This window comes from Amblyomma mixtum, chromosome 5 (assembly GCF_055824585.1).
Source record: "Amblyomma mixtum isolate Tamu chromosome 5, ASM5582458v1, whole genome shotgun sequence".
NCBI classification, from domain to species: domain Eukaryota; kingdom Metazoa; phylum Arthropoda; class Arachnida; order Ixodida; family Ixodidae; genus Amblyomma; species Amblyomma mixtum.
Genome location: NC_143016.1, coordinates 109,867,557 through 109,939,645, shown reverse-complemented (window position 1 = coordinate 109,939,645; position 72,089 = coordinate 109,867,557). Strand labels below are relative to the sequence as shown.

The 72,089-nt window shown below is 46.1% G+C and overlaps 1 protein-coding gene and 1 long non-coding RNA gene across 2 annotated transcripts; both read left to right on the top strand.

Annotated features, from left to right (window-relative positions):
- The first annotated feature begins 24,811 nt into the window (after positions 1-24,811).
- On the top strand, positions 24,812-29,735 carry LOC149343354 (uncharacterized). The gene is made up of 3 exons (XR_016282704.1): positions 24,812-25,061; positions 25,225-25,386; positions 29,503-29,735. It is a non-coding gene; the product is annotated as an uncharacterized LOC149343354 (long non-coding RNA).
- A 28,437-nt stretch (positions 29,736-58,172) lies between these two features.
- LOC149343353 (carbohydrate sulfotransferase 11-like) lies at positions 58,173-69,813 on the top strand. Its single transcript, XM_089542371.1, has 4 exons — positions 58,173-58,778; positions 64,232-64,453; positions 66,955-67,190; positions 68,446-69,813. Exons 1-4 carry the CDS (start codon positions 58,530-58,532, stop codon positions 68,891-68,893), a joined length of 1,155 nt encoding a protein of 384 aa, XP_089398497.1. The 5' UTR covers positions 58,173-58,529; the 3' UTR covers positions 68,894-69,813.
- The last annotated feature ends 2,276 nt before the right edge of the window (positions 69,814-72,089 follow it).

Here is a 72,089-nt window from a genome sequence, read left to right as displayed (position 1 = left end):
ATACTTCATGTTATCAAGACAATAACAAAACTTTCTCTGTGTCCACGCAAATCAATGCAGCGGCCGCCGAAATACGAGGGCGAACTTTGGCGCCCGGATATTGTTCGGGCGCTAGAGAGTCGCATGTGATCATTGTCACGAATGTTGCGAAACCGGAGGCCACTTATTTCTCTTTCTCTCCAGAGGCTCACCTTCTCTCGAGAGACTCTCGAGATAGGGCGGTATTTATTTTGTCTCGGATAATGCCCGGTGCGCATGCATGCTGCTCGTGGCAATACATCCTGGTGCCCAGCCGACCCTCATTCGATCCGCACGGCACGTGCGCGACTAAGTACACAGCGTGGAGCAAAGATTGTCGTTCCTCAGTGCCTATAGACACGGATGTCTCGACGGGTACGACAGGGCTACGGTCAAACGCCATGATGAAGGACATTTGTTTGCCAAAGGTGTTATTTGTCGTGTCGACGTAGATTGATTTGATTTGGTTGAAATCGGAACAATATGTGCAGTTAAATACTTACGTTTTAAGTCAACTGAGATGAATGACGGTCAAGTAAGCGACTTTTTGGGTGCCACGAACAAAACATTTTTTAAAAGTAAGTTTATTTGAGAAGCCAGTGCGGAAGCTACTTCGTCCTTGTGAAACTACTATACGCTGCTATCGAATAACAAAGCAGGATGGACTGAATCATGTGAAAAAGTACTGGCATGGAACAGTCAACGTACATGAAAAAAAAAAAAAAACAGATGCATCACTGATAATTTAGTGTGCCTTACTTCCAGTATGTTCGACTTGTCGTGTAGAGCTAACGCACATAACACAACACTTGATCAGACAAAGACGGTGTCCTCGATACATTGCGAAATGCAGAAACAGGATTCACTACTTTTAAAGGCAAATAACTTAGCACGGTATATTGTAAACCTCTGAGTAGCCCCAAAATAAGAAGTCCAATATATATACGAGCCTTTCTCACCTCAGATGACACTTCGTTACGCTGATTTAAATTCATTTTGGTTAGGTGGCAATGTGCGTACGTATTGTGGCGGGATATTCAGCAGCAGAAATAAAATGACGTCTTACGAACTCTTCAGAAAGAGAGAGAGTGAATAAACTTTATAGAGTCTTTGAAGAGGAAGGCTCTCTTCTGGCGCAGGCGGGCTGCTGTCGCTTGGTGGCCTTGACCTCTTGGATCTCGGCGACCTGGTCAGCTCTCTCTGTGAGCAACTTTTGCTGCCACAGGTCCGAGCTGCGCAGCGCGGTCTCCCACTGCTCCTCTGTGGTTATTCCGCTGAAAGAGTTCTTACTGCAGGCCCACATGATGTGGTTAAGGTTAGCATACTCTCCGCAGCTTTTGCATTCTGCAGAGTATATATCTGGATGAATTTTGGCTAGATAACCGTGGCTTACTGACGGGAAAAGAAGACACGAGTCCAAATATTGGACTGTAGAGAACGCTCGTTTTGAGCGCAGCATGAATGAACTGGCCCAGTTCAGTACCTTTGTCCTGAAGGAGAAAAGCAGCGGCTTGCATTACTGTTCCTTCCTTCCTTCCTTCCTTCCTTCCTTCCTTCCTTCCTTCCTTCCTTCCTTCCTTCCTTCCTTCCTTCCTTCCTTCCTTCCTTCCTTCCCTCCTTCCTTCCTTCCTTCCTTCCTTTCTTTCTTTCTTTCTTTCTTTCTATCTTTCTTCCTTTCTTCCTTTCTTTCTTTCTTTCTCTCTTTCTTTCTTCCGTTCTTCCTTTCTTTCTTTCTTTCTTTCTTTCTTTCTTTCGTTAACACGTTTCGGCGGGCTAGTTGGTTAAGCATCTTGAATAAACAGCGCGAACGAACACGAGCACAAAAGACAAGAAAACGGACGACACAGCTCTTTCTTCTTTCTTTCTTTCTTCTTCTCTCTTTCACAGCTTTCTTTCTTCTTCTTTCTTTCACAGCTTTCTTTCTTTCTCTCCTTCCTTTCTTTCTCTCTTTCTTTCTTCCTTTCTTTCTTTCTTTATTCATTTCTTTCTTTCTTTGTTTCTCTCTTTCTTTCTTTCTTTCTTTCTTTCTTCCCTCCTTCCTTCCTTCCTTCCTTCCTTCCTTCCTTCCTTCCTTCCTTTCTTTCTTCCTTTCTTCCTTTCTTCCTTTCTTTCTTCGTTTCTTTCTTCCTTCCTTCCTTCCTTCCTTCCTTCCTTCCTTCCTTCCTTCCTTCCTTCCTTCCTTGTGTCCCTCGTTCCGCAAGTCTCATCGCATAGAATCTCGCTGTTCCCTTCCTATTCTTTTCCTATGTGTTTCCTCCGGAGGTTTTTCTTTTTCCACAGCAGGCAGGCGTCTTACTTTTCCTGGCGGAAGCTGTCAGCCGGATCATTTTATATTCTGTCATGTTTGCAGACCTGCTTTTATCCATTCATTGCTTTCATTCACTGCAGCGCCTCCTTTCAGATAGAGAGAAAAGAGAAAGGTATGTTAAGGCCATATTACAACTGTTTTCTTTCAGAAGAATTTCAATACGCTATGTACTGTCCAACGAATTTTTTAAACGTAGTGTGTTCAAACCCTCAAGCAAAGAAAACACTCGCGCACGCACGCACGCACGCACGCACGCACGCACGCACGCACGCACGCACGCACGCACGCACGCACGCACGCCCGCACGCGCGCACACGCATGCACACGCACACGCAAGCACTCACGCAAGCACGCACAAACACGCACACACACACACACGCAAGCACTCACGCAAGCACGCAAGCACGCACCCACGCACGCACGCATGAACGCGGGCATGTGAAGGATAAAAGCAAAAAATACTGAGATTTTAGATTTGTGAGAGATTCCTTCCGTGTTCCTCCCTCTTTCATCCCCGTCTTTTGAGCCCTTACTCACACGAATGTAAACGAACTCGTATGTTTAGCAATAGCTCAGATTTCACCTGCAAGCAGCCGCCTAAATTGAGAACTGCCTTGAAAATCCTCATACAAGCTGAGTTTACAAAATCTAACCCTTATAGACGTCAAGAAATAAAAGTTATCTCAGCTGAAAACTCTACTTCATAAATGGAAAGCGTCCAACTAGTTTTCTAAGCTCTTGGGTCCTTTTTCTTTTGCAATGAGATGACATGGTGGCGTACGCATTTTGCAAACATATATTGTGTGAATAACACAAAGAGCAAACGCACAAGGCAGCGGAAAGCGGCATTCGAGAACGACTCTGGTTACCGATCATGCCACCATGTGCGAACAGGTCTCGACCCCAGAGAAGGTGAAAAGAACAGTGGTCACCTTACATCGACGCTCGCACTATAATTATTGTAACAATGAGAGTGTGTTATGCAGCCCCGTGTAAAGACCGCTAAAATAGATTCCCAAATGCTGCGTGAAAATCTGCAAAACTGGACATACGTACTTGATGCACACTCCCATTCTTACAATTTCGTGCAGAAGATTCTCTCTTGAAGGCTAATAATCATTTCCAAGGTAGGCATCGTTCATATTCGTGGACCGTTTCACTTTGTTGTGTTAACACGCAGCGAGCTATGGAAAGAAAAATAACAGGCGTAACATTAAGAGATCGGAAGCGGGCGGAGTGGGTGACAGAGCAAACGCACGTTAATGATATACTAGTTGAAATCAAGAGGAAGAAGGGGGCTTGGGCAGGACATGTAATGCGAAGGGAAGATAACCGCTGGTCCTTAAGGGTAACGGAGTGGATTCCAAGGGAAAGCAAGCGTAGCAGGAGGCGGCAGAAAGTTAGGTGGGCGGATGAGATTAAGAAGTTTGCGGGGATACGGTGGCCGCCACTGGCAAAAGAGAGGGTTAATTGGAGAGACATGGGAGAGGCCTTTGCCCTGCAGTGGGAGTAGTCAGGCTGATGATGATGATGATTCAAATGAATATAACACTCGCGTAAAAAAAGATGTCACCTTGAGGAAAACGGAACGTTTTGTTAAACATACAAACTATGGTAAAAAGCTGCGCAGTTAATATGTACCGGCTGTATTTAATGAAATTCCCGATGATCTATGTATTGCAAATAAGAAGTTTAGGATTATGATTGACATCAGAAATTGGTGTGCAAATGTATTGCCTTGTGTATAGCTTGCGTTCTTTCGTATGTGCTATTTTGTGTTTACACTTTTCTTTCTTCTCTATGTTAGCATGACTGTTTAGGCAGGAAATGTATGCACATAGAGGTATTTGTCCGCCTGCTGCCTTATCAGCCAACAAGCAAAATGTGCTTAGGCAGATCAGAATTTATGAATGCGCACGCATACAGACGAATAAATTTTGATTTGATTTGATTTGATTTGATTTGAAGTTATTTTCGAGATTATTTCCTGCCGTCTTGGGTATGTTTTCCATTTAATTTCTGAAGGTTCTTCACTAGTAGCTCGTTTTCTACCTACTGTAAAAGCTTGGCAGAAACTAGAAGCTTGGTTTCCGACTTGGGAAGCGTTCTGCACCACGGCAGCTCCCTTTTCGCAAATAACGGTGAGTGCTTTAATCCATTGGTCAATTTATTAAAATGCAGACAGAAAAATAGCGTTCGTTGATTATTAATTCCATAAAATTTGCCATACATGTATTATGCTACCTTCAAAAGCCCAATATTTCCTTTTTATCGGGAAGGTTGCAATGTCGGGAAGGTCGCAGTGTCGCAGAACTTTAGACAAGGAGTACCACAATTTAATTTTTCTTTTTTTTCCAGATTTGATTTTTTGTTGTGTTAATAATCAACGCTCACACAGAATCTATACAACTGTTTTTAATTGGCAGAGTGACGTACTAAGCAACGCACCAAACCGAAAAAAGATCGTTTCCAGAACTTTTGTGCTCTTCCCGACGCAAGCATTTGAAATAAAAGTCTAAATATTTCGCTCCCGAATTCGCTATGCATAAAACCTGAAAGGAGAAGGAACTTGACTCCTTAGTTAAGCTGACATCTGAGGCGTCAGCGCTTTTTGCAAGAAAAGAGTCAAACTAGCTCGGAGGAATAACAAGAGATAAAGCATTTATAAATCATTGGGTCGAATGCCGTGTCAGATGTTTCCGCCGCATTGGCAGCTTCTAATAAAAGCATGCGGTATTTATCTACTTAATTTATGCCTTTCGGTGGAGTGTACATGCATGGTCCCGTGCTGTACCTCTTGTCTTCCATCTTGAAGTGTGTTCGAAAACACGTCCCCTACGCCATATATCTCCTCCTGATAACCCTTCATGTGATGCGCCCTCTTGGCCCGAATTCGCCTAAGTCTACCTTTAAGGAAGCCACGGGGTGTCGTGTTTACTCCAATCCTCTGCCAGAGTTTTGGTTCACCTCAACTTCCTCTGATATCAACGGCTGAGTGCTCTTGATCTCGTGCCCGTTCGGGTTGGTCGCAAGGGTTCGCCTTATAGGCTCGCATACACAGGGCGTTTCACCAAAGACTTTATAGAATTTTTAAAAATAGACTTTCTGAGTTAGAAAAACGTTTTTTTTTCGGTATGGCATTTCCAGCGGTGTAGTTATGTTAGAGTACAGCTAAGACGGACTAACAGGAGGCCGGTAACTAATATTAAATAGCAAACTTTTTAACCGTTACTGTTAGGCTCCTTAATTATTGAAAGACGTGTAGCCCACTGTAAGTAATACCCATATCAGTTTTTAGACTTTCGGAAACGCGGTTACCCTCGGTGCTGAGGCCCAACAAACTTTCGCTACTTCCACGACTTTGTCCACTGGATAGGCTGCTTTGCCTGCAAGCTTCTCTAAAGCACATGCATTTTGGCGTGGTTAAAAGTTGTGCAATGTCTTAGATGAAACACCCTGTATGGGTGAAGCGCAGTTGCTGTAATGAAGTGATTCTTCCGCTTCGAAGAACCAGGAAAGAGTAAATATTTTCCCAAAACGCCTGGCCTCTGGGTCCTGCCAGCTCCGTTTCCTAATCGTTTCGAGATGGTAACTGTTTAGGCAAAAGATATTAGCATGAAATGGCACTGTGATAACGCTTGTGTAACGGACGGCCCAGTACGGCTTTCCTTCGGGGATTAGCCTTTTGTTCAAAGCTTTTTTCCCAATATTTTTGGTTGGTTTGGTTTATTGAGGTTTAACGTCCCGAAGCAACTCAGGCTATGAGGGACGCCGTAGTGAAGGGCTCCGGAAATTTCGACCACCTGGGGTTCTTTAACGTGCACTGACATCGCACAGTACCTCTAGAATTTCGCCTTCATCGAAATTCAGCCGCCGCGGCCGGGATCGAACCCGCGTCTTTCGGGTCAGCAGCCGAGCGCCGTAACCACTGAGCCACCGCGGCGGGGCAATACTTTTGGAGTTTAACTGCCAATCGAATCCACCCTCTCCGCCAGCCTCTCATTAGACGGATTGAAACTTGTTTTAAATCTAAGGCAGCGTATCATGAGAGTAAGAAAAACTATTTGTACTAATCCATCAAACCAAGGGAGTGGCAAGCATGAACACAACCGCGTGGATATGGCAGCACAATGAACAATCATATTACCTATAAGGACTGCTTGGGGCGTATGGATAATGCATTGCAGTGGCAGCAGATGAACAAGAAATTTGAATTAGTTATTAGGTCAGTAAATAATTTAGTTAATGAAATAATAGTTTATCCACTTCATGAACTTAAGTCGCGGTGGCTGAGATTTCACTTTTGCATTTGATGCTACCGTGGTGGCTCAGTGGTTATGGTGCTCAGCTTGCTGACCCGAAAGACGCGGGTTCGATCCCTGCCGCGGCGGTCGCATTTAGGCGTAGGCGAAATGCTAGAGGCCCGTGTGCTGTGCGCATTTCAGTGCACGTTAAAGATCATCAGGTGGTCGAAATTATCCGGAGCCCTCCACTACGCAACCCCCATAGCCTGAGCCACTGTGGGATGCTAAACCTCACAAAACAAATCGTTTTGAATTCGATGGGCAGATAAATGCGAAAAGCACTGGGAAAAAAGTCTGCGATTGAATGGCTAGATCCCAAAGGACAGTTGTTCTGCGCCAGCCGATAAGCATTATCACGATGTCGTTTCATGGGAACGTCTTGTGACTTAACAGTAAATGTTTCGAAACGACTTGGAAATGGAGCTGGTAGGACACAGAGTTCAGGCCTTTTGGGAAAAAGTTCACTCCTCCCCTGTTGTTCACAACGGAAAAATCACTTGATCACAGCTCCTGCGCTTTACGTGTATATGGAAGCTATATCAGGCGAACCCTTGCATCCGACTAGGTCGGGCACGGGATCATGCGTACTCAGCTGTTGATATCAGCGGAAGCCAAGATGAAAAGTAAAGATGAAGCAACATCCTTACAGAGAAGATATCGGCTGTAGTCTACCTGCGTGTAAGAGTAAACATGACGCCTCGTGGCTTCCTTAAAGGCGTACACAGGTGATATCGGGCCAAAAGGGCGCATCACATGAAGCATTATCACAACGCGAAATAAGGAGGGGGGGGGGGGGGGGGGGGGGGGCACATACGCGGATGCACTTCAAGCATAAGATATACATCACGTGACCATGACGTAAGTACATTCCGTTGAAAGTCACAAAAAATAAATAAGTACTACATGTTTTTATTAGAACACGAAGCTGCCTAGCCCCGTGGAAACATCCGACAATAGATCCGAACAGAATATTTATAATTTCGTTCTCTTTTGCTGCCCCTTCTTTCTAGTTGAAATCTTGTTTTTTTTTTGGCATGCAAAAAGCGCCAGCCCCTCACAATTGTAAGCTAAACTAAGGAGACGAGTTCCTTCTTCATTCAGTTTTTAGATATTTATAATTATAATTATATTTCAAATGTTTATGCCGGGAAGAGTACGTTTTTAATGAAAGCTAACTTTATTCTTTTTGTTGCGTTGCTTAGTGCGTCACTTCGCTCAGAAAGGTTTGGTTTGGATTGTGGGGGTTTAACGTTCCAAAGCGATTCAGCTATGAGGGACGACGTAGTGAATGGCTCCGGAAATTTCGACCACCTGGGAAATATTGCCCAGAAAGGTAGCTGTATTTATTCTGGGGGTATATTTGCTGCTGACAATAAAAGCATCCGGACTAAAAAAAAAAAGAAACAAATTCAGTATTCCTCCCTAACGCTTCAACCTCGTTGTTCAAAAGCAAATTTAGTGAGTTGAAGGACAGCATAATACATTCATGGTAAATTTCATTGCATTATCAACGAACGTAATTCCTTCTCGCTAACTATTTAGTACAATTATGTGTGGATTAGCTCATGCAATGCTGTTTGCGAAACACTTCCTTGAACTACAGGAACGCAGTCATTGTGTAGAAGAATACCTGAGTATACGAATCTAAACTTTAAATTTTCCTCAGGCTGGTGCAGTGCAGATATTATGAGTCATGAATAAAAAACCTTCAAGAATTACAGGAACAAAAACTAAAAACTTCGGAAGTATTTCGTAAATTTGAAATATCTGCCTTCAAGCGAGATGCTTTCGCACATTCTAGAACGGTAGTATGCATCAGCTATACATGTCCAGTTCTGCCAATTTCGACTCTGCATTTTAGAATATTTTCTTTTCTTTTTTGAGAATCTATACGACTTCAGAAACCAGAAACCCAAAGACAGCGGCGCAACCATGCCCAGCAGAGAAGTATGGCTTCCTCGGTGTTTCCGAGGAGGCTGCAGGAGCAGCGTTTCGGGGTGCTTATTCCGAACGAATGCAGTTACACGCATGGTTTCACCCGACCCTCGTCGCTGCAATAAATATACTGAGAGCGTCAATGAAGGGTGACCGCTGAGCTTTTCGCGTTCCCCGGGGCTGCCACTTGTATGGACATGGTGACCAGATTGATAACAAGAGGAGTTCGTTAACATCGCCTCCCGCTATCTTGTGGGTTTGCGATTTTTGTCATTTGTAAAATATTCGGCATATTGCGTGCACTATCCCACCACTTCACAATAAAAGAAAAAAGGCCGGAGACTGGAAGAAATTGAATGGACGTTGTCTATTTTTGAAAATGAGATTTCAGCATACAGAACTAATTTTTTTTTATTTCTACAAAATAATTTTGTACATGCAACTTTATGCGGGTTGCGAGGAAAGTTATCAATTTAGGTGGATCCTTCAAAGAAAATTCTGAGAATTTTTGTCGCCAGTGTGGTTATCTAATGACCTTCAACCCAGACACTCAAAGTGCCTCTTCTTTTTAAGCATGAAATGCTTTCAGCTCCCGTACTCGACAAACTCAGATGAACATCATCCGGGAACCGCGCCAAACCGGAGCAACAACATGACGCCGAACCGGAAGCGAACTTTGTGACACATCACGTCCGAATGGTGTGCAGGTTGAATCACGCTAAAGGAGGCGACGCTACGCGAGTGGAAGCGACCGGTACGGGCCTCCGAAGGCTCTGCAATCGAGGCGAAGATCGAGTCTCTGTCGGTTGTGCAGAACACTGTGTATGTTAGAGCGATTCCGCGTCCACATCACTCGCAAGCCGCTATGCCCACCCGCGTGGATGTCTCCCAACGTTGAAGGTTGCATTTGTGTGCGCCCCAGCTTGGGGCTAAACAACGAACAGGAGCGGGCGCCTATCGAAAAGAAGAGTGAGGGCGGCAGAGAAAGGTGGGGAGGGGAGGGCGGGAGCTCTTCGCATCCAAGCAGCGCCGCGGGTGTTGTGGTTGCGTGTAGCTGTTGACATACATTGAAACGAGGTTCAGCTTGAACCAGCGCGTGGTCGTGAACATGTCCATCTCTGCCTCGTTCCCGACTTCAACGAGGTCGGCAGCAGGAGTGTTTTTGGGTGTGCCATGCCATGACTTGGACGAGGCTCATTTCAAAATTGTGGCTATGTATCTTTAATCCATCGTAGACAGGGCTACGCCGGCACTGCAAAGCATTTCTTGCTTGCATCTGCTCCCAACTACAAGAGAGAGTGCAATATTTTATTGCCCCTGAGCAGTAATACAGAAGTGGTCTGTTGAGACTACGATTGAAAGCCTCTCACCCATCCACATGTTCTACGAATATTCAGCAAATAAAGATGTTTTCAATCAATCAATCAATCAATCAATCAATCAATCAATCAATCAATCAATCAATCAATCTCGCGACCATTAACACAGCAGACATGGACACTGGTACCTCAATACGTAAACACTTTAGCATATGGCTGACAGCTGTAATCCCGAAACATTATAGAATGAGACCATAAGAGTTCTTTTGTCGTTATTCAGTGTATTCAGATATTTTCGTTTAGAAATACCCCACTATCGCAGTTTCACTGTGTTCAAGTGTTCCTTGTGGCTGTAGTGTCCCAGTCTTCTGTGTTGAAGGTTGCACAAGGTCATCATGCACAACGATTCCCCTACACATTGTACCAACAAGGTCATAATGCGTCAATAACACACCATCATGTCCGTACACACCACGCTGTTTGTATTAAGACGTATTTAGGCTTCAAGCCGAAGCAGAAATACGAGCCTAGCTGAACCCACACGACCTTTAAAATTTTCCGCTAGTGAGCAGAACATATCTCGTGGACAGATGAGACAACGTTGGCCATAAATTTCGCTTCGGGTGTTCTTCTGTTTACCTTCCGACTCTAGAGGGCACTGTGAAGACCTTCGCTCAAGGATTTATTTTGCCTACAAACTTTACGACACGCAGACAAAAAAGATCGTTCCTGAGATAAGATGAACCCTTCGCGAAGATCTTTATGATACCCTTGGGGGAAAGAATGCCGACACTCTTATCAAGAAACGTGCGGGTCTCTTCAGTTTGTAACCTTTGCGTACAGCAATTGACATATGGGTCTCAATCGTCCGGAGGGAAAAAAAGTTCTATGAACTCAGCATGTTTTAGGAAGATCAGGTTACTTTGAGTGCTCAAGACAGGACGAAAGTTGTCCGTTGGTTTATGGTCTAAGACCATGGAGAAAGAATGTGCATAGCAAAAATGCAAAAACAAACACAGCAGATTATTTTTCTCAGATACCGGTGTACATCGATCTCTCGCTATTTTGCTGTGTTTGTTGTTGTTAGTTGTGAGGCGGCCTTCTAGCTCTGCAAGAGCAAAGCCTACATCTCTCCATCAATGTCCTTGACCGTAAAGTGTCGGCTCCCGCCACTAGTCAATAATATTCCTGCTCTCGTGGAAGAGTAGACTCAAAATAACCCTTTCGGTCGGTTTAAATCAGGAACACCTAAAGGCTTAAGAAGTACGCGAGGGTAGCTACTGCTGGAACACAGCGTAGCGCGCCTTTAAGCACCTGTGCTGCGAAGGCCTTCCCGCTCGCTCGTTGCTCATTTTTTTCTCTGCTAAACTGTCTTTTTCGTTCTCTGACACGTGTCTTCCTGAGGATAATCCTCAAAAGAGGCACTGCTATTCTTCGGAAAAGGAAAAGCTCAGCAGCCTGAGCGACTTTTGAAGGGCTCACGATGACAATGCAAGGAAAACGAAAACGAAGCCAAAGAGAATCGCCGCAGATTACCTCACACGTGCGTAAGGCGGGGTTGGCAAAACGAAAAAGAAAAGAGCATTGTAGAAAAGGTGGGCTCCAGGAGCGTAAGGCCCCCCCTAGGCGTCTGAGCGTAAGTAGCCTGAGCAGTGGACAATAGCTTGGACTCTGTGTGTTTTGCCCGTGTGCTTCAGAGAATCAGCTAACTACCAAGCACTGGCGGCGTGCTATTTTGAGAAAGCTAACTAGCGCGCTCGCTTAGATATGAGGAATATGCCAAAGAGACTCTGCTACAGAGCTGTTGTTGCCAGGAAAAGCACATGGCAGCTATGCGCCGTGTGTTCAAAAATGCCTTTTTTTTTCTGAATGGGCTGCTTGCTTAGACGCGGCGTCTCCCTTGTGACAGCGTTAAAATAATACACGTAATCTCGAGTAAGTTGACTTTGTTCCCTCCCGTTGTCAAGGCGCTTCAGCCCTCTAGCGTGACAGTTTCTAGAAAACGTCGGTGTTTTTTTTTTTTGCCTCTGGAAAAGAGATCTTAGGTTTATAAAACGACAAGAGTCTCGAATATGTTGAGATAAGCTGTTACAGATAGGTGCAAAGTTCTGAAATCGACAGGGAAGCGCGCGTACACACTTCTTGCCTGTCCTTATGTTGCCTGGCCGCATTGCAGTCAGTCCGCGAAATCTCCGTCAATCTTTTGAACCTGACCAAATGTCGAGCTTGTTGCTTTTGCATGCACGTTTTTATTGCGAAAGCAATACTACGCTAGGTTTTGAGCCGTCAGCGTGGTCCCGGCGGTAACCGCGTTTGACCTTTAGACGACCTCCGTAGTGACGTCACACCGAGCGGAGGAAAAACTGGAGACCAGCTCGGCTCGTCGGCGCGGTCCCAGGGTAACCACGCGCAGGCGCGGCCATCGGTGAGTCTTGTGCGACCAAGGTTGCCACTCTCGGGCAACCTCTCACGACCAGTCATTAATTTATCTGCGACCTGCCACGGTGGGCAGTTTGCTGGGCAGTTTTCTCACAATCATGTGGGCAGGTCTTCGCTCCTAGGACTTTACTTTCTCCGCGACATATCCCTTTCAACGCTCTCGCATTAAAAAATATGATAAAGAATCAGTCTTCACCAAAGTCTCAAGTGAAATCTAGAAGGCGCTGTACATAAAAGAAAGGATCTGCATCAGTGCCCTCATCCACGCCACATGTTCGCTTCCAGAGGGAGCATTATCCACGTCCTTGGAATGCGAACGGCGTTTTCCGCCAGGCTCTTGGGAACGCTTTCAAAGGGTATAATCCATCCATCCATCCATCCATCCATCCATCCATCCATCCATCCATCCATCCATCCATCCATCCATCCATCCATCCATCCATCCATCCATCCATCCATCCATCCATCCATCCATCCATCCATGCGTCCGTCCGTCCGTCCGTCCGTCCGTCCGTCCGTCCGTCCGTCCGTCCGTCCGTCCGTCCGTCCGTCCGTCCGTCCGTCCATCCATCCATCCATCCATCCATCCATCCGTCCGTCCGTCCGTCCGTCCGTCCGTCCGTCCATCCATCCATCCATCCATCCGTCCGTCCGTCTGTCCGTCCGTCCGTCCGTCCGTCCGTCCGTCCGTCCGTCCGTACATCCATCCGTCCGTCCGTCCATCCTTCCATCCATCCGTCCATCCGTCCGTCCGTCCGTCCGTCCGTCCATTCATCTGTCCATCCATCTATCCGTCCGTCCATTCATCTGTCCATCCATCTATCCGTCCGTCCGTCCATCCATCCATCCATCCATCCATCCATCCATCCATCCATCCATCCATCCATCCATCCATCCATCCATCCATCCATCCATCCATCCATCCATCCATCCATCCATCCATCCATCCATCCATCCATCCATCCATCCATCCATCCATCCATCCTACCGTCCGTCCGTCCGTCCGTCCGTCCATCCATCCATCCATCCATCCATCCATCCATCCATCCATCCATCCATCCATCCATCCATCCATCCATCCATCCATCCATCCATCCATCCATCCATCCATCCGTCCATCCGCCCGTCCGTCCGACTATCCATCATGGGACAGACATCCCTAATCGAGAGGTAGGTCAAAATTTGACCCGTGGCACCAAGCTGTGGATAGTTTTCTTCTCCACATTACTCTGTATTCTTGCACGAGACTATGAGAGAACACGCGACGTTCTGAGAGCTTCGTTCACGCCGCCTGCTATCATTTCATGAGATAAGGAATTATTACGCTTACTTTTGTGACATACGGCGGAGCCCAAAGCCTATTTCGAGGTTTCGTGTTTATGGAGATGATGAGTATTAATGCCGTAGGTTCAACTTAGACCTATTAGCGCAAAAGCACAAGTTGTTTTTCGTCTACACAAGATGCGGTAAAATACCCGTTTTTCAAGAATGCAACCGCAGAGAAGCCGTGCACTAGGTTAGGGGAAAGCTTGTAGCCCTTGGAAACCAGTGGGCACCTGGCCTTGGGCGCTAGGGATCGAACTCCGAATCCGTAGTTGTCGATTGACTAAATACTTCATACAACCCATATTTGTGGTGAGCTGGGTTTGCACATAAGACCAGGCTGAGATCACAGAGGTAGAAGAGTGAAGCAGTGTGGGGAGCATCTCGAAAGGACTTTGTTAAGGGGGAGCAGCGCGAACACAGGACACAGGAACGTACAACACAGGCGCTGGTTGTACGTTCCTCTATCCTGTGTTTGCGCTACTCCCTCTTAACAATGTTCAGCCATCTATCCCGCAACGGCACCCTGGTGAATCTCGCACGAGGTGCCGCAGGCCTTCGAGGTAGTGGAAGAATTCCAGGATTAAACCCCAGAGGATGTTCTGCAGCGTGCTTTCAAAATGAGGTGCACTATATCATTCTAAGGACGTAGCGCGAATGGTGCGCGGAAAGTCCCTGAATTAGCACCACTGAATCGCTTTGTGAGCGCCATACATTCGCGCGGTTGGAAGGTCGGTCACAGCGTGCCGCCACTGTAAACACGAGCATTCACGTCGGTTGCTCTTGGAACAGAAGATATACATCACGTCGTCTTGCGCCCCGTCCCGAGTCATAAAGAAGAGCGTGTCCCTGCGTCGTCAAAGGTCGTCAGAGCGAGTGCAAGCGCATGCCCCACAAGTAAATGACTAGGGCTGACACGGGTACACTCTTAGAAAAAAAGGTAGTGAAAACGTAGTAACGGCTGCTGTTACAACCTTTTTTTAACCCCTACTACCTATGTACTATGTTGCTACGACCTTGTTACTACTGGAAAGAAAATTAAGTAGTAACAAGGTAGTAACTTCTGCTGTTACTACGTTTTTTTGGCAGTTACTACACTTGTACTACCTCATTATAACCCTGGTAGTATCCATTACTACCTTGATCTGGAAATGGATGATCGGAATATGCACATGTACGTATACTAACATTCCCGGTGACATTGCTACTCAATGCCCCATGTTTTTATATAATGAAAAGGGTTTCCTAATTGGCAGCAAATCTAACAAAATTGCCAGTGCTGTTTTTTGTTTTCAATACAATATACGCAACGCGTATGTGTTCCACTCTTTAGTTTGATTTCTTAATTGCACTTTTTCACCAACCCCAAGCTATTGTGCCTGACTTGTGCTCATTTTTCCTTCTGGTTTACTACAAGATGCACAAAAATGGGCGTTGAGTTTCTGATGTCATGTTCATGCTCTCTTTGTGACACATTAGAAAGTCACCACGAAGTCGGGTATTCATGTCTTTCGACAATAAAAACTCAGCAGAGACTCTTTTTCGTTAACACAGAAGATTTCCTTATGTCATTGGCCATCAGCCACTGAAAGGTCCTTCTCAACAACATTGTTGTCCCGTGTGAGAATGTAGATGCTCCTGCTACATCTACACGCAATGAAAAGAACAAGAAACAACTGTGACTGCACATATCACGGCACAGAAGTTGGCAACTTAACGTCTGGTGGCGTGGCGTAGTGGTTAGCGTGGTAGGATAGAAAGTATAGAAACAACTTCAACATAGCAAGTCAAAGGTCCGCGGTTCGAATCCTCCTGAAAGCAGGGATTTTTTTTTCTTTTGTTTTTGCTCTAGTTTTTTTTTGCTCTTATTTTGCACTATTACTATCTTATATGCATACGATTATAATGTCAAAAGTCATTAGATTATTTCTTAAGGTGTTTTCTCTCGAGAGGTAGTAAATGTTACTACCTCGCAGTTACTACGTACAGTTACTGAGAGGTAGTAAACGTTACTACCTTGCAGTTACTACGTACAGTTACTACCTAGGTAGTCATATATGTGACAGTCGTTACTACCCTAAAATGTAGTAACCTCAACTACCTTTTTTTTTAGAGTGTAGAGCGTAATTCAGTGTGTAACGCAGCGCCCACTGTGTGCGGCGCCCTCCTCATTTGCGAGGGCGGGGTGGGCGCCCGGAAAGCAGCGCTCTCCGAGGCTTGGCGGCAGAGCGAGAAAAAGAATTACGGAGGCGGCAGCCGCTGTGGAGGAACGATCGCTGAGAAACACGTAAACAGCTAGAGGAAACAGCAGTTGCGGTGTCGCTCACGTTTGCAGCGTACTACACACGCCCTGAGACCTGTCTTTTCAACTGCAGTCCTTCCGAGAATCCTCGCGTGTATACGACACGCGAAGCGCAGGAACGCCCCATAGTGCGTGGCTAAACGGTGTCAATTGTGAACTCATCGCATGTGTACCCGCTTGGTTGGACGGAAAGTTTTCGGGGCCGAGCACTGTGCTGTTCGGAGCGTCAGCACACATGGTCATATGGCTTTGCTCGAGGCCACGCTGTGCGATCCCTTGCGCGCGAAATATATGCACGGTTTGCTTACTCACGTTTTCCTTGCATAGTTTGCCTTGCGTCAAACGCTGTGGTTATGGTGTTGCCTTTGGCGAGTGAGTAAATAAAATGGCAGAGGCAGCAAGATCTATGGCCGCACGCGGGGGCAGAAACACGGGCGTGCTGACATAGAGCGCACGCTGCAGGAGGGAAAACGAGGAAAATCATGAGTCTTCAGTGGTTCTTTTCTTTGCTTTCATGTCTTGTAGTGACGTTTTCGTTGTGACTGCAGCACTTTATTATGTATCTGCGTTATTATGCGCGGGCTGTAGTCACAAGCTCGTTATCTTTCGTGGGGCTATTTCAGATGCGAAAGTTTGCGCTGAACCCTTCGATAAGGTGCAATCGATGCGAAAGATTGAGTTTTCCAATAGTATACAGGGACAGGTTGAGATAGGGTACAGGGATGGGGCGGGGCGGGATGCAGGAATGGGGCGCCGTGGAGTATGGATGTAGGCTTGAGCAGAAAATATCAAACCCGTGTTTTTTAAGTTGCATCTCTAGCTCTCTCTTTCTTGTGATGTGGTAAGGTGCATTTTTCGAATGCATGTCAAATCGTTGCGAATATGTTGCGATCATGAGACTTACATTTATGCTTGCAAAAATTCGCGCACAGCAACACTGGTCGGTTTACTTGAGTGCACGCACTAGTAGATGTGCGCCCTAAGGTACACTCAGCATGGACATCCAATATTGAACGTTGGCTGTAATATTTATAATATTCCAACTTCGTCACCTCTGTAGCCATGTGATATGCTGGTAGTTTACCCAATAAAATGCATTCAGCGGTGTCGAGACCACCTGTCTTTTGCACACAGCTGAGGCTAGGCCGCCAAAAAAGAGGGCGGAATGCCCTTTCTGCTCAAGCAGGAATTCCGCCCTTTCTGCTCAAGCATTTCCGGTTTTTTTTTTCTGTGAGGTCTGTTTGTCATTCATGTCGCAAAACATTCTGCTGCAGCGCAGCCCTCTCTACCAAACGATTTCGTAGCAGCCGGTATCAGCCGCCTAAAAAAAAATAGACATACGACTACGAAAAATTTGCTGTGGCTTAGCTTGGTTAAGCCCGGTAATTGCGAAAACAATATCCGTACCTACGCCATGGTACAGCTGGTAGCGTAGCTGGTGGTGGTGCTTGTGGTTAGACTTGTGGTGATGCATCGGTTATACAATCCAAACCAATCCAATCCGAACCAATCCAGTCAAATCCCATCCAATCAAATCCAATGCATTCCAATCCAATCCACTCCAATCCAATGCAATCTACTGTAATGTAATCTAATCCAATCCAATCTAATTCAATACAATGCAATTCAATCCAATCCAATTCAATCCAAACCAATCCAGTCCAATCCAATCTAATCCATTGTAATTCCAATCTAATCCAATCCAAACCGATTCAATCAAATCTAATCCCATCCAATGCAATGCAATCCAATCCATTCCAATGCATTGCAATCCAATGCAATCCAATTCATTCCACTCCAATCCAATCCATTGCAATCCAATCCTATCCAATCCACTCTTATCCAATCCAATCTAATCCAATGTAATGCAATCAAGGTCAAATGAAGGTGACCCCTGGTGCCCTCCATTTAACGATAAGCAATGTCGACAAGTCTGTTTAGCGTTCAACAGCAAAAGGTCAAATGAAGGTCAATGGTGGTCACCGCCGCGGCACGATGGTGGTCACCCCGCAAAGTGCAAGTAGTATTGCTTTGGCAATAAAAATCTGTTACAATTTGCTTCACTCGAGACCAGTTTTTAGATAGAAAGCTGTACTTCGCGACCAAAACAGCAAAAGCCGTTTCATCACTGAAGCCTGACCTGGGATAAATAAATAAATAAATAAATAAATAAAATGAACATTTCCGCAACCGGGTTACGAGCCCGCGGCGACGCGAAAAGGTCAGCTTCACTAGCCTGCGCGCGAGAGCCCCATGCTATCGCCGCTTTTTTTTAATAGTAATTATTGACCATGCTATCACCGCAGCCGATAACGCCTCACGCTAAACTGTAACGCACTCTCTAGCTGTGCATTGCACGTCGTCGCCTTCATCAACTAATACTACTGTCGAAGTAATATCATCGCCAGACATGCCATCAACCCAGCAAAGAAAAACCATGAGCCTACCAGGCTAAACACATGCTTTCGCACGTCTGCTCGGTTTAACTGCGCGAAACCGTACCACTTATTATATCGGGCACAAGGATCCCCTATAGACAACGCCTGAGAAGTGCTTGCACCAAGACTGCTAAAGAAGTAGGCGCTGATGGTGATGCAAGAGGCAAAACTGCGAGAGGACAATTTGAGCTCAAGCTACACGAAAGAGGCAGTTGTCTCACTAAAGCAAGGTATGTTGTGTGCAACAGGATTGCCAATGACTCGGCGTTCACGTCACAAAACTGATATATACTCGATGGACATTATTTCGCTCCTAGCGAGCTTACTTCATCACTCTACTCGTCAAAACTTCAATGGCACCAATGGGATCTTTATCACAACTAAAATCTAAAAAATGCGTGCACGGCGTATTGTTCTACTTTTCCATTCTCTCAGCACACGTCGCGGGTGGGTACGCACTGTAAAAAGCTAGATGTGTGGGGTCTAACGTCCCGAAGCGAAACATTGGCCATTAAGTGGTGCCGTAGAGGACGACTTCAGATTAATTTAGACCACCTGGAGTTTGTTAACGTGCACTGACATCGCACAGCACAGGAACGCTTTTTGAAAATTTCAAATTGGTTTTCGAGGAACGTAAATGGCGCAGTAATTGTCTCACATATCGGTGGACACCCGAACCGCGTCATAAGGGAAGGGAAGAAGATGGGAGTGAGAGAAGAGAGGAAGGAAGAGGTGCCTTAGTGGAGGTCTCCTCCGGAATAATTTCGACCATCTGGGGATCTTTAACGTGCACTGACATCGCACAGCACACGGGCGCCTTTTGCGTTTCGCCTACATCTAAACGCGGCTGCCGCGGCCGGGTTCGAACCCGGGTACTCCGGCTCAGCAGCCGAGCGCCCTAAACATGGAGCCGCCACGGCGTTTTTGCATTTCGCTTCAATTTAAACGCAGCCACCTCAGCTGGGACACAATTTCTCGAACTTGGGGTCAAGATCTGAACGCCGAGAGAGAGAAACTTTATTAAGGCAAGTGTGTTTAGACCCTCATTGGGTCCCTGGACCACCGCACCGTCCCACTCTACGTCGAAACGTCCATTTGGCGTTTGTTCATGACGTCGGCAGCCCGAATCACCGCAGCAAGCTGCGAAGCCACTAAGCCACCGCGCGAGTACGCAATGTAAAAAAGAAAAAGAAAACTGGAACTTAAAACATTAAAAGAAAGGAACAGAAAGATAATACTTTTCGGAAGGGGTCACCAGCGCGACTAAAGTTCCTGGAACAATTTTCCGGCTGGGCTGCGTTCCAGGACAGCGACTTCCGGAAGGCGTTGCCAAACTCGGTGAATTGTATAGCGCACAATACATGAGAAGAACTGTGGTGACCTGTGTGCGCGAATATCGAGGTACGCGGTAATTTCGCGAGCAGCACGGCACTGTGCGTGCACGCGTATGCAAATGCCGTAGGGCGCGCACGCAACAAAACTAGAACCAGTGCTGTGCAGATATCCACTCAATAGTGAGTTTTCTACTAGTATAGTTTTTATTGGTATAAACACTGACCATTGATTGTTGGAGATTAGCGAGTAGGAACAATACTCTAGCCGACTATTGGGTGCGAAATAATGCAATAGGTGGAAGCAACATTTTTCATATAGCAAAATTAAATTCTTAGCACTGAAACACAGGTACTAAAATAACAAAAGACTAGAACTTACCATATGAAAAGAACTTACTGAAGGTGGGAAAATTCTTGTCATGTGATTAATTTGACCTGGATGACCATTAAAGTGACGAAAAGTAAAAACTATGTCTGTGGAGCCCAAAATTGTGGTTGATCATTTCGCAACTATGTTAGGGGTCGGCATACACACGCGCAGTCTGTTGCACCGACAGTCCTTTCTTTTTTTTTTTTTTTTTTTTGATGCGGACACATTGCTTATCATCGCAAACTATATATAATTTTCTTGCTAGAGGGCCACTATTGTCAAATTTATCACAGTGAGCACCACAATTTGATGACTGTTCAAGGGTGCGCCGGCAGTGTGAGAAAAAAAAAATTGAAAGCAAAAAGTCAAGGCCATATTTTGCAGTAACTCTTTTCCCAATTTTTTCCATTACAGCGTTATGATTGCCAGCCACCGGTTGTGAGGTCAGAGCTTATAAGCAAACATATTGGGACCAGCGGGATCATCGGGACGGGATCATCAGAAAAAGTAGTACACGGGACAGTGCTGTTAATTCTGGTGATCCGTCTGTTCGCTGGTCCCAATATGTTCGATTCAGACCAACTGGCCCGCATGTTTACCCCGTTAAAGCTTACAATGAAGTAGCAATGTCGTTCGCCAGCTCTGCTGTCAAAGGCGGGGCTATGGCAAATGATAAAAAGGCAACAGAATGCAATTGGAAAGGAACCAATATAATATACGACCCCCGATGGCCGTTACCCAATACAGTGTATCACTATGTACCAGTGTACACCTTTCTTTCTAGAAATCCAATGAGATCCTTACTGCCCCGCCCCTGTCTTCTGCTCTGGGCTGGGTTCGTTAGAATGCGTAGCAACTGCTGTAAGAAGGTGTAGAAAGTGACGTTCTCCAAGACGTTTTCAGTTCGCTCGGTACGGGGCAGGTCCGCAGCGTAAGCGCCGCTAGGTTTTCGCTATCCACCAAGAGATGGCGCTAGCTACATTCTAGCGTCCTACCAGGCGGCAACAGAACCGGTGAGAGGGCGCAGGAAGAGGAGCCAGCGGGGCGACATCCGTCAAGGTGCGCGTTCTGTCGCTGCGGTACATAGCAGGAAGACGCGCGGCTTCGGTGGTGGCAGCGGCCAGGGTACGAGGGTCCTTGGACATCCGGACAACGCGCATAAACAAAGCGGACAAGGTCAGACGAACCTCGAGAAACGGGCCAGCGGTACGGCACACCGTCGCGCCCTTGGGCCCCTCCGCTTCCTCCTCGCCAGCGGTGGCGGAAGAGACGCCACAGGGCGCGGCGACCACTTTCCCTCGCGAGGTGCGATGAAGACGCTTGACGCGACTCCGGAACGAAAACTCGTGCTCTCGTCTCATTAGGCCGGTCAGAGACGACAGAACGGCTGAGCCAGTCGCCAAATCTGTTGACAACAACGGCACGGACTTGAAGCAAACATTTCAAAACGAAAATGAGAAGGAAGGCGAAGGCGAAGAAATCTCTTTATTTGCGGTATAAATTCAATGTCTCCGATAATGGCCATGGACACGCAGATAATGACCTGGTGATATACATGATTAGGATAGCCTGGCGATTACGGACCGATGATGATAATCGTTTAGGCCACGAGCAATGCTTGATGTCAAGGGGGTCCAGGGGGGCATTCGACCCTCGGCAAGTATTGACAAGAGATCTACCCCCCCGCTTGAGCGTAGAGACTGCATGAATCCGAAGCAGTCAATCATTTTAGAGAGCACCTCTTATGCGCCTGTTCCTGCGTCCCTTGTCGTCGTCGGTTTTGTCGGCATAACCGGTTGTCCAAGTGGCAGAGCGAAGTTCCACCTGGAAGGTGGCTGCCACGGGAAGATCCCGGAAGGTGGCTAGCAGCGTAAGACGCCACCTTGCCATGTGGCGTGTTACGCACGCACACACGCCACCGAATGTGAAGAGGTGCGCTCAAACTTCGCCCTATCTACTATCGTAATCGTTTGCCAATTTTTTATCCTTTCTTTTAGTGGAAGCCCGAACGTTTCATCTCCATCGTTTGAAAAATTTCACTGCGATCTTTAGTAAGAACCATGAACGTATTTTCCAAAACCTGACACGGAGGAAAATGAAGAAGTCGCACCACTTCACAAATGGCGGGAGAAAAAGGGAAGGAAGCCCGTGCACTCGCAGCACAAGTCGGTTCAAGGTTGGCCATTTGGCTCAAAGGCTACACAACAACGAACACACACTGGCAGAGCTTGTGGATGGTTTGTTTCAGGTCTGTGTATAAAGTGAGCAAACAACGACCTTGGAAAATGATTTCTTCCATTTGTATTAAATGATATATGTAAAACACTCTGCCAGCCGCTTTCCCTCTCCCTCCATCTTTATTTCCTTCCCCACCTGCCCTCGAATCACTGACATCCCCGTCAGATGGAGCTAGGATTTAAGCACTAGCCTAGCGGGCCCGGTAGATTAGGGTTGCTTGTCCTTTCCGGCCTGTCCTACCCAACCCAAGCGCTCCATGTGAAAGGCAGGGGGGGGAGGGGGGGGGGGAGGCTGAACTGCGACAGGACACTGAAAGAGAGAGTGCATGCTTCGAGCTGGCAGTCGTGGCAAGAGATGCTGAGGGACGCCGCAGTGAAGGGCATCTGATTCGTTTTCACGACATATGTGTTTTAACTTGCACTGAAGCCTGGTTACGCAGGCGTTTTTGCATATTGCCTTCATCCAAATTCAGCTGCCACGGCTGATATGCAGCAGCAGGACACACTGAAATCAGCAGCCGAATGCCCTAAAGTCACCAAGCCAATTAGGCTGGTTAGACGTAATCGAGAACTGCATTTCATAAGCAGGAGTGATTACACCACAATTACCGTGCTCCAGTGTTAAATACTACTTGGCCTGGTGATGATAATGAGGCACACTGAAGTTCTTCATGCCTTCTGCTTTTAACCGCTTCGGTGTCATCGGGGATTAATCAAAACGAGTCTGGGCGACTGATGCCTTCCCCTCGCATACCCCGCGTCTTCCCGGAACACACCGAAAAGCTGACAGAGTGACTTCAATAAGGAAAGCGTTCCATAATCTTGCAATGTTAAACGGGCTGTTCCCGAGACGTCCTCAAGACAGAGCACCGCGATTTAGGCATTCGTTGACGTAAGCTGAGCAGGTAAGATACGCTGCTCGTTAATATTCCGCCTCTGAAACACCGCCGGCTGCCGAGAGCATATCAAGAGAAACCTAGCTGGGAGCGGCAGTTAGGAAAGGTGAGATCAGGAAAGTGTCTGGAATTGAGAGGCTGTGCTTGACGCTGGACAGGACTAATTAGAAATCACTGGGAATGGCATTTTCCCCTCCAACGGAATTGACGTGGTTCGTGCTAATTATGATGCTGCTCAATGCGCATTGTTCGGAGTCTCCTTTTGCGAACAAGGACCGTAAGGTTTTGGGGAACCAATACAAGTGCCACCTTTTATCGTCATTTCGTACTCTAAAAATGATATCGTCGCTTCTCGGGGACAAGCCTACGCTATTGTAACAATAAAAGTGCCTTGAGGCGTACTTAGGTTTCCAAGGACATGCACAAAGCTCCACACCTTGTCGTTGTAATCAATGTCTTTAAAGCATGGACGAACACTGGCACTCACGCAAAACCATGAAACGTGTCAGAGATGAAAGGACGCTTCTCTTGAATGATAAAATAAAACGCCTCTTCGAAACAACTGCGTGCGGTGAAGTAAATGAGCATTTTAAGAAGTTGACCAGAGACAAAAGCAAAAGCGTCCTTAAGTTCGGTTCCGCTTTACTGGCGTCGGCTTTCTGCTACACACTTGCGATAAAAAAAGAAGGTACGTGTTGTAAACGCGCAATTAATTTATGAAACACCGGGATACAAATCCCGCTCTATACAGGCTTTTTGATCAGCCCTTCCTTTGATGAGCAGGACCTTCTGAGATGCGGCGCTCAGTGCTTCTTGCGAATAATCTATACTTTTATTTGCTGAAAATCTACTGCCTAAAATTTTTTGCACGCACAGATGTAACACAAACATACAGTTTTGTCTTGTGCGCAAAAAGGGCAGTCGACGAAATTGCTTCCACACAGGAAGTGGAGGTCCGCACACGTACCCAATGCACACACATGTCTAAACAGGCTCCACGATTTTGCAGGTATGCGCACAGTTTTAAGCATAGACCTACGAATGTTGCGTTTCAATGTAAGGCACTAGCACAGCTCCCGCATCGAGACTGAGAACGAGCGAGAGAAAGCGCGCACGCACTGAAAGTCGAACAAAGAGGAAACGTTGGCAGTTTGATATATGGTTCTTGCAGAGCTGCGCACAAGCCGGAGTAAACGAAGTGAGCTTTTCAAGCCCTGCTCACTGAGTTCTTTGGGTGCATGCCATATGCCGAGCGTATTTTCTGCAGTTTAAGGAAGTGCAAATGAGGAGGCGTGACGCGAACAACCGTAGGATTGCAGCTCGCCGACTCCTTTCTAATTAACACAGAAAAGGGCACTTTCACCTTGTACGCGTAATACGGTTCCTGCAACGGTTCGCGGCAACGCAGCTTACGGCATACTCCTCGCGCTCCTCAGCGCTTCGAGACACGTGCAGTCTATTTCCATTGTTTCATCAAGTTTTCTCCACTCGAATATGGCGTCCTCGGATGCAACGACGCAGTTTGTGACGACATCAGCGCCGCTGGGAAAGACCTCCGCAGTCAGCAGCACCTAATTTCTTCCTGGACCCGCGCCCCCTACGGTGCCTCTCTAGGCCAACACACCCGAGCCCCGCAGAACAAAAGAGACAGCAGGAACGTCACCCAACCTTTCTTTCTCATTCGCTTTTCCATGCCATATCTGAAATTTGTAAAGCATTTCTTCGCTGGGGGAACGGTATGACGTCTCTAACATCCACAGGGAACATATGTTTACAGCGAACGCCTGTTTACATCCAGGCGTCCTTTGACCGGGTCCATCTCGACAAGCGTCGAAACAGTAAGCACCCTCCCCCTAGGCTCCGTCGCTTTTTCTCTCTTTCTTGCGCGCGCGCAAGCCGCGTCGAGGGCGTTTCGCAATTGTTGCCCCTTGTTCGGTACCTTTCCCTTCTAGTTTTGATCACGGCTCGTTTCCCACACCTCTTTCTTTGTTTTTATTTTAGCATCACCTGACTAGACTGCGATCTTGGCACCGCGCCCCCGGAGCCTCGGGGACCCCAAGGGCAGTGATGACGTCATCACGGGAGAACCCCCTCCTCGGAGAACCGGCTCGCACAGTTCGTCGGTACCCAGGGCGTCCGTGATGCGGCGCGACCGTTATTATAGTAGCATTTCTTTTCTTTTCTTAATCTCACTGGCGTGTATGTGTGTGTGTGTGTTCGAAAGAAAGGCTGGAGCTGATTACAGCGTAAATAACGCGTAATCGTTCCCGTAAATAGAAGGCAAGGTGAAGGTGCGCTGACTGTTTGCGTTTTCTGTGGCGGGGTCGGCCATTCGGACGACACGCAGAATATAAAACGGCAAGGACGTCTGGAACGGCCAGGGAGCATAATGCTTTTATAATCCTTATCCATTTGATTTGACTCTCAAAATGTCGCTCTCGAGGGGGCCCTTTTGCGTAACATCAGGTGTGCAATAGCCTTGGAGTACTCGGCTATTGTCAAAGCGTATGCACAAAGGCCCAGCCATTTCTATTTGGCTATTTTCCCCTTTGTTTCTTTTTAAAGCTGTCTACGTCTCGGCGAACTGGGTGTCGGCGTCACGAGTGACAAAGGTCTCCAGAGAGCTCGCTGCTTGTTTTGTCTGTTTCTTCCAAGCGGAAAACGCGTTGATTTGTTTACTCGTTAGTGTGGCGCAAGCGGAAAAAAAAGATGAGCAAATAGTACTTCGTTGCTCCATTCATTTTTCGCCGCTTTCATATTCCGTGAGTTGTAGCGCAATTTACACTCTGTTGGAATGTTGTCTTCGTTTATGCAACCATTAGGAGCGAGGACAAGTACTTAGCCGTGAAATGACGCACTAGCACTACTTACTCTTCATTTGCCCGCTTTAGCATTTGCTTCGTATACAACATTAAGCGTGTCCCTTGTGTTGTCTGACACAGAATGGCGGTAAACATTTCCCTCGCCACACATTACAACCTTTGGTTTTAATGCCTGCTAGGTCGACCTCTTTCTTCCATGTACGTGCTAGTGTAACGTCAGAGCCCCGTCAGTAGAGGTGTTTCTGCGTTTTAAAGCGAAAGTTGGATGGGTGTAGTTTTGTGCGTGGTCGTGTCATCGTCGTCGATGTCGTCCGGGCAGCCCTGCACCCGTAAATCCGTATATCGTACAGCCTGGCCAATCGCATCACTAAACCGCAAGGTCAACTTGGGTCGCAACACCCACGAATGCACCAAGAAATCCCAACGACTTGCTTAGTCCCACAACCCTCACCCTCACAACACGTTGATTGCTTACTGCAGCGGACTACACAAACACTTTCAATGCCCCACCTGCCTTATTTGAAAGAGCGACTGTTGCTAACCATGCGCGCATTTCGATGCATTAAGACTCCACATCTTTATACTAACATCTACTGAACACTCTGAATGGCGTCAGCATTTCACAGCACCTCAGCTATCGCCAAATTTGGCGCGACCAAACGGTAAACGTCCGCCACTTTTCCCTTTCTTTTATCCTTTGCACTTGGAATGCTTATGTAGTTGCTTCCCTTCAAGGCTCGTCGGCTTAAGAGTTTGCGACTAAGCTTGTTCGCCGTTCGATGATTCCATTATTTTTGCCTGTGCCGGATTATCAGCTTAACTCTGAAGACTCGGCGAGCTTAACTGAGTGCCTGAATCGCACTTTCAAAACGAACGCTGCTAAGCAAGGGCATATATATTAGTACTTCTTGAAAGCGTTGTAAAACAAAAAAAAATTCCGTACATTGCGTCTAGTTTAGGTGCGCACCTCAATCTCCACGTGGTAAATATTTTTGGCTTTGTTATACGTTCATAATTTCTTTGCATAAATCCCGAATAATACATTTAATTTCAACTTCTGTTCAGCGCGGTTCTTGTCAAATACTGTTTCACTCTCCATACGTACACCGCAGGTGGCGAAACATCACCGATGCCCGCCTCTGTGACATAAAGATGTTGGTACTGGTCGAAACGGAGGCGCGAGGATTTGTGACGCTGCCATGTGTTTACAAAGCGTGTGAGCAACGCGAAAAAAACGGTCCGTCATCTCTGCCCTATAACTTAAATTTGGTGCCTCCCAACGACAAAACGTTAACAGGGAAGTGAGCATTCTGAACAACTGCCTGTTTCAGAATATCGCTATCGGGCACCGTTACCGCAGAGCATTACCTCATACTATTACCTTATACCATATCACATAGTGTTACTGCAAACCGTTACCGCATGCCAAGCATTGCCAAATACTGTTATCGCATATTATTACCTCATACTATTACCCATACCATTACCTCATACTGATACTTATCATGTATTACTGTCCTTTTCCCTTTTGTTCTCATTTTTCACGAGCAGGACAGAATCCTGCTATCTGATCTCTGCTTTGGGTAACAAATTTACTGAAGATGTATCCGCCAACTGCCAGGTCAGCCAACAAGCGCTTTGTGCTTAGGCTGATCAACAGACTTATGTGTATGAAAAAGTGGCGAACAAACTGCATTGTATTGTATGATATCGTGTACTTTTACCACATACCATTACCACATGCTGCTACCATGTACCGTTAGCATATACTGTTACCATATGCTGTTACCGCATACTGTTACCTTATACCGCCATCGCATACCATTACGACATACTGTTACCGCATACTATTGCCACATACTATTCCCGCATACGGTTACCGCATATACCACTACCGCCGGGCTCTGGAAGCGTGTGTGTTCAGCGTTCATGTACATTCAGTTGCCAGCGCTGTAACGGTAGCTGTAGCGTTAAACGGTATCATAAACTATTCCGCTAACTGCGCATGCACGCGAAAAAATTTTGCGCCCGACAGTAGCGGTAACAGTATGCAATACCTGGAGGTTAGAATGCTCTGATTCGAAACTGCGGCCGATACTGCGATGACTAGACAATACGCGTACAGCGATATTTATAGACAGTAAACGTAATGCAAACGCAGTAGTAAACGCAGAATGTATTTGGGACAGTGCCGTATGTGCCATCGAAGTATTGTGCTTCGCCTAGAGCCGCATTAGGCTTGCTGGCATAATGCAATATGCTAACGACCCTTTGAAGCTTGAACCTTCTCTCGAAAATGATATAATTTTAGATTTTTTTTATACTCGTAGAAATTTCGCTAAAGGCGAATTTTCCTTACAATAGTAAATTCCTACATGGAAAGCGTGCAGCTGCTCTCAGTATTAATTGGAACGCGTGACCCATGGCCGAAGCTTATTACATTTGCTGTATCCCCCAGCAGTGCTTTAAAATAATGAATCAAGGATATAACGGAAGGGAAAGGGTTACCGTTCGGTGCTTCCACCTGGTCTTTGCTGCTTATCATGGCACACTGTATTTCTGTGGACGGCAATGCATTCTCCTGCATTATCCCATCTCATTGCAGGCGGTACAGGACGCGATTGTGCAGTCAGCCAGACACTTAACGCTTAAAGTGCATTGTTTTTTTTTTATCGCGCAGCTGCAATTTAAGTTTTCCCCTGGATCTTTTAACATAGCCGATATCTTAGTCCATTTTGAAATAGTCAGAATTTCCTGAGCTTCCTACGCAACCACAGCGGCTGCAGGAGACCATTTAAAGTTTTACCCGCGTCCTTGTTAGGCGTGCGCGCGACTGCAACCATTATTTTTTGCCTACTTATTCATATTCTTTGTAAGAGCTTCAATGTGGCGCGTCATTTAAAATGATTGTCACGTAGAATGTAACTTATCTCGGCGCACCTGTTTAGAAATGCAGAAAGGAAGCTGTATACTTCGTCGACGCAGACAACGTTTTAGGTTAAATTTGTGGTTAGAGCACTCTAGAGTGCCGAGTGCCAGCTTCTGAATCAGAGCGCGCGGTCGTTAAGGGTTCCTAAAGGCCAGAAAAGATCTTTCGACGCAGATGCCGCGAATGCGGCTGCATGAAGCTTGATTTGGCGTCGTTCAATTGATTCTAACGATAGCCAGCGGATGACTCAAATGAGCCGCATTTCTTTTCTTGTTAGAGACGGAAGGCTATTTTTGCTTACGTCTAATAAACATCCAAGGCACATCACCTAGCACTTCAAAATACTGATTCTCAATCTAAGCTTGTTAATGAATCTGTTAAAAGACAGACCTGAGAACAGAGCCGAGGAACGAGCCTCTAACAGTCCTACGGCGTTCTAGTGTAACCAAACTACGGCTCAGATAATGTTGAGTCAAGCTTACAATATGTTACTGATGAGACTGCGTCACCAAAACGCATGTCGCGCAGGTTGAATGCCGAAGAAAGTTCTGCACCTACCGATGTCCCTGGGTCGCTGAGGCCTTCCAGCAGAATTGTTGGTTGACCACGGAGGGTGGCGCATGGCTGTCGCCTTCCCGGAGTGCATTCGAGAAACAGGGCCCCGGGACTGCTTGCGTCGCCACAAGCGCGCAGTTGGAGAACCGCCTCAGGCTCGAGGCTTCAGACGGCTCTACATTCCTTCTCCAAGTCTCCCCGATGCCGCACCTTAACGAGCTTCAATAAACATAAACATTCCCATTGTCTTTCGTTCTCTCTCTTCCTTCGTTCAATTTGCAAAGAAGCACATAAATTTGCCTGGGGAGTAGACGTGGGCAGAAAAATAAAGAAGATACAAGGAAATGGAATGGACGGTGGCTAGGCTCATAGCGGCGTCTGTCAAGAACTGCTACAGTCCATTAAGTGCCTCTTTTTATTTTTTTTTTAAATTTTCAACTATCTCCTCACTGTAACAATTATTGTGCGTGCGACTGAAGAAGCCTATCGCCACTAGACACAAGGCGGTCAGCTGTCTAGCACACCTTTCCTAACTGCGCGTTTCCCATCAGGACTGCAATGCCTAGGTGATGCAAAGTAAGGCACCCGATTGCGCCGCCCTGCATCGCGTCGAAGTCGGCGTTGCTTTACATGGACGCAGCTGTTAAAGGTGCACTAGAAAGGAATCTGAATTCGATTTAGACGTTCCGAGCATTTTTAGAAACATCGAATTTTTTACCTGTGCGGCCGTCAACCCTAATTTAAATCGAATTAAACGTCCCGGCTGCCGCCTTTTTTTTTTTTTTGAACTCACCCCTGACGATAGGAGGAGTCAGCTAACGCGTGGAGTGCCTTTCAGCCAGTCCCGTACAGGCTCGCCGCTCTGCCATCGTCAGAGTGATACGTAGCGATCGGCGAAAGCAAAGAGCCCACGTGTATTTTTATTTCCGTAAGTTTAATTCGCACCTATTTTGTCTCTGGCTGGATCTATTTATTCACGGAATCATAAAAACAAAACAAAATAAAAGTGAAAGAGAAGCCGCCACGCGACTGCCTGAAAGGCACTCCACGCTTTAGTTGTCTCCTCCTACTTTCGACGGTGAGTCCGAAAAAAGGCGTGAGCCGGGATGTTTAATCCGATTTAAATTAGGGAAATCGGCCGCATAGGACAATAGTTCGCAGTTTCCTAAGAATGCTCGGAACGTGTAGATCGAGTTCCCGCGGCAAAAAGACGATCTCAGATTCCTCTTTAGTGCACCTGCATGCTTACGCTGAGGTGTAAACAGGCCATGGTGACACCGCAAGGACACGCGCCGCAGCTAAAGGGTTCAGATTTTCCGTCAGTGGTCTTAATTAGGCGTGCTCGGTACTCATGACTGCAGTATGAAGTCACACCTCGCAAAAATAGAAGAAAAAAAAACAGGGGTGGGGGGCAAGGGGGTACTGCAAAGTTAAAGGCTCAAGTTGATGTGTCGCAGGAGGCAAATCTCGTAGCGCGAGAGTCGTGTCTTAATAGCCACTGCTTCGGTGCAAACGACGCTTTCTTCTGTAACTATATATACGATACACAGCGAACCTGGACGTCTGACATAAATGACGATTTTGCATAACACTACAAGAACCAGACATGGACACCAGTTGGGCGAAGCTCTCGATTTATTTTCGTTCAGAAATCTATAGTTTGTGGCAGTGATTTCCCCTTTCTCTGAGCATGCAACACATGGAAGGGGTTCATTTTTCGCATAGCTCAAATAATTAATTTTGTACAGATGTACTGCGGTAAAATGATGGCCTTATTGTTTGTATTTCTGTTTATTGCTCCATCGCATTATCACTTTCACATGGAATAAGAGATGCTTCCCATAGGTGAGATTTTGCGAGAAAACGAAATTATCGATGTCATCTCTGGAGCAAGGTAAAAGCTATAATGACTTCACAAAGAGAGTTGTGTCGGCTCAAGAAAACTGCTGGAGTAAACAAACAACGACAGTAAGTATTGCTAGCGATCAAGGAATAAATAATTGCATCGCTTGGCTCTGCGGAGCATTCAGATTCGTATGTCTAGATCAAAACCCTCTCGAATGCATGCTCATAAGCTAATAGACTAATTAATATCCTTACGAAGCGATCATTCGCGGACGTGACTCGCGTTTTCTCTTTTTTTTTGTTTTGTACTAAAAACCAAGTAATTACGTCATTCTAAAAGCGGGCCTCTCGTAATGAGGAGATATATAGCAGACGATGAGACGATATAACTCGCTTGCTAATAATAGATAATCTGCCCTAGAGAGAGAGGGAGACAGACGCAACGACGTAAGCAAAACGGGGACAACGTTCGCGTGTCTCCGCGGCGGGGTCAAAGGTCGCCCCGACGCCAAGGTCATTGGAACGCAGTGGCGCGATGTGGCGTGGTCGCGTGGCGTGAGCCATCGGACCACCGTTTGGCCGGACGGTCAAGGACCCCCGCGCAGAGTCGTGCATCCGGTCCTCCTCTTCCAGCGATGACGGCTGTTGCCTTCGCCGCTCTCGCCTGCGAATCCGAGAGAGGTAGGAGAATAGACGAACTAATGACAAAAAAGCCTCGCTGTGAAAGGCCAGTAACTGTCCCTCACCTGAATATCTCCGCCAGCGGCCGTTAAGCCTTGTGCGAGGGGAATGAAGATGCGCGTTGGGACCGCCCTGTCATGAGGGGCGCCGCAGGCGTGAGCAGAAAGGAGGGAGCAGTGTAATTCGTGCGTTTTTTGGGGGATGCTCTTCCGTGGTCACGTGGTCGGGCATCGCATGCTAGGCGACGGTCGAGCGGCCCTGCCGGTTACCACTGCCGCGTCGCTTCCGGGCTCGTAATAGCTGTACGTGGTCGTTAATCATTATTGGGCTAACGGCGACTCTTAGTGCAGCGGATCGCGCAAAGTAGGACAGGCACCCTTATGAAGGGGCGCTGCCGTGAACGAAAATAGGAACAAAGACACGCTGTGTTATCATTTAGTATGCACAACTGCAAGGAGGGAGGACTTCTTGGCGTCCCTATCGTTTCCATTCCATTTCGCACACGCACGCACACGCACACATCGCCATATTTACCGTTATGCATATATTTTCTTCTTTTTTTTTTTGCTGCGTTACTTCTCGTGCACGCATCATCCTGCTTCCAATTCAGGTCGCTTGAAGCCACGATGAGATAATTCAGCCTGCTAGCAGCCGCCATTAATCGTTGTAACCAGCTCTCGGCGGCTGACCCGAAAGACGAGGGTTCGATCTCAGTCGCGGCGGTGGAATTTCTATGGTGGCGAAATTCTAGAGGCCCGTGTACTGTGCGATGTCAGTGCACGTTAAAGAACCCCAGGTGGTAGAAATTTCCGGAGCCCTCAACTACGGCGTCCTTCATAGCCTAAGTCGCTTTGGGACGTTAAAACACTATAAACCATAAGCGAAGCCAGTTCTTGATCTCTCCCCTTTTGATTACGCTTTTTCCTGGAATTCTTTCTTATTTTATTTTTATGAAGAGGGAAGGCTATTTTCGTCGCGCCTATTTGAAACAATGGTGGCTCGTAAGGCCCTGCTTATCGGCCTCTATAGCTCTTAGAATATCTCGCATAAGCAACCTAATCCAAAGGGAAACCGTAGTTGTTGCATTGTGTACTTGTTTGTGGCCGTGGTTATTCTCGACTGCCCACTGCCTCTGTTCAAGAATGCGAATGTGGTGACCTCGTTTCACAAGGTGCGATGTTGAGCTAGTCGGTGCCTATCCTTATTGCGAGATGAGCGTAAACAACATAACCCCAAGGAAGAAGATGCGGACACGGACAACCACTAGCATTCTCTGCCCGTGGAAATCTGTGACCTCGCCTTCCCAGCGTTTGTGTTTACACTCATCTTACAATATGACCATCCAAAGGAGAACGCATACGAGGGTTTGACGTTCTCTTGCCCTGACACAATTTTCTTCTCTAAGTGGGCCCCAAAACAACCTTTGTTGACCTGGCAATTGTATTGCCCCTGATGTTTTTGCTTGTTTTTTTTTCTTTCTCTAAGTACTGCCGATACGCTGCAAGACTCTGGAGTATGACGTCCGCAAATGAACAACACACACAATAGCTGCCCAGTAATATGACAACGGGCTGCGTCTTCATCTGTTCATTTTTTTTTAATAAACTAACGAAACCCCTTTCATATTCTACCGAACGTGAATGAAAAGCGGCCGATAGATGCATTTTATTTTCTGTGATGCAGCAGTGAGCAGTCAACAGACGGCAGAAGACACGAAAGATGGAAAGTCGCTAAAAGTAACAATGCAGAAGTGCTTCTGATCCGATTTAAGTGGAACAACAAACGGCCCACGAAAGCTGAGTGGAATGTTGTTTTCAGAGTAAGCGGCCAAACGAAACTGGCGAATATGTGCTACGAGAATCAGGTGTACAAAAATCTGCGGCGCGTCGATTAAGACAAAAGCTTCTTGAGTACTTTCTGGAAATTATTCAAATTGAACGTGAAAATGCAGGATGGTTCGGTGGCTCGTTCGGCTCCTAAGCTCGAGTTCGCGGGATAGATCGAGAACCTGCGAACTTTTCGGTGGATGAGAAAAGCAAACACGACTCGGTGCTAACATTTGGGGACGCGCCTGACAACCATGCGTGGTCAAAATACACAAAAAAAAGCCCTCCAGGAAAGCTTCCCTCGCAACGTCCTTCACTCACAATGTCCCTCACAAAATATTAGGAGAAGCAGCACTAGGGAAAAAAAATTAATTTCATCACCGGCTTTTCATGCATCGTGGAATAGATATACGCGGCTTAATTCAGATTTTTTGAATTACGCTAAGGACAATTAAATTCTAGCAATACGCCCTCGATGCAAAGAAACCACATTTCTCGGCAGGGTCACCTTCCATAAACTTTTAAGAGAGGTTGAATAATCTTTCCGACGTAAAAGTGAATTATTAACCTGCAACGTCTGGGAGTGAGATTGGGTCGAAAGCAAAACTAACAAGTCGCCACTGAACAGTCACCATAACCAGCTCTTAATGTTCTTATCCCAGTGAATTAAACTATAGCTTAACTTAAGAAAAACGTGTGCTTACTCGAAAGGAATAAACGTTTTGACATGTTGACACTAACGCGCCGCGAAAGTATACGCGTTGGTGGAGAGGACACTAAGCTCTACCGAAAATAAATATTGGTGCGGTGACGGGCTTAGGGGTACTGTTTACAACTTCATCTGTCAGCGTCTCAATAGAATTGTCTAACCACATCGTACAAGGCGTAAAGCGGCTCGTCGTAGACAAATTTTTACAATCGATACGACCAAAGCGCTTCTCGTGGGAAAATCCCCGGGAAAAAAAAAGTTCCAGGCTGAATGGGAAACCCTTTTGCTAAGGCCTCGCCCCTTCCAAAAGCCGTGACTCCTGTATGAGAGAAGTGCTCCCCCTTTGGTGTCGAGGCAGGAGACTCTACGCGAGATGTTGCTCTCCGCATATATGCGTGCCAGCTTCCGGTAAACACAAACAAAAGCCTTCCCGAAGGTCGTCTCGGTTGACTCCTGCGTTCATTTTTCCCCTCGTCTGTGTTATTCTTTTTCGTTCGTTCTTTCCTTACGCCAAAAGAGCTGGGAGACAGTGTGACCGCGTCGGAGAAGAAAAAGAAAGAAACGGAGAAAGCGGTCATCAATTGCCCTGTGTGTGCGCGTACGCCAGCTTGCCAAACGCACCGCTCCGTTGGTATGAAACTTGGCGCAGCGTCTAAGAAAGAAAGACGGAGGGAAGGACGACAACGAACCATGGGAACCAGCCAATGCATTCTCAACCTTTCTAAAAATAGCCGCATCGGGTAGCGTACGTTGTCCTCTCACTCGTTTGTCAAGCAACAGCGCATAAAGAAAGAAGAGATATATAACATGGGCTCCACCTACTAGTTATGCTCGGTAATGTCAGTCTTTGATTTCTTCTCTGTGTGGTCAGTCACTCTCGTAAGTGTGCATCGTTTATCAACGGCCCAACAATAACGAAAGCGATTGCTTGTTAACTATTACAACGCCTTCAGAGCTTTCACATAGAATGTATTGCATGCGATGCGAGCAACATGAGAACGCGCAGGTGCGACAGCTATTGTGGCCAGATTCGGTTCTGTCAGGTTAATGTGAGAACAGAAACCGAATCTCGTATTGTAGCAGGAAAACGAACGAAGGAGGTTATAGAGAGGAAAGGTGCGGTAACTGTGCATCGTACTGAGTGGGGACCAGAACCACGCCCTGAGAGGAGGGATTAAGAGAGGAGAAGAAACGAATTTTCATAGTGCGGTTTGAGAGGTACGCATATAATGTTATTCCTTGGAATAACACTATGCGAAAACCGGAATTTGCTGACTATGAGTTGCGCGAAAAAAAAAAGAATTATTTCGTCGAACTTATGAAAGCAAGTAGCCTGAAATGACTTCAAAGAGGGGAGGGGGAGGGGGGGGGGTCATGCTCTACCATTGCCAAACGACTATCATTGCCAAACGGCTATATGCACGAGTCACCGCTACGGTAAATTGTTCCCTACCATATGCGCCCCATAAACTTTTGCGGGCGGTGGCACCGATATTCCAAGAACGCTTCCTTCAGCTAACTATCAAGGGGCGTACAGGTGGCCTACCTGTATACATAATGCGCGTAGTCGACAAGCCGTCATGCCCCTCGTATACATCACATTCTGCACTTACGCGAACTAGGCAGATCGCGGGTCGAATTTATTTATTCGGGAGACAGAGCGACTTTTGAAAGGGAAAACCGTGGCTAATCCTCTACTCTCAACCTCGATGTTTTTCGATTTCCCTCGATAAATGGGATGAACTCGACTGCTTTCGAGTTCATGTAAATGTAGCAAGTGGCTAAAAATTCCGCGCATAAGGCATAGGTTGTTTTCCTGTAGCATTGAAAACTTCGCTATCGTCTGCATTTTCAGCTTGAAACTATCACGTCAATATAATGAGAGGTGATAAAAGTGATGCTGGCTCGAGTCAGTGCTGCCTACACTGGATAGCCTGAAGACATGCGCATAACTACAATCCCATATTTAAGTGGGGTTTTGGCAAAACAAAAAATAATCTTGAAACATTTTTGTGCGGTCGCATGGAAACACCAACCTTTAGATGACTCGAGCTCTTTTTATCGCTTCAAGAAGCTTTGCTGTAAGATTGGAGAGCTGTGTTAAAAAAAGTTTTCATTGGCAAAAACAAAGTCTAGGAGCTTTACTACACTAACAACTATGAACTGCAACTCAGGCTGCATATGAAGGTAGAGAAACAATAGTATGTGCTGGTATGTGGCATGGGGTGTTAAACGCCCTGAAGCGATAGATAGGCTATGAGTGACGCCATAGTTAAGGGCTTCAGTAGATTTTCGACTACTACCAGGGCTTCTATAACACGCGCTGGCCGCACACATCACCCGGCTTTCTATACTTCGGCTAAGTAAAAACGCTGCCATCGGGATTTGATCCTGCGGCCTTGGGATCCGCAACTGAATGAGACAGAGAGAATCCATTTAATGCAAAAATAGAGAATTTAGCCGGCGTCTAAAAATCACTGGCACGCTTCTGGGCGGGAAGGGAATTTGTAAAGGCGGAAGGAGAGCAACTGAACGACAAAACCACTGAGCCATTGCAGCGAGCTACAATATACTACGTTTAACATGGAATGATTTATAGCATAAATTCGTAAACATATGAAGACGTTCATACGGAAGTCACTCTTTCAATAACATATTTTCCTTATTAGTACCAAAAAATGAAGACGCCGACCAAAGATTTAGGTAAAAAAATGTAGACGTTTCGGCTTCCATACGGAAGCCTTGTTCACTGAAAACTTCGCTCCAGTACCGCCGGGAATTCACTAGTGCAACAATTGGTACAAGCTCTGCCCTGCCTGGTGCTCGGCTTCTTTAGGGTGAAATGCTTGGAAAATGGTTCTTCGACCCCACCTTGAAGAAAAGAAAAAACCCTGTGCCATGGTTGTTTCTCTTTGGCCGCAGACACCTTTACGCGATAAAAATTCATCATAATCATCATCATTAAAATGATCAATGCATCAACTCGCATATCAGCCACCGCTCGAATGCGAAAATTAGCAGCCGTGTTAATAAGGTACGTTGGTGCGTGAATTCATGACAGGCACTGGCAGTGAATGCAGGAATTGGTATCGCATATATGTATTACAGGTACCTACGACACCAAAATTAATTATTGAACGGTGGTCTCGCCGTATTTCCTTTATCTGCCAACGTCTGTTCATGGCGACCAGAGTCAGCATAATGCCTGTTTTCCTTCTGGGGTAACTTTTTGTTATTTTTAAAGACATTCATTGCTCCTCACCAGCGCCAACCGCTGCGTGTTAGCTGCCCGTCAGTTTACGTAACAGCTAGAAGTGGCAAAAGCGTGGACGAAAAGCGGGAAGATTACCATCGTATAGCAAGCAAGGCCTTTGCGAATGATGGTCTTTCTTCCTACTCTTCTTTTTTTTTCTTTTTTGCTGATTCGGGGGAAGAAAACGAGTCTGGCAAGCTGCGTTCTACCTAAACGATATTTTTTCTTCCCTCCCCCAACATTTCTCATTCTCAAACCGCACAATGCAGCGACATCGCGGCGCAGCAAATTGCGTCAAGACTGGGCGAAGCCGCGACTAGGCAGCCCTTCGTGGGGAAGCCTCTGCGGAAAACCACTCCGACCTGGTGAAAAGAAATGAATAGCGTGAGGATAGTGAAAGAATAAAAGTTGCGTTTCGCGGAACAGGTTAACTGTACGAGCGAGAACGACGTCAGCACGCCGCGCTGAGAGGCGTATAGACGGGGAAAACGAAGAAAAACGCCTTTTAAACGCAGGTGACGGTTGAAAGAACAGCGTTTCCTGGGAAGGTCCGTTGTCAGGGCTGCATTGTTATTGTAGCACGCTTGGTCGGTAGTTTTCAGGAATGCAGAAGAAGTCAGACAAACTAACTTCTGGTAATAGCACGTTTTAGCGGGCAACTGTATTCAGCACAATTATAGTCAAGAAAAATAACAAAAGCGAGACATTGGTGGCACTAGAAGAGAGGCACAAAAACAAAGAATTCATAAGGAGTATCACAGTGACAAAAATGATCCCTCTGTGAAGAGAATAAAAGCAGATAAATAACTAAAGCTCGGATGTCGACATTCCGTAGTTGCCTGTTTTCGGTAAAAGATGGCGGGAGCGTCCACAACGGCGCGCTTCTTTCTGAAACACGTGCAGAGGAAGCAGAAGCAACACCGGCTGTTTCTTTCATTCTGTTTCTAGTTCTTCTGTTCTCCTTCTCTAGAAAGTTCTCGAAAGCACAATTTTCCTCGACCGCGTATACAAAGACGGCTGAGAACCAGGGTGTCGAACCGGAACCGAACCCGAACCCTAAACCGGAACCGAACCCGAATTTTCGCCCGGAACCGGAACCGAACCGAACCCATATTTTTTTCGCCATCTTGGAACTGAACCCGAACCGGAACGATTCAAAGGAACCGTTCCGAACCGGTTCGGTACCCGGTTCAGCCCCATTTTTTTGCATCTCGGCATACTTCTTGTTTCCGGACAAAATGAGATGATCCAACGCATAGATTTAACCACCTGTAGCTGTCTGCCCTGGGAAGTGCGATAATGGTACCCATTATGTGCGACAGCAAACTTACAGGAAGTCTGGGGCCTGGGAAGATGCCTAATTGACGAATTTGTAATGCACTACCGCCAATTCTTTGTACTTCAGGTTTATGTGAAATCTTGAGCTATTATTCCTCCCCTTTTACATATTTGCGTAAATTTTTAATCAAATTGTTAGCACTGCTCTAACTCAATGAAGGACTATAGACACCAAATTTTTGCTTGCGTGCTTTCTTCTTTCAAACGATGCGTTAGACATTGGTGTACACGGAGTAACCCGTGGTATTTCACCAACACATAATAAATAATTCATATTTGAATTTCTTCATGACCCTGTTTCGGTTTCACCAACATAACGATGGCTGTGACGTGTAGAGGAAATTAGGTCGCGTGAGGTGCAATAAAATGGCAATACAACTGCTGATACGTCGTTCGTTGTGATTATAGGTCTTGAAGTCAGCTGATTTAAGTGCTAGAGTGAGTCAAAACAACGCATCAGCGTTTGTATTAGTTTTCCCGTTCCTCACGTGACCTAATGTTGATTTATTTATTTATTTATTTCAGAATACTGCAGGCCACTGCTTGGCCCAAGCAGGAGTGAACTTACATTGTTACATAACCAAAAGAATAAAATTATTCAATATTAGCAGCACACGGATACCAAAAGAATAAAACCAAAAGAATAAAACCAAAAGAATAAACTTATACAATGTTAGCAGCGCACGGATACCAAAAGAATAAACTTATACAATATTAGCAGCACACGGATACAAAACATACATATAAGCAATATTAGCAGGTAAGCAGACGATTTAGCGCATCAGAAAATTTTTCCGAGGAAAAAACAGATTCCGGTACCGAATTCCAATCTTGCACTGTTCTAGGGAAAAAATTGTATTTAGAACTGTTAGTTTTGGTGAAAAGGGGAGTAAGTGAATGTTCATGAACGTTCCGAGTCCTTCTCACTAATGGACGCTTAATGCACTCTGGAAGCTTCAGTTTATTTTTGCCTGTTAAACTATTAAACAAGAATACCAATCACTAATCTTTCGGCGGATTTCTAGTGTAGGAATGTTATTTGACATCATTAACTGCGAGGGAGAGTCTCCCCTTTTGTATTTTCCGTATATAAACCTAACCGCTTTCCTATTGACTTTTTCAAGGACCATTATGTCCTTTTTCGTGTACGGCTCCCACACAACTGAATCATATTCAAGTGAAGACCGCACACAAGTTTCGTAAGCCAATTTTTTCATGTGTGCTGGGGCAGTTTTTAGCTTTCTTCGTATCACAGCCTTTCTTCACAGCCTTCGTATCACAGCCTTTCTTAGCTTTCTTCACACCACAGCCATCATTCCGTTGATGAAACGGGGACAGCATAGAAAAAAAAATAGTTTCTAAATTATTTAGTGGCAGTAGGCGAATACCACACGGTGATCCATGTGTTCTGATATCTATGGCGTCATTTGAAAGGAGAAAACACGCAATAAAACTGGGTGTCTATAATCATTTAAGCACCGATTGAGAATGCCTTCCTTTTATTTGCGTCATTTCTCACAAATAGATGAAATATTAGCGCGAGGATCCAACAACGTTGTGATGGTGGTTTTTGAGGAAAGGAAATGGCGCAGTACCTGTCTCATTTCTTGATGGACACCTCAACCGTGCCGTAAGAGAGGGAGGAAGGTGGGAGTTAAAGAAAAAAGAAAAACAGGTGCAGTAGGGGAGGCCTCCGGAATAATTTCTACCAGCTGGGGATCCTTAATATAGAGCAAGTGCATAGGTTTTAGAAATCGACGAGCTAAAAAGGGTCGAATGTGTGAAATTTCCTGGTAAAGTATGCGAAGTCCTTTTGGCCTAGCATTTGAAACGCTGACGTAATCACCAATTAAAATTGGGACGGCCTTCAAGCTTCTCCGCAGCGTACAACGCTAAGTGGGGGACACATGATGACGTCATCGAAGGTATCGGTACATTTCCAACGCATAAACGCCTGCTTTGAAGGGAAAAAAAAAAAACTCTGCCTCTCCCGTAACCGAGAGTAGAGTAAGCATGAAATGTTTACGGGCATAATGCGAAGCGTACGCGGACACGACGAGACGCAGGCCTGACAAGAATGTATATGCAGCGCGTTCGAAACTGTCCGAAATGCGTAGAGGCGAAAGCGTTTTCAGCACCACTTTGCGTATGTGACACTGGTGATGTTACCACTGGATTACGTCACACATAATTCATGACGAAGTAATGACAAATTACTGATTAGTGTGTAATGACTGATTAATGACTAAATACTAATAATTAATGACGCTTAAGCTTCGCCTTTAGGAGTGGAACGCGACAGCGTGTTGTAGCGCTGCCAGGCAGTCCGCGGAACGCCACCATCCGTTCGGCGTGATGCCTCGTCCTTTGAACGCGACGCCTTTTGAGGAAAGGAAATTACGCGGTAATTCTCTGCCATCTCGGTGGACACCCGAGCCGCACCTTACAGGAAGGTAGGAACGCCACCACCCATTCGGCGCGATGCCTTGCCCTTTGAACGCAACGTTTTTTGAGGAGAGGAAATGGAGCAGTAATTCTCTGTCATCGCGGTGGACACCCGAACCGCACCGTAAAGCATTTCATGCTTGAATATTGTGGCATGTATGTGCTTTTTGCACGCGTTATTAGAAATCGAAAATTATAATTTCGTGCATTATCAAACGACAGCTCGACTGATATCTTGATAAACATTGAGAAGGCACTGGCAGCAGTTATTTTTTGTGACTCGTTTGGAGACCAACCGGCGCTTGCATGCCGGTCGCGTAGGAGGGCTTAGAGAGTCTCGTTAAATCTCGGTAAGTCTCGTACAGTGCCCGGATGAGTGGATCACGGTCTCGGCGTGACGTCACCACACTGCCGACAACGGGAGCTAAAAGCATTTCATGCTTAAAACCAACGCCACCGAAGGCAAAGCCCGCCGAACGTTGTTTGGCCGCGTCCAACGAGGCACGGCAGGGCGTGCTGACGGCAGCGATAATTCGAAATCATACCTTCCGTGACGTCACATTGAATTTCCCCGCGCTCCTCCATTGCTTTGAGAAGTGCAAAATTTAATCGTCGATTACGTCACTATTTTAAATGGTAGTGCAAAAAAACAGCATGTTTTACCTACAGCCTACATAGATTTGAATCCTTGAGTATCTCGATATTCTCAAAAAGTGGCGCAGTTGCCCTTTAACGTGCACTGACATCGCGCAGCATACGGTGCCTTTTGCGCTTCGCCTCCGTCGAAACGTGTCCCCCGGGGCCGGGTTCGAACCCGGATACACCGAATAAGTAACCGAGCGCCGTAACCACTGAGCCACCGCAGTGGTTAGTGCAACATATACTTCTGTAGGCGCTCATTGTCTCAGACAGCAGGTTCTAAATAAAACCCCTCACGATGTAGGGCAACAAAGAAAAAAAATGGCTCAATGGCTGTGGAGCTCGGCTGCTGATTCCAAAAATACAAAAACCAGCGTGCTCTGTCGCACGCCGAAAATCCCCAGCTGATCTCCGTTAATTTGGAGCCCTCCACTACACCGTCTATCCTATAGCCTCAATGTCTACTCGACACGTTAAACCTGCGATATTACTACTAGTATTACCAAAAGAAGGATGTATAAATTGGTGCAGCTTTTTTTTTTTTTGGAATCCGCATATTCTTGTTTGCAGCGACGGAAATAAGCAACGAAAGGCGGGTTCTTGGCAACGGTGGATATGCACTAATAAGAAAAAAAATTAAATACCCGATAATCAAAAGGGCAATGCGGAAATATATGCGCTCGCTGGCATGCGTTAGTGATCACGCCCAGAAAGCATAGCTGCCAGAAAGGGGTTGTTTGTAGTTTTGAAGATATATGCCTGAAACAAGTTGGTGGACAAATGGTGCACGCCAGATTAACCACTCTATCACTCTATCAAGGGCGCAAAAAATTCTGTTGACGCAAAGGTTCCCTTTGATAGCGCCCCAGGAAAAGTCTCGAACATTCAATGTAGGGCAAGTATATCTCCTTCCTCGCACAATGCTGCACTTGCAAGAATGCTGCAGCTCAACGTCGCAACAAACATGTTGCCAATTTCTTTGGTTTGGTTTGGTTTGGTTTGGTTTATTGGATTTTAACGTCCAAAAGCGACTCAGGCTATGAGAGACGCCGTAGTGAAGGGCTGCGGGAATTTCGACCACCTGGGGTTCTTTAACGTGCACTGACACCGCACAGTACACAAGCCTCTAGAATTTCGCCTTCATCGAAATTCGTCCGCCGCGGCCGGGATTGAACCCACGTCTTTCGGGTCAGGAGCCGAGTGCCGTAACCACTGAGGCACCGCGGCGGGGCTGTTGACATTTTGTGTCCGTGCAAAAACGAAGCGTTCTCCACCCATCCAAGCGTGCATTTTTTATTATACTATTTTTGTCAGAAGAGAGGAAGGAGGCTGATGTCATCATAATAAGTCAATGTCGTAATTTCTTACTGTACTATAGTGAGAAGCCACGATTAGCTGTGTTTTTGAAGATACTGAGCTATAGGGGTTCGGGATATATAACGTGAGTCACAAAGGTGATGTCGAATAGGTGATTTAAATAAAATATGTTTGGTAAATTCTGCAAGTTAGCGAGAGCCTGTGCTCCCACGAGGTTCTCGTTGGGCGGCAGATGGGCGGTGGAGGGATTCTCGCACATTTTCTTACCATTTAGTAAAGGAGGGGGGACTGGCAAGTCGGTTTCGGGGTGACGGAAAGGTGTCCGTCTGTATGTAGGTACCGATACATGGCAGTTTCTTTTCTCAGTAGTGCGCGGGAACGTAGAGGACCCGTGCGGCGGCAATCTTGGGGCCCCGTAATTACACGGCGTACGAGAAAGTCCCAACTGACTCAAGCTTCAAAAGAGACCTATTAATCGCGCAACGGGGTCTCCCAAATTGCTCATGCAGGAGGGTCTTGTAGATTGAAAATCCACCGGCTTTTCGGCTTACACCTCATAAGGTAGATTGTACCGTATACATAGCCGATTGTCATCAATTTCGAGTTCATTTCATTTTGTGGCTCTGGCCGTAAATTCGTCTTTGCTGCGGAGAATAAGTAAAATGGGTAAAGTGAGAACATCGCATTAAACAATCTTTCATGCTTAATTAACGCAGTAAACACGACAAAAGGAAGACGGGAGACGACACGAGCGCTGACTAACAGCTGGTTATTTTATTTTGGGAAAAGTATATAAAGGCGCAGGACTCAAGGAACAACCAAAAAACAGAAGAACAAAGGTTAAAACTTAAAAACCATACTGCGCATGCACATCACAGTCGAGTCATGACGTCTTTTTCAACGAAATTCGAAGACTATCTTCCATAATAGACAGCAATCAGCTATATCCTGGATCTCACACGGTCGCCAAGAAAGCCTTACTCCTTATCTACCAAATTGATAGATGGCGAAGCAACACACTCATCAGCTTCCTTCCTGGTCATGTAGGCCTCGATCAACTCCCTACTTATGCAAACAGGGTTATTAACACGACACTTGTCTTATCTACGGGGTAAGCAATCGTTGCACTCGCTGCAATGCAAAGCCAAGTTGTACGACACCGCTACTTTTTCACCCATCTCTGATGTTAGAACAAATCCTCATTGCTTACCCATTTAGAAAGACAAGTCTCCTGCTTATTCACCCAGATCGAATTTGTAGGGAGATGGTGGAGGCCTTTATGATCAGGAAGGAAGCAGATGAGCGTGTTGCTTCACCATCCGTCAATTTGTAGAGGAGTCAGGCTTTCTTGGCAACTGTGTGAGGTCCAGAAGATAGGGAATTGCTGTCTACTATGGAATATAGTCTTTGTATTTCGTTGAAAAAGATGTCATGACTCGACTATGCTGGGCATGCGCTGTATGGTTTTTTTGTTTTAATATTTGTTCTTCTGTTTTTTGCATTGTTCTCTGTGTCCTTCGCCTTCATACACTTTTCCTAGAATGTAACAACCAGTTGTTAGTCAGCGTCTGTGTCGTCTCCAGTCTTCCTTTGTCCTGTTTATTGTGCTGCTTAAGCATGAACTCTTACCAGCTAGCCCAGTTTTATGTTCTCGTAAACAAATATTTGCATTTTTTATTTTGTATACCGATGTGCCGGAAAAATGAAAACGCATAGCAGGGTTGACAAACTCATCTGCGTTCAATTTTTTTTTGTCCTGAACCCGTTTGAACCGGTTCGAACCGGTTCGGGACAGTTCGAACCGGTTCGAACCGGAACGAAGTGGCCCTCTGGAGCCGAACCCGGAACTGAACCCTAAAAGCGTGAACCCGAACCCGAACCGAACCCGAAAAAATGCCGGTTCGACACCCTGCTGAGAACAGAACACAATAAAGCAAGAAGAAGGTCGTGAGCTTTTTTTGGAGTTAACAACACGGATAGCAGCCTATCTTTGTCGGCCAGCTCTAGCCAAGGTTGAATAACGCATACATTTTTTAATTCGTATTAAATCGGTATTATATGGCGGGTCAGTATATTTGCGTGACTGCGTGCGATGTGAGCACCGTAGAACACGAATAGGAATGAAACTTGCCGTAAAAGTTCGGCCAAATAACCGTTTTCTCATTCTTTTTACAACGAATAACTGTACGTTCTAGAAGGTCTAGGATAGGAAGAGGAGGTAAACTTATTGCGAGTATTGCGACTAGTTTTGCGAGTAGTTTGAAAGAATTAAGCGAGTAGCACGGTTCTGAACCGATTCGAGAGCTGAAATAAGGTTAGACAGGTGGGGGTCAAAGATTTCGCTAGCGTATTCAAGTTTAGGTCGTTATATATGTAAGTAATTTTAAAGAAGGCGACATGCTCAGGTTACGACGGAAGTATCAAATTATTCGATTAGATGAATTTATTATGTGGCTAACGTGGTAAGACAATCATAAATCACTTGTGAGGTTGATACCAAGATACTTAAAAGAGTTAGTGGAAATAAGGGTAGTATGGTTAATTTTATTAGTAGGCGGAATATAACGTTTGTGGCAGTGAAAAGAAATTAGTGCAGTGTTTGTAGGATTCCGAGACAGTACAGCCACGTAGTGCGCCACTGCTGTGTGCTATCCAGGACATTCTGGAGGACAGAAGCATTGTCGGCGTTAGTTATATAGGCGGTGGAGTACGCAGTGATCCGCGAAAACGCGGATGGTAGATATTACTGCGGAAGGCAGGTCGTTAATGTCTAGCACGTTTAGGTTTACTGAAACTTGTATAACCAAGGGACGTATGAATAATGGAGTATGAGGCATGTATTTTTACCAATATATGCGCATGTAGCTATTCGGGCAGTAAGTCGTTCCTTGTGAAAGGTAACTTTGTGTTCTTCAGACCTTCATTTTCGATGATTTAAAGGGAAATTAAGTTCTATGGATCAAGAATGGGGAAGCCCCTGCATTACACAAAAATTTTATAAGCTTGAAAGGTTAGAGCGCGAATGCCAGCTGTTCATAAAATTAAAAAAAAAAAAGGAGACCTCTCACCGGGCTATCTATGGATATAGCACTTAAACGTAGGCACTCGAAAGTATGCTTGCGACAGCGGTAAATCCCCAACGTACGGAATAGTGTTGCTGTAATGGCTGCATAGTTTTTTCTACAAGCTTTCAACACGTATTAAAAGCCACAAGAGTATATAAAAGTCAAATTACCTAGTGGCTGCCTAATTCGAATTGCGAAGAAAGGCGCAGGACTGTTCGGACATGAGCTGAAAATTAAAAGTTTCTTTCTCTCTCTTTCTCTCCGCGAAATGCAGTCCGGAGGGGTGCGCGTGCAGCAACTTATGGCGTCCTCGGTTTTGGTTGGACGAGCGGCAGCTTCAGCTTCTACTTTACGGGCACGTAATTAGCCGGAAGGCGAAATACAATAAGGCCTGAAGTCTCGCTTTCCAACGTGTTTCATTTGGGGCTGACCTTTCTCTTTCTCTCTCTCTCTCTAATTCAACTACGTGTTTATCGTTTCTTCTTTTAGTCCTTCGCTTTTCTCCTCTGTCCCTAATTTTCTTTGAGGAAACACTCTGTGACACTTTTTATTTTCACTCCACCGGCGTCCTGGCGACCATCTGAAACAATACTATCTACCAAGCTTCCCTCTTTAAAGCCTTTGTGAGCATGTCAACATGAAAATGCTTGCTATTTTTGGACACAGGTGGCGCATATATGTGCCCACTCTTAACTGTAATGCATCTAACTCGTCATCATAATCATCACCAGCAAAACACGTCAACCGCAATACAAAGACTTCTGACTCTTCCCTTCCAATCAGAGTTGATCACAAGTGCATGTCTGAAATAACCTAACTAAATGCATGAAAACTACCAGCTCAGCGAAACTGCAGAAGTCATCAAAGAAATCAGGGATAATACAAACTTAGCCATAGTTCTTCTAATTAAGACTCAGTCTGCGTATGAGAGCATAACGACCATCTAAGTGTCACGGAGGACTGGAATGGCATCAACTGCAAAGTGGCTGACGGGGAAATCAGTCATTATAAAATGCTGCTGACGAGCTAGCCTCTGCACTGGTCTGAGCCAAGCATAAACAAACGTAACTCGCCATAGCAATGCGGAGCACGTTTAAGCCTTCATGACGATTTCAGGCCTTTAACATTTCTCTCAATTTTTGTTTAATGGAGTTCACTTTTTATAGCGAGTTGATAATGGCACCTGCCATCCCAACGCAAACTGCAGCAGTCAAACCTCTTTAGTGACGTAAAACGAGATATACGTAAAGGTGGGAAAACACCTAGTTGTTATTCAAACGGGTAAAATAAAGCGAAAAATAAACTATAGACCTAACGCAAACCGGCTTCCTGTAGTCTAATTCTTGTCACTGGTCTAATATTGTAGTTATTGTTTGTTTGTTCTTTTGCTACCATGCACTGCTCGCTCTGCGTGCACTTAAAGTTTCTCCAGTGTATCATAAACAATATAAACACGGTAACAAACCTGCTTACAAAATACGTGACTCTTTATGGTTTATGCGGTCGTTTATGCCGAATGTGCATCGTATACGTGCCGCGGATGACTAAAAAAACAAAAAACCGAAAGCGACGTTTTAGTGGAGCGCTTGCTTGAGACAAACCAGAAATAAATAAAAACACTACACCTCCGATATCAATCTCTCATAACTTAGAACAGTGCCCGTATCGATCAGAAATCTCTCACTATTTTCAGTAATGGGGCAGATGGAAATCAGCTGTTAAGGTCAGCGCTGTACAGCTTAGTGTGTTCGTTTTTATTTTCGCTATATTAGTTGCCTGATCGAGGCTATCACCTTCACTGCTTTCTTTAACGGCCCTCTTTATCGTAGAACCGAGTGAATGCACTATGCAGGGAAATTAATAGGCGAAATCGGCTTTGGCAAAGTGTGGGGAGAAGTTGATTGATCTCTTGCAAGACGCCGTCGCCTCATGTTTTAGAAGAGCAGTGACTTACCGCTAGCAGCGCCTCTAGTGATGCCAAGATCTGTTCGGCAGATGCGCAGGTAGCGCTAGCGATGATGGTCTGGTCAAGGTCAGCTTTAAGGTCAAGCTTCACACTAACTCGGTGAGCCGGTTTGACCTCGTGAAGTAGTATTGTCGCACTAGAAGCATGATTAACCGTTCGGTTAAGACATATACATCTCTATTTAAGTGTTTAATGAATAAATTGGCCCGTTTAATTATAAAGTTCGTCCTGAAAAACAGTGTTCACAGTACAGCTAAATATTTTGCGGTCGCGGCACACCATGGTTGTACTACACCTTGTGCCCTTTTAGATGGTACCTCATACTGATACAGTTAAAGTTCTAATTGTGACTTCAGCTAACTCTGATGGATATTTAACTGACATCACTGCACTGTGTTGTTCCCGTTGCAAGCGGCTTGCTTTTCAACTGAAGCCAGAGGGGAACATCGCAACGGCGGCCTGCGATCGGTGGCGTAACGCCGGAGACGTGATGTTACGTCGTCTCACACCCGAGCGATTCTGTGAGCGTCGAACGAATTGCGAAAGACTTTCGATGTTCCGTACGGCTGAGCGACGCCAACTGCCTAACATTTACGCCCTTCCCATTGGGCAAGAATGACAGCCGCTTTCGAGGTTTCTAAGTAATGTGTAGGGTAAGAGTGCGGGCTAGTTGGTCATCCATAACATATAAATAACAGCGCAAACCAGCAAGACACACGACGAAGAACGAGGACACACAAGCGCTGACTTCCAACTGACCTTTAATGGGTGAAAAAACAAAGTTTTTTTTTCTTTTTTGTTGTTTGTAATCAGTATTTAAGCACATTTTTCACCCGTTAAACGTCAGTTGGAAGTCAGGGCTTGTGTCCTCGTTCTTCGTCGTGTGTCTTGCTGGTTTGCGCTGGTATATATATGTTGAGTAATGTGGTTGAGGAGACGACATTGTTGGATCTTTTGAGAAAACTAGAATGTTCGTGTACGATTTTATTACGAGACAAGCTAAGCGCTTATAAGACGTATCGGTGTTCTAGACAACTCTGCAGCGTACATGGTGAGGGTACTATTTCCGCTACATTGCGCTCTTTTCTTCCTCTCAGCTTATTGTTTTATTCAGAGTGGTGATGATATTCTTAGCAAAGTTTATCATTTCGTCTTTTCATTTGCGTGAACGGTTCGGCGTCCATGCAGATAAGTTTTGACATCAGTTTTGCTTCTCACGACTGAAATATTTTAACGGATTTGAAGCTATCGATGGCACGCACAAAATCGGCGTGTTCAATCTCTTCTTCTGCTACATGCTTCCACCGGCAGCATGTGATTGCTTTTTTTTTTTCACTTTCTTTAAAATGATCTGACATCATCTCCCGCCACATACTTCCAGCGGGTGCATGTGATTCCCTTTTTTTTTCACTTTCTTAAAACGATCTGATATCTAAAAATATGACTTAATAATCATGACATTTTCTTCTCGAATAAACAGAGCGTTACCAAAAAAGCAACCTCTTACGCTATCCTCGCTTTCCAAGGCTGTTCACTCACTTCGCATATATGTTACAATTTATTTTTTTATTTATTTATAGATACTGCGAGTCTTTACAGGCTCATACAGTAGTGGGTCACAAGGCGAACAGTGTAAGGTAAAAGAACAGCATGAAATATAAAACATGTCAGTAATAATTTGCGAGTAAAAGTAACAAAAAGCAAGCACAACAAAAAGCGCAAAGTGCGACGCAAATATTGCTAGAAAACGATCAAGAACAAGAAAAAAGCGATATAATTCAATAATTAATGCGCAGCAAAAAAAAGGAAAACAAGCAGAATAAGAGCGCGAAGAAGACAATGCAAAGCAGATAATGCTATGCTAAAGAGGCTACAGCGAACAGTTGACTCGACTGCAAAAAAAACAAAACAAAACAACAACATTCAAATACGCAGATGCAAGGAACACAAAATAATCACAGGCAGACCTACTCATGAAAAAGCGAACTAATTTTAGTTTCAAATAAACCAACGGAGACAGCATTCAATATTTCTCCTTGTAGATCGATCATGTTTCAGTACCGGAAGGAAAAAAAAAACAGATATTTAGGATATATCATAATAAGCCTCTATGCGAACTCTTCCTCTCTGCTGAAAGCTCAGACTACAAGAGTAATTAATGAGTAGTTAATGAGTGATCAGTAATAAGAGTAATTACAAGAGTAATTAATGAGTAATTACTTCCTTATTAAGAATTTTAGAGCTATCGGGTGAACTAACAACGCAACAGAGAAGACTGAGTGAAACAAACTGCGCGTCAGAGTCAGGCAACTAAAAAGAGAATCAGACGCAAAAATAACTGGAGGGTAGATTGTAAAAAGAAAGGAAGAAAGGTTTGGTGTAATGCGCAGCACACGGCTATGTACACGCAGAGGAGACGCAGTTTTCAAGTCGCCACGGCCGAACGCGCCGCGCTGACCGTCCCGTCGTATCCCTCTGACGTCAGAGTAACCGCCGTCGTCTGACCGCCTTCGCTTCGCTTGGACAAAGTTGGGGGCCCTTGTCGTCGCAGGCAGAGCTCTTCACGGTCGCCTGGTTTCTGCTGCGTCACCGGGCGATTCTTTTCAACGGCGAAGTAAATAAGGGAGGTTTATAGAGAGAAAAGGAAAGGGGGAAAAGTGAAAGAAAGACGCGAGAAATTACAACGAGCCGCGAATAGCGAGAGTGAAACGCATAATCTTCTCGCGCGCTGGTAGATACCTCCGCGTTGAGACTCCCACACCAACTACGCGCGTCATTTCGTTCCCTTTGTTTCGAGCTAGTCTGCGTGGTGTGCGGGCGGAGATAGAAGCCTCTCTGAAGCGCGGAGGTTTTCTGCTCGGCAAAGGACTATTTTGTGCGTCCGCGTTGGAAAGAGGAGGTTTCCAGGAGTGGCTATTTTTCTTCTTCGACATAGCTGAGTGCCGTGATTTGGCGGAAACAATGGAGAACGCGCCCGCTAGCGCAGGATCCACACTTCGCGCACAGTAATGTTGCAGCTGTCTTGTCTGATACTGCAGGTTTTCCGTGAACAAACCCGTGTTTAAAAAAAATGGCAAGTGAAGGTCGAGGGACTCCGTCCTGGTCTTGTTGTTGGGCAACTTCAGTCGGCTTTGTGCTTCGTTTGTGTGAACATTAGAATTTGAAGATGCATCTGGCCTTGCGAAACCGTCCAGGGTAGCCCTTCTGAGCGCCTCAGCGAGGAAATTAAGATATTGAGGACAACTTGTCAGCCCCATGTTTCTTGACACAGAAAACAAGTACCATATTTTGCCCATGGCCTATTTTCCCTTTAGGCTGTGAATCCGAGTAAGTGCTGCATCAGAACACTTGCCATATCGATGTCGGTACAACCAATGCACCCTTGGTTCTCGAGAACGTAACTTCTCACGCCTTCTCGAGAGGTTGACGTTCTTGTAAGCTGCACTAGAGGCTAGCCTTGCGTAATACTTCCCGCAACAGCTCCACCGTAGTGAGAGTGGGAAATAATCAAGATCGACCATTTATGGCGCAATTCTGTGTCTTATAGCAGTCCTCTGCACCCAGTAGGGTCTCCAGCTTCCACATCCACCGTTCGAAGACCAGTTCAACGCTATGAAGGCAGTTTAGACTACACCGGAAAGCCTCCCTTCCATGAAGGGCAGGGGTACCACATGGCCCTTTCCGTGCAGCCTGGAAAAAGACAATAGTCGGTGCACAATGTGGCAGACGGAGAGAATTAAGGTTCCCATTTCACAATTTAGTGAAGTCGTGCTGGTGTAGGACATCAGGGAGGTTCCATACAAGAAAAGGAACGCCGACCTGAGCCACGGTGCAGAACTGCATCGCCAACGCCACCTAGCTGGCGCTTTTGCTGGCTGCAGCAAGCTGAAAAATAAAAAATAACGAAAGCAGCAAAGAGTGAGGGAAATAATGAGAGGAGAAAAGAAAGAAAGAAAGGAAGAAGGAAAGAAAGAACGGGAGAAAGAAAGGAAGGAAGGAAGAAAGGAAGGAAGGAAGGAAGGAAGGAAGGAAGGAAGGAAGGAAGGAAGGAAGGAAGGAAGGAAGGAAGGAAGGAAGGAAGGAAGGAAGGAAGGAAGGAAGAAGAGAAAGCGATCAAAAGGAACAAAGAAAGAACTAGAAAGGAAGGAAGACGGAGCGGAAGCAAGGGAGGACGCAACCAATGGCAAAATGAAAAACCTATGGCTAGTAGCTGCTGAGCCTCTCTTTGGTGCCCACGCTCTATACCTCGTAATGAACACTTTGAGCACAATTCTGGTGCGGAACGCTGTCATGGCAGAAAAATTCTGTCGAAAAAAAAAATAAAAAGCAATCAAGCCAGACCGACAACCATCCACCTCCATGTAACAAAAGGGCTTTGAGCTTGCGAAAGCCTGAGAAGCCTCGGCTTTAAACATACGTTGCGTGCATCTAAACTGCCTTCTCAGGCTTGCCAAAAAAAAAAAAAGTACAGGTGCAGCTAATTCAAACCCTGAGACAGCCTAAGGCTTTCAGAAAACACTCACCCATCAACTAAGCAAACATGAGAACCCTTTAATCCGGCGCACACCTTTCGCACAGTATTCCTTCCCCTCAATTACCTGCTTAATTTCCCAACGCGCCTCATCAATATCGCAGTCCTCGCGTGTCCCTTCTTTTCCTGGTACATAGGCGATCGTATATCCCTTTCAATTTCCTTCCTTGACCTCAGCGGTATTTTTTTTTCTCTCTTCCCGCCCATAACGATACCCCGATGTCTTGCTACCGACAGCTGTCCATTTACTATGTTTTTTTCTCTTTCATCTTCCTCGTCTGATGTCGCGCCATGGGCGGACCTTATACGGCAAGGTCGATCAATTCACTTCCTCCATCATCAGGCGAAGCGGCAGCAGCCACGACTCGCAAGCATCAGCAGCGACGTCTGCTCTGTAGTGGCGGCGCCGACATACACGCTTGGCCAGTGTGCCGCGTTCGGTTTGTAAACGACGGCTGCCCGCCTATCCGTATGGGCAACGGAGGGCGTCTCAACGCCGCTTGCGCAAGATGGCGGGCGGCGAATCGCCTGCCAATGAACTGTGGAGACACTCCGGGCAGCCGCTTACGACAGCCGCGACACAAAAGCATTACGGGCACACGAAGCTATAATATAGGCGAGGCATAAAAATGACTGCCGCAAATAACTCGATGGACCCAGATCAGCGTCGGCCAGATTTTTATGGTCGCGGTTCGCTGCCATTGGAATGATGCGTGCGTCGGCATGTACGCTCAAGAGAAGGACGTGGGCACTATTAACTGCCGTTCACTGTAGATTCGCTGAATGCGTCAGCATGACGTCTTTAACGTCGCTAAGACCACGCTAAGCTAAATACCTACTTGGCATACTAGCGATGGTGTTGTGGGTCTGCTCGAAAAACCCTGTTCTGAGCCAGGGATCAGTTGTTTCTAGGCTTGTGCGATGCTGGCCAACTATAGTTTAACTGCGATAAAATTTAGTCCTCAAGGGAAGAACTGTGTTTCTGTTCCGGAGAGTAAGTGGGGTTTAAAGTCCCGAAACCACAAGCGGGTCTTGAAGGACGCCGTAGTGTAGGGCTCGGAATCAACTTCGACCTCTTGGGATTCTTCGACGCATACTGACATCGAACTTCATAAGGGAGATTTTACATTTCGCCTCCACTGAGATGCAGCTACCGTTATCACAACCTATTTATTTTTAAAAGAGAGTATATTCTTCCTTAAGCATTTCTTCTGACTACATTTATAAACAGTCGAACTGGTTGTCGCTATTACCACAGCAAGATCTAGTAAAAGGTGGAAGGCAGCTCCGCTCAGCTGTTAAGAGACACGAGATTGCGAACGTCCGCAATCATTTGTCCACTTTGACGCCGTACAAGATGCGGCTCAGCAGTGTATTTCGCGAAGCTCTTGTAACATCGGCACATTTGAGTGAACGCGGCTTAGGCACGCCACCCTTTGCTTCCCCACCCCCGTTCTATTTTATTCGCACTCTTGCGTTCACCTACGTTCGAGCTAGCTGTGCAAGAGTTAATTCCCCCCAACCACCCCTCCCTGTCTTAACCTATTTCATGGTCAGGAGCCAAATGCAGTGGCAATCCTCCGCCCCAATGCAGCTACCATTTTGTTCACGTAGTCCTAGAAACACGCGCCATTCCCACGGCCTCTTGTCCAAAAGCTTTTTCTTACTCTAGGGAAAAAAGACAGAGGGGACTTAGTGGACAACGGCCTCTTGCGAACTGTCTGAGTTGAATTTCGCACCGCGTACAAGCAGAATTACAGAAAAGACTGGACATGCGCTGACCGTTTACGTGCCAGACCTATTTTACGCCTTCGGGCGCCACAATTATCGCTCTCAGTTTGTCGCCAAGGGAGGGGTGAGAGTCTGGACACCTCTCTTTCTTCCTTTCCTTCTTTCTTTCTTCCTTCCTTCCTTCCTTCCTTCCTCCTTTCTTCCTTCCTTTCTTTCTTTTTTCTCACTTTCTTCGTTTCTTTCTTTCTTGCTTTCCTTCCTTCCTTCTTTCTTTCTTTCCTTCTTTCTTCCTTTCTTTCTTTCTTTCTTTCTTTCTTTCTTTCTTTCTTCCTTCCTTCGTCCTTTCTTCCGTCCTTTCTTTCTTTTTTCTCACTTTCTTCTTTCTTTCTTTCTTTCTTGCTTTCCTTCCTTCCTTCTTTCTTTCTTACTTTCTCTCTTTCTTCCTTCCTTCCTCCTTTCTTCCTTCCTTTCTTTCTTTTTTCTTTCTGTTTATTTTTAGCGCTTTATACCGCGAAAATGTCGCGAGTATTAAACATAATCAACAAATTTTGGCAAAAGCCTTTTTGAATGGGAACGCAGGCATGAACACGATTTTCATATATTGTACGATTTCACTATAACGGTCAATATAGCCGCAGATCTCCCTGCGACAGGCTTGCATTTTTTTGCTATTGACGTTGTTGCTATAGATAAAGACATTCTTCATTTTCATTTGTTTTCTATGGCAGTCTTAACTGCCCCATGCGAGCGATGGAAAAAGTTTAAAAGAGAGAATTTGCTACACATAGGAAGAATGTACCACTCCCTTCAATAATTACATAAGAGCACTTTACAATTTTCCAATAATCAAATTTTTGCTCCAAGAACGTTGGGCATGATTATGCCCTACATGGAATTATGAAAGAAATACATGAAACTGAGAGCTAACATGTAGCGGTTTCCTGTTCAGCATTGCTTATCTATAATTCGTGAAACGGCATCGACCTGTATATTATGATGTACTCAACGTATCGTGGCAGTTCATGACAAAGAATTAATCACACCTGCTCATTGCACCTACGTGAGCGGAAGCTCAAAAGAGGGAGGGATCTGGTTTTTGTACATTATTTGTTTCATTTCTCCCCTGCAGTAAGTTATGAAATGAAATGGGAGACAATAGAGATTTTAGTATCCATATCAGCTTCATGAAAAACTTCGTAACGAATCTTTTGCGAAGAACAAGTCAGTACGGCGGAGAACACTGAACGGGAATATTTTCTTCGAGGAGGGTACCGGTGAGAAAAAAACGTTTACCCAACGTATTTAATTACAATTAAGAAAGAAAATTTGCGAGAACCATGTACATTGTCTGACTTGCACTAGCCCGGTAATAAATAGTCTTACGTGAGACATAGCTATATATTTCAAAATGCATCTGTCCAAAACTTCAGTATGCGACCAAAGTGCTGACATATCTAAATCCAATTTATTTTAAGCACCCGCTTATACGTGCCAACTCGCACAATAAGTAAATAACTAGTAAACTGTATAAAACTTTTTTTACAATGAAGTCCAGTCATACACAGTGCAATGAGCACTTTTATTGTTTGTTGTCCAGTGCAAAAATGCGCACGTATATTCAGAGTTTTTCACATTGCATAGTTGGTCTTTTAGTTGTGCTGTATTCTTTGGAAGTGATTTGTGCTCTACATTAGCCTTTGTACAGTGATGCTTTCCATTCAAGAAACTATTTGTTTTGCTCAATGATCCTCGAGAGAAGAAATACGTTTTGAAACTGTCACTAAAAGCCGAATGAGAGAGCATTTTGTAAGGCTTTGAAACTACCGACATATAGCACCTGCGCTTTACCGTGGTATTTGAGGAACTGCTTTCATGCCATCCTCTGATTTTGTCCATATACCTTGTATTATATATCATTTGAGGCAGTTTTAGATGTCGATATCGATGTTCCCAAAATCCACGATTATGTTGTTTTGCAGTTTCGGAAGAGCTAACTGTGGATTTGGAGAGTTTTAAATTTTTGTGTCCAGGTGCACTCTTATGATAATAATTTATAATAGTACCAAATGTATCATTATTTTGTTCGATAGTTCTGATCAGATGAGTAAACATACGTTATTACGCTATATTGTGACAACTGCTGTTCTGTATGGGCTCCCAGGCACTTTGCAAGCTTTTAGAAAATATCTTTTCCGTCTGTGAACCCTCAACCTCGCGTTGAAAGTAAAAACAAGACTTCACATGAGCAATGAAAGGATGAAAGAACCCTTGTCAGGCATTGAACATCAATGCCCGGCTCTGTTTTCTAAGACCTAGTTCTTTCTGAAAGAACGTTTGAAATAAAGTGCAGAACGACCTTGTCTCTGTAAAGTATAATGAAAGGTAAGAAAAATCTGCAGTGCTTCTCACCTGGACGAACCAGTTTCCTGGGTACAGGTCGAAGCAATGTAGAAGGGAACATGCGAGCCCATGGTAATGTGTGTGTGTGTGTGCGTGTGTGTGTGTGTGTGGGGGGGGGGGGGGGGGGGGGGGTCTGTGGATGTTCTAAGCATTAAATGGGCACAATAAAACAGGCACGTAGTAATTTTCCAGAATTACTTCGACGGGAAAGGCAACATGAGTAAGAGGATGTTTTCTCGCCAACGTAAAAGCTTGGGCGAGTTGGGGGATCTTCATTCTAAAAACAGTGCAAACAAGACAAGGCCATGAAAGCATGCAGTTGAGTACTGTTCCAGAATGACCACGGCTAGCTGGGTTCCTCATCGTGCTTGGGTATCTTGGCTTTGGTCTTGAAATCTTTGAAATACACCGAAATAAGACCTCCGCGGGCCGAAGTATAACCCATGAACTCACGCTGATTAACAGAACAATATAGCTGCAGCCGCGGAGCCATTGCGGATGTGAAATGATGGCACAACTTTTCCGCGCATAGAACAAGTGAACAGCAGAATTTTCTTTATGTTCTCAGTATGCTACCTACGCGCAGTGACGAATTATTGCTGAATAATAATATATTTATGCGATGAACTACGGGTTGCGTGTGCGGCAAACAAAATATAGAAGCAAGTCTTAAGATAGCATGGAGCGCCTGTGGCCGATGCTCGCAAGTATCCCGCCGTTTTCCATCGTCACTAGGGGCATCCGCATGCTCTAGAATCGTTGGAATAACGCAGTCACAACATAAACAGCCGCGTGCCTGTTACGGAAACCTGATGCCACCAAAAGCCCAAGTCCAAGAGTACGCGTGGACGTAACGCCGAAGAACGCGAAAGTGAGCCTCTGGTTGCATGCCCAGAAGTCGGGCATTGGTTGCGGGCCTCGCAGAACGCCACCGAATATTCGAAACAAGCGGCTCTTCTCGAAGCCGTTCCGTACGTCCGTTTCTTCTTCCGTACTCTGCCCCGCTGCTCCGATCGGCGATAATGGCGTGATAACGCAGAAGCGTTGATTTCTACGAGGCGCTTTAGCGGCGACCAGTGACAGTGCGGGGTTGTAACACCCGGCCGCTTCGCCTGCTTAGCTGTAAATGCAATAAAACAAAGCCTCCCGATAAGAAGGCACAGACGAAACGTTCCTGCCTTTCCTTTTCGGTTCGTCGATGGGCTTCCCGTTGGCATCTTTCGTTTTGCGGCGAAATTTTGCGGATTCCGGACTATGAGCGAAAAGCAAGCGCACGCGAGCAAAGAAATGGCGCGTCTTGCGCAGCTCCAAGTTCATCTAGGAACAGCTGGCATCGTGAGAGCCCTGCCGTTTCGCGTCGCGACGCCCAGTCCCAGAACTCTGGTGTGTCTCCTCTTGGCTGGTGTGTTGGTGACGTTGATGCTAGCTCTCAGCACACCGGTGTTCCAAACGACCACTCTGAACATCGCATCCGCGTGGAACTGCCCAGACCCTGGTCCGAAGGTAAGTGCAGCTCTAAGCCTCCGCGCATTTTTCGACTGTCTGGTTCGAACGTGGCTCACCTTGGTGACGAGATGGTGGCGGGAGCAACATGGGGCTGGGGGTATGACTTCGACGGCGACGTTGAGGGTTTTGCTGACATCTCCAAATGTTGCACATTGCAAATAAGAACTTAAGCGTTCAGGATAGTTAGGGCCGGCGACGTACAAAGCCGGTGATTCTGGACATAGTCTTTGTACACGTGCTCTGCTTCGTGCGCTGTCACAGGTATCACGCTTATTAGCGTTAAAACTGTTGGTAGTTGAGGCGAGTTGCAAAACATTTAAGGGCATCGCCTCGAGAATCGACGCGACATCCACAGGCGCTCATTCTGAAGGGCCAGATATTTTATTGTCAAGAACTGGGTTATTTATCACCTATCAATCTTTGAAGTTTTACACCTCGAAGCAGCACTGACGTCTATGAAGCACACCGTAGTGGAGGGCTCCGTATGGGTTTGGTTTACGGAGTTTAGTGCTCTTAAGCGAGTCAGGCTATGAGGGATGCCGTAGTGGAGGGCTGGGGATAATTTGGGGACACGACCCTTTATCGTCTATCACCTCTAGCATTTCGCCTCTATCGAAATGTGACTGCCGCTGTCGGGATCGAACCCGTGTCTTTCGAGTCAGCAGCCGAACATCATAACCACTGAGCCATTACGGCGGCGGCTTTGTATTATATTTTACCGCCTCAGCGTCGTTTACATGTGAACTTAAATCTGAGTGCACGAGTCCTTGCCTTTCCCTTTACGGCAATACGGCCGCCGAGGCAGGTAATTGTACCAACGACTTCCTGTTGAGCGCAAAAACGCCTTAGCCATTGTGGCGGGCCCATAACATGCGTATTTGAGGCTAACAGGCTGACCAATGTTTCGTTTGGAGACGTTAGGAACAAAATCTGGTGCTGATACACTCGTCACATATACGATTCGTCACATTCCATTCCATTCACGCACGGCGTGAACCACTCCTGATCGCAGTGACTCGCAGGCGGTCGAGTTCGTGACGAAGGGTGGAAAATTTGAGGACACTTCCGACAAAATCCAATTCTGATCTGAATGGTTGATTGAGTTTTACGTGTTAAAGAAACACAGTCAGCTGTGAATTGCACTTTGGTGGTTGTCTCCCGATCAATTTTGACGAAGAATAAGGGTTTAACGCGCACCGTAATCTCTGTGTATGGGTGTTCTTGCAATTCGCTTCTCTGGAAATCCGGGCTGAGATTAACACACGAACTTCCAGTTCGCGCCTAGCAGCAGGACGCTAAAGCCCTTGATCCATGACAACAGGCGGGGGCCTAATTGTTGTCTTGGTGCCGACGCCAAAGCCTGGCCGCCAGCCACCTACGCCACTCGTCAAGATGTCTGGGTCACAGAGTTTCTGAAGTTATCACTAAGGCCATCACCAGCGCCAGTAAGACCCGGATTTGGGCGTTTCTGCGCCGTAAAAAGCACCTAAGCAGCCCAATATAAAGCCATAGGCAGGAATTCAATTCAATTCGTTTATTTCACCATATACATGGTAGGAACTCTTGGGCAAAAAGCTGCTCGAGGCAGCTTGACTGGGCCCAAGAGACCACAACAAGGCAGGCCAGCGTGGCGATACAAACACCAAGGGAGAAAAAAAAACAAATATATTGAATCGAAGCTGACGTGTTCATACATGAGGACACGCAATACAAATCAAGTAGGTAGACAAGCAGTTAGTATTGCAATAGTGCAGTCAGTCATCAATGAGCGTATTACATTAGATGTTCAGTGTACATTCTAGATGCAGGAGAGACAACATTTGAAAGTTCAATATTATACCAATTTCAATACGAAGTCAGACATTTTCTAATGTGGCAAATAAAGGAAAACATACTGCATGTATAAGTGGAAATAATAAAAAAAGAAAAGAATAACCGGAGTCATCCATCAGGGATATAATGCCTCTTCATTAATGCTTTTGAATCACCGTATTCCTTTCAAAGCAACAGCTGCGTAATCCACGTACAGCGGAACTACGGCGTCTTTGATGGCGTCGTCCGCGCATCCAACATTGATGGATGGTTTAGTTTTTGTATAAGGCGGGCGTGCGGTGTGACAACCATAGCGAGTAATGGCGTGACAAGCATAGCGAACCATGACCGTGCGTGACCATGCGTCACGCTTTCACTATCTTGTGTTAAACATGTGAAATTCGAGACTAAACTGAAATGTTTTTGCAATACACTGTTCTTAATACCTTTAAGTGCTTAATGATACGAAGTATTCGCCGTCGTCTAATTTTCGAACCATGAGACGTACCTTCGAACTTATCGGGTGCCTATCTCCTGTCTCAGCATTTGCTACACACCATCCCGCTTTATATTTTTGCCGTGGCTCTGTTTTGCCCTATACAGCCATCAGCATCCCCTTTGTGCTCTTACCGGCTTTGTTCAAGGGGCACTGTCAATGTTTTTTTCATGAGTCTGATCGCTGCACCTTTGCATTATAATTGTAGGTACGGGTAGCTATGACAGCTTGGCACAACTCAGGCGTGCTGTTCGAAACCTGGCCTTGCTTTTGAAACCATTTTGCGCACGTTGTACCTTCGCGGCCAAATGCAGTTAGATGACAATGTCATCGGACCACCCGCCGCCGCGGTGGCTCAGTGGCTATGGTACTCGGCTGCTGGCCCGAAAGACGCGGGTTCGATCCCGGCCGCGGCGGTTGAATTTCTTTGGAGGAGAAATTCGAGGCCCGTGTACTGTGCGATGTCAGTGCACGTTAAAGAACCCCAGGTGGTCGAAATTTCCGGAGCCCTCCACTACGGCGTCTCTCATAGCCTCTGTCGCTTTGGGACGTTAAACCCCATAAACCATAAACCAAACCATCATCGGACCACCCATGTTGAACATGTCTTGGTGTAAGGGTTTGGACCGGCGCATAGCAGCGCCGCCGACGTAACTACCCTGCATAAAGTGCCGTGCAGAACTATCTGAGTAGAAATGAGTTTTTCTCGCAGCCACAGCTAGCCATTAAATGGCGAGAGACGCATTGATGTGCTTCGTCTGTAGATTCGACATTCGATGCGTCCTAACACACTGAACGCGCCACCGCGGGGGCTCAGCGGTTATGGTGCTCGGCTGCTGACCCAAAAAACGCGGGTTCGATCCCGGCCGCGGCGGCTGGAATTTCTTTGGAGGAGAAATTCTAGAGGCCCGTGTACTGTGCGATGTCAGTGCACGTTAAAGAACCCCAGGTGGTCTAAATTTCCGGAGCCCTCCACTACGGCGTCTCTCATAGCCTTAGTCGCTTTGGGACGTTAAACCCCGTAAACCAAACCAAACCTAACACACTGAACGTCCGGGACCATCATCTATCTTCCAAAAACGAAGCTTCGCTCTCTCTCTTTCTTTTTCTTTATTTACAGTGAGAGCTCTTCGTATATCGAATTTCAACATCCTAGTCTTGTCGTCGTCCGCAGTTAGGAGACTAAGGTTTTTTTGTTGTTGCCTCAAAAACGATGGCATAAAAGGGGAGAAGACGACGAAGGAGGCAGCGCCTGACTAGTGGAGGGCTGGGGAAAATAGTGCAGGCGGGAGCAATGAGAAGGAACATTTTTTTTGCACTCAGGTGCGAATTATCTGGCTGTTTCTCCGCTAAACTCGAGAATGACTTTTGCATATTGTACACTAAGAGGAAAACTATTTAGAAAACAGAAACAAACGGCGCTTGTCACGCATAACAATGAAGTAATTAATAAATAGATGCTCAAACGTTGTTCCTTCTTATATTGCTCACGACTTTACGTGTAATCACAAAGGAAAAAAAAAAGGCGCCTTGCGCGCCGTCCTGCGGCTGCGTGTGCATTTAATTCGCATGTTTGCCTCTTCTGCAGAGGCATGCAGCTATTGGCAGGATTGCCTGCCTGCCGACTGCGTTGCGTTGCGTTCCCTCTCTCAGATGCGATGTGAAAACCGGCGGCAACAGACCATGGCACCACGCAAACTTTGCCAAGGCGATACAGCGGGAAGACCATGCGGTGCATGCAGCCGAAATTGCAGCAAGGCGGCTCCATAGTCAAGACCTATGACTGCGTGCCACATAAGGAGGATCAAGGATGTGTCGGAGACAAGAGAACGCCGAACGAGCCACGAAGGTGTCATGCAAACGATCCTTGAACTTTAGTTACAGAAGGAAGAACAGCGCAGAAGCATAGGAAGTAGAAAGAACACGATGGCACAACGCGCTGACCATCATCACTTTTTATTCCGCCAGAAACGAAATATATCGCTGGAAAAACATGTCAACAGCAAGAACACAAAGATTACAAATAGCTTCGATACAGAAGGTGCAATCATTGCAGGTGCTTCGCACAAGTCGAACAGTTAGATAACTTATTTCCTTTTCAAACAGTCTAACAGATGGCTTGCTGACGCAACTCTGGACTCTCCGCTGAATGATAAAGAGATTAGAAGATTTTCCTGGCTTCCTTCATTCTTTATTTCTTTAGGACGCGCGTGCTATCCAGGAGAGAGATGCAGTTTTTTGAAGGACATTCCTTGCAATACATGGCTAGATGCTGCCCGTGCCTGTATTTTGCAATCTGGCGTGCTCGCCTAGTCGATTATTCAGACAGCAACCCGTCTGCACGACATACCGTTTTCCCCCACGATAGTGGAACATCGTACCGCACCGCGCCGACAGTCAGCGTAGCGATTTTGATGGTTTGTGTCACATGGGCCTTGTAGAGGTTTGTCATTGTTGAAGCGCCGGCACAAGGCACTGAGCTTGTTCGGTGCACAAAAGTTACTCTAATGTCAGCGCGAACCTCACATTTCTAGATTCAATGTGACAGTTTGTGAACGTATCGTATGGTAGCTGTCTTAGACGGTTGGGGATCAAGTCGCTCGGCCGTCCTCAGATTCCACACTTGTTTCACGAGGGACTATGCAACAGCCAAGGGCACAAAGCTAGGGAAACCTGCCCACAGTGGCACATCGTGCACCACACCGCGCTGACAGTCAGTAAACGATTTTGATGGTTTGTTTATTAGTCGCATGTTAGTTGCAGTTGCCTTGTGCGTGATCTTCTGTGCCTTCGCAACGATCTCGGGTCGTTAACGTTGACTTGCCACTCTGCGGTGCAAGGAGCATTTCCGACTACATTAGCTCCCGCTGCATTTCGCACTGCGTCTCCGTAACCCATTCACCTTCTCATTCTCGGTGCACTTCGCCTGCATTCTTTGAACACGCGCCAGCTATGATGTGATCCAATGGTTCTGTCTGTAGAGCATCGGTCCTGGAAGGAAGATGCTGAAGGCACAGTCCGTTTATATTGGACAAGACTCAGCGGGAACCTGGCCGATGTGTGACTGACGCTGCCGTTGGGAATTCCGGATTGGAAAAAAAAGAATTATTTTCTTTCCCAATTTCTCTGCTGCGCTTCGCAGGTTCGTACAGATGATTATGCAGCTGCAGACGACGTGCTGTCCAGGCGTGTCAGGATCCGACGAGTGTGTCAGCGCTACGCGAGGTCTGAGGAACTACAGAAGCCCACCCCTGGCTGGGGCTCACATCAGCCGCCCGGAAAGAAAACGCTGCATTGCATCCCCGAGCTGTGTCCTATATTTATCGACAACAAGCGATCGCTGGCCTTCTGCATCATAGCGAAGGTCAGCATTGGTGGAGACAGACTGCGAAAGGTCACGATTAATAAGCAGCAGACCATAAATGGCCAGTCCTCACTGCATGCTTCCTGGTTTAGTTTTATAGCGGCCCCTCTACCGGATAGAAGCGACAATAGCTGTGGCTCAGACCAGTGGCGTAGCCAGAAATTTTTTTCGGGTGGGAGGGGGGGGGAGTCTCATGTTGAAGCTGGCCTCCTCATAGAATTTGTGGAGGGATCAAACGAAAAAAAAAAATAACTGTGTTGCCACTGACAATGCCATTGTGTATTAGATAACGCTACGCACTGTCTAGACAAGTGAAATATGCATTTTTTTAAAAATAAAAGAATGTATTCGTATGTCTTGAAAACCGTGGCAGACATAACTGATACCAATTCTTCCACGTTTTTGCGTATTTAATAAATACCACACGAAGTCTAGAACTATACTCGTATCAATCCGAAACCAGCAAAGCAGTGCAAGTCGCAGATATGAAAAACGTAAAGGCCATGAAATGAGCAAGTAGAGGACAAATATTTTAAGGAATCATTGTAGTTTAAGAACCTTTACTTTTTTGCACATATGCAACGGCCAGGGAAAAATCTCAATGACGCTGTCCTTCATTCCAGTGCACTGCGCAGCGGCAGCTGTCACCGGTCTTGTATTGTGAGTAATTGCACCGAAATTTTAGTCGCAACAGCGAGCACATGCATAAACGAGGAGTTCTGCAAAATATACATTCGCCGCCGCGGTGGCTCAGCGGTTATGGTGCTCGGCTGCTGACCCGAAAGACGCGGGTTCGATCCCGGCCGCGGCGGCTGGAATTTCTTTGGAGGAGAAATTCTAGAGGCCCGTGTACTGTGCGATGTCAGTGCACGTTAAAGAACCCCAGGTGGTCGAAATTTCCGGAGCCCTCCACTACGGCGTCTCTCATAGCCTTAGTTGCTTTGGGACGTTAAACCCCATAAACCAAACCAAACCAAAATATACATTCGAAGTGCGAAGATAAAATGGAGTATTAGAAATGCGAAGATACAACTTGATAAAGGACAAAAAAGTGTCACTGGAAACAAAGTCACTGTATGTATACGAGGGGGTACCCAAAAGAAGCCGGGCTTAATTTTGTTTGAACTTATTTGTTCACATTTTAAGCACAGACCTTCAATCTCCTTCAAAGTATTCCCCACTTCCAATGATACGCTTTACGAATCTTTCATTCCATTTTTCAAAACATTGTTTAAATTCATCTTTTGTGATGCTTGACAGTGCCTAAGTCGTTTTTTTCTTCACCTCAGCAACAGCATCGAAACGCTTTCCTTTCACCTATTTTTTCCTTCTAGGAAACAAACAAAGTAGCACGGGGCAAGGTCGGGAGAGTATGAGGGTTGAGGAATAGGGGTCATACCATTTTTGGTCAACAATTGTCGTAGAGACAGGGCTGTGTGAGCAGGGGCATTGCCATGATGGAAAAACCAGTCACCCGACCGCCACAAATCTGGCCGCTTCCATCGCACACTGTTGCCCAATCTTTTCAAAACATCCAAGTAGAAAGCCTGGCTAACTGTCTGACCCTGCGGAACAAATTCTCAATGGACGACTCCTCTCACGTCGAAAAAACAAATCAGCATTGTTTTGAGGTTTGGTTTCACCTGACGAGCTTTCTTGAGGCGAGGTGAATTTGAAGTTTTCCATTGGCGTGATTGTTGCTTTGATTCAGGATTAGATTCAGGAACACTTGAGTTGTCCCCATAGCATCGTCCTTGTACGTCTTTCTTAATATTTCAAGAGTTTGCATTAAACTTTTTCCCAGCAAAAATCAGAATTTCACCGGTGCACACTGTTCATGAAAATCAGCCATCGCAAAAACGACATTCACACAAAACAGTCGTCACTCGAAAACTCTGCCTAAACTAGTCGACCTCCTTCAACGACGGCACTCGGCTTACTGACTCTGGAATGTTCGTTCTATGCGCTCCTAGTGGAAAAACGCGGTACCACAGAAGCTTTGCCGACCAAAAAATTTAGTCCGGTTTCTTTTGGGTACCCCCTCGTACACAAAACCTCGCAACAAGATGTTTGAATACTCTTATGCCTCCATTCAATCTACGTATATAAGCAAACGTCCTCCTATATAATGAAATAAGCATCTTGCGCAATCACAGATAGTCAACTTTACTTACAGAAAGACAGACGATATGGGCAAAACAAAACTATGATAGCAGCAGTCGCGATATGTACTTTGGGCCGTGCTGCGGTCGGTCACAGTTCGAAAAAATTTCGGGGGGGGGGGGCTGAAACCCCATAAGCACCCCCCCTGGCTACGCCCCTGGCTCACACCCCTGATATGAGATTGCCCACTCTCAAGGCTACTTGGATGCATGTCAACTCTAAAAATGCATGAATCTTCTCTGGTAACACAGCTAGTCTAACTTATTCCGCGAATGTAAATACCTGGACAGGGTCCCCTACAGCGGCGTCACTGTGACCTCTGCGCTTGCATCACTCAGGTGGCCTCGACCAGTCTGAAAGCATTCTTCAAGGACCTGCTGGGCATTCGCGTGCGGTTCAACGAGAGCGACCGCAGAAGCTGGGACGATCTGCACCGGGCCTTCCACAATCAGACGCACAGGCTTGGCCCGCGAACGCTGTTCGGCCACGACAAAGGCAGGGGATACACTAAGGCTCTGTTCGTGAGGCACCCCTTCGAGAGGCTCGTCTCCGCCTACGTCGACAAGGCACTCAGGTACGTTTTGTTGCTGCGCAGGGGCGGCTGAAAGTGACAGCTGACTTCGAGACTGCTGTGCCATACCATGATGCGTATGCTGTAATAAAATGGTAAAGGCTAGTAGAATGAACACGATGGAAGAAGCCACACAACTTTTTTTTTTTTTATGGATAGCCAGAATACCACAAAAAAACAAAGACCACAGGAGCAGAAACGTAATAGTCAACTGTGGTTACAGATGCATTGTGTTGTGTAGATCTTTATGATGCTTTTCTGCTTAAATTGGTAGGTATACGCTAGAAGTAATGGTATGGAACCTTGTCACCTTGACTGTTAAAGACAATGGATGCGCCATTATGGCAACGGGTGGTCAAGGAAACGCAACAACTGGTCTCTGACGCACCAGTCCTAGTCGCCGTCTTTAACGAGCCGCCAGTAACAGGTTGATCTCAGTCATCAGTCCGCTGAATGCCACGGACGCTGACTGACGTTGTGTGTCCAGTAAACTTATTGTGTTGTGTTGATGTCTCTGTCGCGAGGGTCTTGAATTTACTTTAATGGACAACGCAACCTTGAACATTGAATTATGATAAGTTCTAAGTTATGTTTGTTAGAGACAGCCTGTAGACAGTGTGTATGCATGCACATAAACTGAGTCGCGCGAATACACCTAGACTGTAATTTTTTCCATTAATGCTTTATCCCACTTAAAGTCTCTTGGCTAGAGCCACACTAATTGTTCACCCCTTTGTAATGATAGTGCGTTATCAAGTCGCATAAGTGCTGGCGTTTTGCCGCAACTACCAAGGTTATGTTCGAGATTCGAGAGAGCTGGAACAGCAGGAATTAGAATTTATAGGGACACCCTAGGATCTCAAAAACTCGCAGAACGAAGAGCAGTCATTGCGAAGAGCATAAACTTTCACCGATGTATAATATAAAAACACCGACATCCTACCCTGCGTTGGAAAAGGGACGGAAAGACTGTAGGAAGGGAAACGGCAGGAAATTAAAGAAAAGAAAATCATGTTGAATATAAAATTCACGGTCACTGATTGTTTCAGTGGCTCATTTATGTTGGGACAAATAAAGAATAGAGTATTTCAACGACGCGAGTGTCTCGAAAACAAGAAAATATTCATACCTTGACGTCGCTGCCCATGATACGGTATGGTACCAAAATGCTAGTCAGTGTTAGTGGCGCTTCGATAGGTGCCTCTGTATTAAACTTGTAGGCATACGACCCAAGCGTTTAACGTTTTGCACCTTGCAGACCACGAAGCGAGGTTACATGGTTCTACAAAGCCTTCTGGGAGAAAATACCGGGAGTCCAGGCCCAGAACAGGAGCCCGACCTTTCCGGAGTTCGTTGACCTCCTGCTTGGCACACCTGTGCGAAACTGGGACGAGCACTGGTCTCCGTACTACTCGCGTTGCCAGCCCTGCCTGCTGGACTATGACTTCGTCGGAAAAGTAGAGAGCGCGGCCAGTGACTTTCCTCTGTTCTTCTCCAAGATCGGCGTCGACGGAGGCAACTTCAGCCGCCTCCACGTGAGTCGCGGAGCCGGCATCCGAACCTCTTTGTCGTCGACCAACGGCTCCAACCTTACCTCGATGGATTACTTTGGACAGCTCTCGTTCAACCAGACAATGGGCTTGTATTCGCGCTACTTCTACGACTTCGAGCTCTTCGGCTACGAATTTAGGGATTACTTGGGGTGAAAAAAGTTTACTGCAGGCATGACAGCCTGCCCCCAGAAAAGCACGGGGTGCACGCTTGATACCTTGTCATCAAGCACTTGAGCATGCTTGAGCATTGACAACGACCTTTTAACGAATGTCCTACTGAGAAAAGAATTTTGGGAAAAGGGAGGTTATGAAAGGACGATAAAAAAAAGGATGTAGTTTTAGAGTCAGCAGGAGCAGGACTCGAACAGTCGGAATACTGTACGGAAACTCGCCATCACAGTGCGATGAACGAGCTGTGACGGTACGGGATGGCTAACGCAGGGTTAGTCATGGTTTTACTATTCAGACAAGAACACTACATGGTGTGCTGCAGGATTACATGCTCATAAATACTCGCTCCAAACCTTGCATGGCGCTCCACAGGATTATTTGCATCACGTCTAAATGGGACGAGGCGAGATCAACCGCATTGCTTTCCGTTTTCGAAGCCTCAAAGACGGAGGTAATTCAGCTGGCAGGTTTGTGCTTGTTGCATGTTGACTGCGAAGTGTTATTTGTCCAGCTGTGGTGAAATATTCCCGCTGTGGTGGACATGGGCATAAATTAGATATGCCGGCACCCCGTACAATCGACAGCCAAACGGGAAGGCTGCTCAAAAGTGTACCGTGCATATTTTAAATGCTTTCGATACTTGCTCGACGATGGGTACCTCCGGGTGCGTAGATGTCTTATGTAATTGGACTGCCGTGAGTTGGCATTGCTGTAAGTCAGAGTGAAAAGTCACAGCATATGTAACATGCTTACGAGAATAAAGAAGTGATGACTTACACAAAAGACTACTTCATGTATAGGTTCCTCCGGATGTGTATATGTCTTACTTAATTGGACTGTCCTGAGTTGCCATTGCTGTACGTCACAGTGAAAAGTCAGACCATATGTAACGTGCTTACGAGAATAAAAAAAGTCAAGACTTTCTCAAAACATTTATTCATGTATAGGTTAATTCCACCGGGTGCGTAGATGTCTTATTTAATTGGACTGTCCTGCTTGTCAAAACGTGTTAGCCAAAACAATCACACAAGCACTCATCGATGTTTAAGCATTTCTATAGCGGCGCGTACCGCAGAAATCTATCGTTGAAAAGCTTGAAAGCGGCCTCATCTTGCCGAATTTGTCACTCTGAGGCAGGTTGTCGTAATCCCTAGCATGCAGATTCGTGAATACTGCTTCAAAGCGGTTACGCCACATACAATTCACAACGAGCTCATTGTGCCTAACTTCAGAAAGTGCCCAAAGCATTCGTCGCCATGGTACTGGCACGTAACCCCTGACAAGAAGCACTTCCAAGAAGCGCTTAATTTCTTCAGTTCAGCTCTGAATTTTTTGATCCGCATAACGGCTAGTCTCCAGCACGAGAAGAGCAATAATCTCTTCATCAAAAAACCTTCCTCAAATGATTCTGGTTGACAGACAAAGATTTCGACCGGGTATAAGAATAGGATCTTGACAGTGAAAGCGCTCAAAAGGACAAGGACGACAGAAAAGGAAAGACGTGCAAAGCGCTTGTTTTTGTATGTCTTTCCTTTTCTGTCGTCCTTGTCCTTTTGAGCGCTTTCACTGTCAAGATGGAAAACCAACTCGCCCACTCAATTCCATTATTTAAGAATAGGAACAGCCTGTCTGAAGAAATTTGGTCTTCAACTCACTCCGTTTCGAGTGGCCGGTTCATTACAGATCATTTTTGCTCGATGCACCGTCGTCCTCATAAGGGACATCATCCAGGTTGACAATTTCAACACGGAGAACGCTCCCAGGCAAGTGAACCATGTCGGTGTCACTATCATCGTCAATTTCAGTCTGCGAATTCGGCTGAAAAATTTTCCGGACGTAGTATCGCTATAGTCAGCAGTACGTCGGCGCCCGCGGCGATACTAAGAGATTGTTGAGCCTCTGGGGTAGCTGCGTCGGATAAAAGTCCGTATATGCGATTCCGCTCGTAAAAAAAAAGCAAAGATCCAGATAAGTGCGATAAAATATTTTAAGTTCGAGTTTTAAGTCATACAGCGGGAAAAAATGCTATGTGAGGTCAGTATCTCCGCAAGCATGCAGCATCGTTGCACCTTATTTGTCCACTGTCCTATATACAGGGTGTTTCACCTAAGACTTTATACAAATTTTTAAAGTTTGCTTCCTGAGTAAGAAGAGCGTTTTTTTCGTCATAGCATTGTCAGTGTTGAATGTATCCGGATACAGCTAAAATGTGCTAAGTACCAGGCTGGTTAACTAATACCGAAAAGTTAACGTTTTAACTATTACTGCTGGGCTCATTAATTATTGAGACGAGTGTAGCCCACCGCAAATAGTATCCACATCAATTTTTAGAATTTCAAAAATGCGGTTACCCTCGGTGCTGTGGCCCCAGAAATTTTGGCTATTTCGACGGGTTCCGTACATTGTATAGGTTGGTTTGCCTGCAAGCTTCTCGAAAGCATATGTATTTTGGCGCGATGTAGCCAAAATTTGTTGGGCCACAGCTCCCAGGGTAACCGCGTTTTCGAAACTCTAAAAACTGATGTGGATATTACTTAACGGTGGACTACATGGCTCTTAGCAATTAGGGATCTTAGAAGCAATATTTAATAAGTTAACTATTCAGTATCAGTCAAGCGGACTGCTAGTTAGGACGTCTTACCTGTATTCTGATGTACTGCACCGCTGACAATGCTGCGGCAAAAAAAAAGCGCTCTTTTAGCTTTAAAAAATTGGCAGTGGTTTAGCTCTGGTCAAACCTGGAGGATTGCGAAAGCAACGAGGAGAGAGAGAGAGAGGGAGAGGCTATGGAGAGCGCGCGGCAGCGGCGGCGGCCCCGGCACGCTGGCTTATGCACCGCTACTGCGAATACGCAACTCGCGAGCGCGGCGGCGGCACCTCTGAGTCACCCGCGCTATGGTGGCTAGAAGGGGTAGGTGACGCCAGCGGGAGGCGGCCGCCGCTCCTCCGTTTCAAGCCTGGCGTAGGTGGCGCTGTTGGCCGTAATGCGATGCTCGGTACGCGCCGCTAGCCATGGGCCTGCCGTGCGTGTAACGCATGGGCCTTTCAGAGATGTTGTTGCAAGTAATGGTTTCGCTCATTAAACTCTATTCAAGCGTGTCTGCTGCTGAATGCAATTTTAACCATTAAAATTAATTGGTTGCCGCTTCGCTACGTAGAATCCCGGCGCGGCTACAAA

What these genes read in the sequence shown, in the direction of transcription:
- LOC149343353 (XM_089542371.1), top strand. Translation starts at nt 58,530, where the DNA reads ATGAGCGAAAAGCAAGCGCACGCGAGCAAAGAAATGGCGCGTCTTGCG. An exon ending in CCTTCTGCATCATAGCGAAG is followed by an intron (nt 64,454 to 66,954) that starts GTCAGCATTGGT and finishes TGCATCACTCAG; the next exon opens with GTGGCCTCGACCAGTCTGAA. An exon ending in TACGTCGACAAGGCACTCAG is followed by an intron (nt 67,191 to 68,445) that starts GTACGTTTTGTT and finishes TGCACCTTGCAG; the next exon opens with ACCACGAAGCGAGGTTACAT.